The following is a 72089-nucleotide window of genomic DNA, read 5'->3' on the forward strand; positions in this document are numbered from 1 at the left end:
AACTATACATTAAAAGAAAAAAAAACATACACGCACACACACACAAATATCATCTCATAACAAAATAATTATATAATTTTTTTTATAAAAAATTATAGATTAAAAAGAATGTAAAACCACAATTGCTAATTTTTGTAATTTTAAAACCATTTAAAAATAGTACTATTGGCTAACAAAGTAACTATAGATTAAAAAAAAAAAAAAAACTAAAATTGCTAATTTTTGTAATTTTAAAAATATTTAAAAATAATACTATTGATTAACAAAGTAACTATAAATTTAAAAAACTAATTGAATTACAAGTCTTTAAAATCTCTCCTCTAATATTTATCTCTTTCTTAAATCTCATAATCAATTTATGCTATATATTATGGGTAACGCTAGAGATACTAAATTTTCTGTGAAATAAATGACCAAATGTCTCACATGGGTAGAAAATTTGGGACCTATAGCATTTTTTATATATTATACCAAAGTAACTTTTCATCTTAGAGGCCCTAAGTGTTTCAAATCCTTAAATATAATTTTTTAAAAAGAATATAAATCTCATACAATCTTTTCTCTCCTAAAATAAATCTAATGAAAAGAAAACTCTCACCTCCCATAAAATGTATACTATTAATATTTTTCACAATTGATTTAATTTATATAAATCTAAAATTAAGCCTAACATAAAATAAAAATTAAACCTTATATCTAGATTTTCTCTCTATTCCATAATTAAACACAATTTTATTCCCAAATAAATTTAAGCATATCTATAATATATATATTTTTTAAAACAAATCTCATAATTTATCATTTTTTTATAATGATTCCATGATTTATAATTTAGAAAAAAAAAAAGATGAAAAAAATTATTCTTATGCACTCTTTCTCTAACCAATTCTTTTATCTATCCAAAAATCTTAGCCATCATACATTATACTTTTTTCATGCTATTCATGTCTTCGCCCTATAAATATTGCATTTATGGAACAATGAAACTCATTGTTTTTTAACTTTCTTTTTATGAGACAATTTGGAGGTTAGTTTATATTTAATCTATTCTATTATTTAAGCAGACTTTTTTATCCTTTAACTACACCATTTTTTCTTCTTCTTTTTTTATTTTTTTTTATTTTTATCTATGACCATTTTTTTTTTGTTTTGTGTATTTTATATTTTGTGTGTCATTTCTTCATCCTCTCTACCAATCATTATCTTTTTTTTTTTTTGTTTATAACTATTTTTTGTTGGTTAATATTGTTTTACTATAATTTTTATATTGAAATGGTATGATAGGGTCATTTGTATAATAAAAAACATGTCATTCATTATGAAGTGATAGATCAAAATCCAAACAAAATCATTTACTTTTTAAAAAAAATTTACTTTCAATATTTTTTTAATATCATGATATTTGTTAATTAACCGTTGATGCAGAGCATTATTTTAATGGTGATGATTGAGACCTCCTCCAATCACCACCCCCAGCACCGCCACAACACGTGGTGGGTAGTGATTGAAAAAAAAAAGAAAAGAAAAGAAAAGAAAAAGTAGCCAATCAGGTAAAGAGGGGGTCAAGGGGGTGGGAAGAAAAGGGGTCCAAGTCATTATTGTTACTTTAAAGGCATATAATAGTTTTTCAAAGTTATAAAAAGAAAATATTAATTTTAATCAATTTTTCCAAAACTATTAAAGGTGTTAATCAATTATTTTATTATTTATCTTTAATATGCGGTTCCTCTCTTCCTTTATGGTACATCTCTCTCTACTTCACTGTGAGTTAATATGTTTTTAGAAAAAGATCATATGTAATTTAAAATTTTGAATCTTTTTATATAGGAAGTTAAAAAATAAATTTTAGAATTTAAAATATAGCTATACAAAACCATATTCTTTTAAATATAGCTATATTTATAATTAATTTTAATCTATCTATTACCTATCCTTATTTATATTATTATATAACTAAAAATGTAGTACAATAATTGAAGTTCAAAGCCCTAATCTTTTTTTCTTTTTTTAAATTTAAAATTGTTAAAATGCATATGTTGCAATATCATTAATTTCTTCCTATTTTAAATTTTGTTTTAAATCTTCTAAGATTTGTTCAATGACTATTATTCAATTTTTGTAAAGAAATTTCAATATATTCCTTCCAAAAGTTAATATAGCAAGTCTACAAAATTATATTTTAAAACTCAAAATTATCAATATTTTTATTTATTTTTATTTTTGTTTTAAATAAGCATGTTAAAATATAAATAGATATCCAAATAAAATTATACTTATTAATAAATATGACATTAGTTTTAATTGTAATCACATTTTTTAAAGTCTTTATTCATTTTTTTTTGTTATTTTAAATTATATGTTACGATAATTATTTCTTATTTATTAAGTTTTTAAAATTTCTAATTATTTCCCTTTCAAAAAACCAATATAACAAATTTTTAAAATTTATATATTTTTATTCTAAAATAATAAAGTATTATAACCATGCCAATTTATTTATTTTTATATAACAAAGTATAATTTTAGTTGTTAATTGCCAATACAACAATTTTAATCTATCTATACTATATATTATAGTAAAGGAATATTTGAAACAAAATTCTTAAACTTATATATACAATTTTATTTATGAGAGACAAAATATAAAAAATTAAATATAATTATCATGTTTTTAATAAATAATATATTATTTTATCCCATACATAGTACGGGTAATATGCCAGTACTCATTTAATTGGAAGCATTAATCTAATTCAAAAATTATGTTTCATAATTTCTTTATTCATTTCTTCAAATTCCAAGTAGGATCCAAATCACGAGTGAATATTTTTCTTTGAATTGAGAGGTAAAGAATCCGCTGGCGAGGAAAACTGGCCGAGCTTCATAAGATTAGCCGGTGTAATTATTTGGTGCTATCAAAATTAAGACCGTTAAACAAACCAAATTATTTAAATTTGACTTGTGTTCAGTGTTAAAAGCTCATTCAAGTTTAAAACACAATTTTAAACTCATTAAATTTTCAAATTAAGCTTGAACAAATATTTAGCTTGATAGACTTATATGTATTATAAAAAAATTAAATTAGCCGAGCTTGATTCATGTTCAATTAGAACACTGACATTCAACAAGTGAGGAAAAAAAAAAGTGACCTTAAATGCACCGATGGACAAATTCAACTTGTACCTCCATATTATTAGTTTAATTCATTAGGATAGTTTTTTTTCTTTTGAGTGCAAATGATCAGTTTTGCCAACACTATATAATAAAAGAAGAGGATTCGACTTTACAACTCAAAAGCCATTGCAAAAGGATGGATTATCCTCATATATACTCAAGGGATGCCACTTTATTCTGTTACTATGTGGTGTTTTGAACAGTTGATAAAAAGTTGACTTTTTTTGTGGTTTTTTTGTAGCTTTTTTGGGAGAACTTGGTGAAAAGCCAAAAAACTAATTTTTTACCAAATTCCCAAATTGCTTCTATGTACATATAGACCATATAGTACTACTAAAATATTCATTTGTATGCTCTGAGAGAGAGAGAGAGAAGCACTTGTGGCTAACACGTTGGCTAGAAAATGATATGGCTAGTAAATTCTATAAATTATCCATACATCCATCAAACACATTTTTCTCATTTCATGTAGTAGAGGAGCTGGCATCTCTATCTCAAAACTCAACTAGCGGAGCTGGCATCCCTATCTCAAAACTCAACTGGCGAGCTTCCTTTCTTATTTTTCTAATAATATAATACTTACTATTGGATCCCCCATTTCAAGGGTTCCCACTGCATGAACTCTGATTTGCTTACCTATTACAAATCCTCAACTTGGACTATCCACCACCAGCTACTTGCCCACCTACAATCTCACAAAATCACCAAAAAATAATAATAATAATAATAATAATAAGCGTAGATCACAAGTGGTAAAAGTTCCCCCTTTCTTTCTCTCTCTCTCTCTCTCTCTCTCTCTCAACTTGGACAATCCCAAGAAGGTATTCGGTGCTCCCAGGGCAATGTCCAACTGTATCAAAAGCCACACATTCACATGAAAATGTGCCAACAGTCCTAGGAGCCACACATTCACATGGGAACTGTTGTATATACGAAGATTCACTTATGTGAATGTGCGACTCCTGAAAAATGAGAATGTGGAGACATTCCCTTAGAAGCATTCAATAATATTCCCAAACATAGCTGTGAGTGGTTTTCAAGTTTCAACCGCCCTGTGGCAAAAGAAAAGACAAAGGAGAAATGCTTTGGGATAGTTAAGAATTGAGCATGCAATGGTTTAAAAAAAACATTTAAGGGACACCAAGATTCCCTGCAATTTATTTTGATTAATGAGGGGGCCTAACGAAAATGATTAGGCATCAGTTTCTACAGCATAAAAGGACCAACAAACTATTAATAGCAACTTAGCAAGTAAAACATGCCTGTACATAATTTTTTTTTCATATTTGTCAACTCACTGATTAATTGCACGAAGCTCCCACTTGCCCTTGCCATCAATCAATCGTAATTCCGTTGAATGGAATGGTATCAAAGCAGGACGCTGTGAGAAGCAAGAGAAAATGCTACGTGAACCAAACAATTATTACCAAATTAAAAAATTGAATTCAAAACAATTTTTGTAGGATGTTAATGAATTTTGTTTTGACATGGTAAACTGCATTGTAAAGAGTTTGAAGGAGATTTATCTGTCACATTGTAGTAAAGCGAGCTATGTTGTATAATGTAATTAAAATGATGAGAGAAAAAAAAGTCCCAACTTCAGCACAAAATATACTATGTTGACATGCTTTCTAGCTTACCAAACACAAACCAAGTATCGACAGAAAAGTTTATCTTGGGCATGCCAAACTACAATGTGTTGGATTCATCCTCAGCATATTAATAGAACTTACCTGTGAGGAGGTAACAACTGTGATCCCCATATTACTTGCAAGCCTATATAGATGTTCTTCAACATCAACACTAGTGGCACTGTAGGAAAAAGTTTGAAACGAACGGATGAGATATCATAAGATCATAGGCAGGCCTTTGCCTCGAGGAAAAAAAGAAGAAAGAGGAATGCAAGTTTTTGTTGCATACTTGGTGCACTCATAAGGATGCCGAATTTTGGCTCGTGAAAGACGAGGCATGCCTTGTAAAACAAAAAATACCATGTCAAGAAGTTGAGCATTCCAATTCGCTAATATTAGTTAGTGTTCAAACAAGCATGAGATCAAGGTGGTAATGGTGTAGAATAAGTGAGCTCACCATGCCCAATCTTTGCTGCTCTCCAATCGGATGTCTTCCCAATTCTGACAAGTATCCCAGCTGCCTTCTCTTTCCAGAAGATATAGCAATTTAACATTTTCTAGAATAGTTTTTAAATGTGCATCAAGACTACTTGTCGCATTGACTGATGTTTGACCTGAGCATATAGAAGATTCTGTCACCCACGAATCGCAATAATACAAATAGAAACTACTTAACAAACTCTTTGTAGAAACTTATAAAAAAGAAACAGGAAAAATAAATAAATAAATAAAGTCAAACACACTAATATATATTGAAGAGTGAAAAATGGATAAAAGATTTCTAGTCCATCAAACCACAAAAACACAATAATCTAAATATTAGGGAAATTATTCAATATTCTCGGAGTACCACGTGTCTGTACTCCCTAACCAATCAGCATTCAATATGCTCCCTCATGTTCCCCAATCACCCAACACAATACCCCACCTACCCACCTTCTCCACCAATCATAATACTATGAAATATCACGTGTCTATGCTCCGGAATTACTGAATGATTACCCCTATATATTATGTGTAAGAGAGAGAGAGAGTATCGTCACTAAAAAAAATGCCAAAATTGAACTTCACAACAGGAGTACATGTCAACTTAAGAAAACTCCCACCCCGCCCCACCCCAAGAAATAAGTTGGGGGGAAAAGGAAAAGAGAACCACTTTCTTTACACTTGTATTCATCCCTTCCCCCCAGTAGGAGAGTAGGGCATGTAAGTTCTCCTCTGCCAAGGTCCTGTACCAGTGAACTTTTGTTGCCATACAACCAGACTGCACGACCTTGAGTTCGTGGTAAATTTGAGTGGGTCACACCATTAAGAAAAAAAACATATTGATAAACTACCACATGCCTGTATTTCACTAGGGAGAAAGAAGCGTCACACCACTACTACGGTTAATAAATTCATCTATTAAATGAAAGAAACCTGGTTCTTTATGAACTTGGTAATTCAGGTGGGATAGGGACCAAGCAAAGAAAAGCTTTCCAATCAAATTTCATTTAAGTAATTGTTCAATACATTGGTGGCGCCACAGCCAACAAAGGGTATTCAATTGATTACCCTTTTTTCCCCGTTAGTACATAAAGGTAATATCTATGTCAATTAGTCCACTCATAATTTGAATACCTAAACTAAATTCACAAATTTTGAATGCTCATCTCATGAATCTTAAATATCCAAGTCACACACTTCAAACATTGCACACGCATCCTACAACCCACAATATCTTTAAAAAATAATTTGTCTATAGAATGAAAGTGTATGGTATATATATTTAAAATTGATGTGATATGAACAATACTCAAAATGCATTTAGTTCCATCCTTACAAAAACAAAAACAAAAACAAAAACAAAAACAAAAACAAAAACAAAATATCTTGATAAATACAAATTGAAAATAAATAAATAAATAAATAAATAAATATTTCAAGCTCCCATGTATTTCTTATTATTATTTTTTGTTGAAATAATAGTAACGATATGTTAAAATTTCTTGTTTGTTTGTTATTTAAGAAGTTTAAATTAAGAAATTATTGAAAATGGATGATAGATTGACAAGTCTGATTTTTTTTTTTTTTTCTTTTTCTTTTCTTTGGCATAAATTTTAATCAAGTTTTTGAATGAATACCCTGATTAATATTTCTAGAGCTGCCACTGCCACTGCCACTAGGTAACTAGACTAATGTAATTATGGTTATCAGAATCCCAATTTGGATCTTACGATCTATTTGGGCACAATCGATCCAGATCGTGTGAAAAATTCTTTATAGGTAGGATCTTTCAATCCTGGTAATGGGATCTTATAGGATCGTGGAATCCCGATTTGAATCTGATCATATCCGATCCAATTTACAAGCCTTGTTTTGTATTATATAACATATTTCATTGTAAATTTTATATTTGTTGTCTAAATACCAATTTATGTGGTCAAAATAAATAATAAAAATTAAGTAGTATTGATCAAATAGACTAAGAAAAACATACTAGGAAACAAACATTTAAATATTGCGGTAATTTAAGAAAACTAACTAGTCCAAAAAACAAACTTAGCTTTAACGGAGTCTAAGAACGGCAAAATGATTGCAATTTTACCCCAATTTTTCGAGATAATATTTTTGTAACTCAAATCCACTCCACCAAGGATTCTAACGACAAATCTTATCATTCAGTTAAGCCGCTCTTTTGAATTCTTAATCTACTTTTATATCCAACTTTGTTAAATATTTTTTCTTCACTTTTATGCATTATTGTAGATTGTAAAGTATTTTGTTCTAGAATTCTTCTTCTTCACCTTCTTTTCTAATGAAATACAAAACTTCTACCATCGAGTTTTTTATTGTATAATATTATATGTACATTTTACATGGAGTATTATACTTTTCACCATAGTTATCAAATTGAGATTCGTATCATGAATCGAAATGGCCTCGTACCAAATCGCAAATCGAATCAAATCGTGATCAGTTTTTTTAGTTACTTAAAAACATATATTTACACATTTATATATTAAATATATCTTATGAATATGAAATATTTATACTTAAACAAATGAAAATGTTATTTTGAATGTTAATCACGTAATTTAATAAGTAAGAAGTTAACAAAGGTTCCTATGTAAGATCACCATCTTACGTTTTTTTTTTTTTTTTTAGATATTTCTTATAAACCATTCTTAATAAAGATAATAACCAAATAGACAAACTATCAATTTCTAAAGTAACAACAATTACCAAAGTAACAATAATTAACAACGATATATTGATATTTGGATAATAAGCATACATACTTTTTTAAGTAACAGTGAGCAAATAATAAGAAAGAATTATTTAGAATCTTTTACTTTAAAACCTAAAACATTTTAAAATGTATAACTGACCTCACACATGTAATATTCAATTATATTCAATTTAATAAAATAACAATAGATAATTCGTATTCTAACTTCAATCTTAAACATCTTTAGAAGATGTATTATGATTTTTTAAAGGAAAAAAAAATGAGAAGAAATATTAAAAATATGTTAGGTTTGATTGAATCTGATTAGATCCTATTAAAATTCCATGATCACTAAAATAACAACAAATCATGTATATATGTTGCTTATTTTGGTATTAAATGCTATTAGAATTTTCACTAAAAAGATAGAGAAAAAAGAGTTGAAAATATGCTGGACACAATAATTTCAAAAATTGCATGAATCGAATTGTGAATCGTGCGATTCACAAGAGATTTAGTTCTAAAATAGATTTACCCATAGATTCGTATTGATTTTGCAAAAAATGCGAATCAAATCGTGAATCGTAAGATTTTGATAACCGAGTTTTTCACAATATTTTCACTTCTTTTTAATAGAATATAGGTTCATTTTATGTATACTTTTTAAGAAATGTTTATTTAAATTAAATTATTACGTAATTTGTTTTTTTCGGTAGGATCATACGATCCTCGATCTGATTTTACGATTTGATCCTATAAACACCTCCAACGATCCAACGTGGGATCCCGATTTTAACAACCTTGAATGTAATGACTAGATATTTATACCAACTAACCTTCTCTGTACAAAGGTAATGTCCTTTGCTCTGCTTCCTCAAGGGAGAGTGGATATATGACTTGATCCCTTAGGGTTCCCAAGCATGTATAAGGTCGCTGCGGTATATAAAAGACACCACAGCCGAATCCAGCATCCTCATCGAGCTGTTGGTGCGGTTTAACAAGTCTTCCTCTTACAATGGGCCAAAGACCTCTAAGGACTCTGAAGATTGAACTTTTTCCACTCCCGTTTGGACCTTCAAAATTGCAGACTTGTCAGATTTGTATTTACATTAAAAGATCAACAAAGAATATTACACTAACCAGTAACAAGCAGGCTTTTCCCTGGTAGTATGTCACAAGTCAACTTCCTAGCCAACAGTTTCTGAGATGGGCTAATAATACCCACTTTGGAGAAGGAAATGAGATCATTAGATTGAGATTCTGTCAAATTAGTCGGTGATTCAATGAGAGCAACAGGATTATCTGCACGAGCACCGATTTTGTCAGCAAGAATGCATCACTCTCAAGTAACTTTATCAAGAAAAAATAAGATAGATTCAACTAAACAACTGATAGAAAAAGCAAGGGTTGTTATCAGCAAGGCAACTGAAAGTGACCAAAAAACACACAAATAAAATTTTCATCAAAAATCAATATTGCGTTTCAGGAATTACACACTTGTGGGGTCATAAAAAGTTATTTTCTTTTCCTTGAAAAAAAGGGCGTGCCAAACAATTTTCCGAATAAGATTCTATTGGCCTAACATGCAAGTGAAATGCCCCATTGTATGAAATAGAAAGATGAATCTTTTGTCTAAAGAACCCTGGTGTAAGAGGTAATATTACTTGTGGTCCAATATAAATTCACCAGAAACTCTAAAAAGATGCCAAAAAACATAAAAAAAGAATTTAAAGAGATCTAACTTCAATACAAAAAGCTTGAAAAATAAGTTACATTATGGAAAACAACCATGCTAAAAAATAGAAGAGACAAGAGACGCACCTTTTTGAGCAACATCTAGAAGCTCTTCCAGCTCAAAAATTCGATTTATACCTCCAGAGAGCTCGAGGTACTTCCTATGCAGTTCAAGAATGTCACCAAAAGCCAAAAAGCTTTGAGATACAGCAGATGCTAAGAAACGCAGTGCATGAGCCAGTTCACCTGAAACAAAATAAAGTACAAAACAGGCAAACTTCATTTTGTTAAGAAATACATTATTATTGCTCCAGTTCAACAAAATATTATCTACTTAAAGTAACCTTGAGTGGAAGTCAAGGCCCGATCCCCCTTGTGTTCCATAGCATATAACAAGCTCAAAGCCCAAGTAACATTATGTGGGAGCTGCTTTTGATGAAATCATCAAAGTGTACCAAATAGCCATTTCTTCTGATGAAGTAACTTAGAGTGATCAAGAAGGTCCTCAAATCTTGATTCAACCATCTGCTTGTCACAAAGAGCACTACAGAAATTAGGCATTCAAGAATGCTTGCCAGAAATATCAGACAATATATATATAAAAACAAAAGTGGTAACTCATGAACATTATTTCACGATCTAAATTTGAAACATATATAATATTGTAACATTCAAGAATCCTACCGCTTTTTCCCGAGCACCACCCCCAAAGAAAGCAATAGATTCAGCATGGGTACGTGATCTCTGGTGCATGAACCTAATTAATGCATGATATAATGTCAGATTGATGTTCACAGCAACATAGCTCTAAATCAGCAATAAATAAATAAATAAATAAGTAGCCGTAAATAAAACAAAATGACCTAAAGGTTCCTTCAAGTTGTTGCTCTCGACTTGCCAGATCACCAAAATCAGAAGCAACACTCCTTAGAAAACCCAGACCCAGCAACATATAAGCATATAAAATAGCAACTCCCCTCCTTCCAGTCAGCAGCTTCATTCTCCAGGTGAACCTAAGGAATTGCAGCATTAATTAAGATTATAGAAGGGATCAAGAAAATGTATTCATATTTCCCCATATCAACATCTTCTAATGAAGCCATGGCAAGTGCCAGCTCACCACCCAAAAAGAGAATAGACTCAATTATAATTGCACACACTCACCATAAAATGTCAACAGTTGGCTTTACCATTCCAGTAACCACCCCTGACAAGTCACCGGTTAACTTCTCCAGATCTTGAGTTATTCTCTGATCTGCATTGATATTCATGCTTGACATCTGGAATACCTACAAAAATGTAGATTTTCCATTGGTTTGACAACATCTTAGATGTTTGGCAGCCTAAGTTTTTAGAAGCAACAAACAGATCATACAGCATTAAAGCAGAAGCCAAAACTTTTCTGGAATTCAGATTACAATTAAAACTATCCGCATGCACAAGATAGTTTGTTGCGAGCACTCTATGCTTTGAAAAAGTTCTTCAAAAAGTATAACAATATAAAAAAACTGTAAATCCCGTGGAAGCATATTCAATGACAAATTAAGCAAATTCCAAGCAAAGAAAAAGATCCAAATCTAAGTTCAAACTGAGTCAAATTAATTAGACAAGGGATTCCTATTTGATTACCTTGTAATATGCATTATTTCTCAAGTAGTTCTTTAGTAAATGTTGTGTCAATCGAATCCTCCATCCGAGGGCAAGCTTTGCTGTCAAATGCCTATGAAACAAGAAATAATAAATTAAATATTAAACAATTGACATTGAGATGAAGTCCTGCATTATGTGACAAAAAACTTAAGATCAGTAATGATCTTCAGCTCCAGTTTGTTCATTAATGTTAGATGAACAGAGTGTTCTTAGAAACAATCTATTACATAAGCCAATTCAACAACTGAACCCATTAAAAATAAAAAAGTTTTCCACAACAGATCTGAACATGCCCTTACAATTCATTCACATTCTCAAGACTAAAAAAGACTCATGCTGGTGCCATGCAATGATGCGATCACAAGTTTTAGTTGAAAAGTAGCCAATAAGGAGTTCCCATTAGCAAAATGTCTTTAGTAATATAGGAATTCTCATGGAGTCTTTAGAAGGTGTTTGTACTACATTTTTGTGGGTATTAAGTGATGTAATTTGGTTGGAAATTAAGAAGAGGTTCAATGTATAGCTTACCTCAAAGAAGAGGCAACAAAAGAAGATGCAGCACTCTAAAGAATATTAACACAAATCAACCGTATAGCGACCCCGGTCTTTTCCCATTTGATTATTGTATCCGGACTTAGGTTCCGTAGATTCTGTCATTGTATAATTGTTGTTGTCGTCCTTTATTTTCTCATTTAGAGTTATAGGATGTGTTGGGCAGGTTTGTTTCAGGTTGGTTGGGTTCGGAAACTAAGTGTTGCTGTCCAATTTTTGGGTTGATCGCTCGAGCGAGAACTTGGTCGCTCGAGCGAGGGTTGTATTTTGTGTCTGGTGGCTCGAGCCAGCTTTTCTTCGCTCGAGCGAGCGATTGCGTCTAGTATAGACCTGAGAGCAGTGTTTCTTCGCTCGAGCGAGCGAGGTGTATGTTTTCGAGTTCCTCGCTCGAGCGAGCATTCTGTCGCTCGAGCGTGCGTCTGGGTTGCAGACCTGAAGCATTGCATTCTTGGCTCGAGCGAGCTTTTCTTCGCTCGAGCGAGGCTTTATTGTGTCTGGTCGCTCGAGCAACCATGTCTTCGCTCGAGCGAGCCTGTTCAGTTTAAATAGGCAGCAGCGGGTTTTATATCAGTTTTTCATCCTCTTTTTGATTCCAAAACCCTAGGTCCGACTTTTCTCTCCCTCTACTCACCTTCTCTCTTAGGTTTGATCTATTTAGAGTGTGTTTCTACCCCAGATCCTTTATTAAAAAGATAGAGTGAGTCGAGGGCTTCCATTTAATCTGAACGTTTGGTGGTTTGGAGCACATTGGAATTTGGGTCTTCATCTCCGTCTTCTCCATTCGGGTTATTTTCTTCAAGGTAGGGATTTCCTACTCCATCTTATAAGTTTTGTTCTAAGTTTTAGTATTTTGATATGTTGGGGGTACTTTGGTAATTTGGGAAAAACCCTAGTTGTATTAATAAATTAATTTGTATAATTAATTTAAGGAAATTGGGGAAATATGGTTAAATTCATAGAATTGAGGAATTCATTGATTAAATGGTGTAGTTGGATAATTTAAATCACTAGCCTATTGAATTGTTGATATATTTATTTTCAGTCTAGAAATAACTGTTTTGGGCTATCGGTGGAGGATAGCCGTGATTGTTGTAGACATTGCATGTGGATTAGGGATAACTGAAACTAATCACATTGGTTAAGTCATTAATTTTGACTATTGAATTAATACAGAAAATACGTGTAATGATTGAGCATTGCATTTGCATATTGTGTGGGAGGAGATAGGGGATGCACTCCACGGTTTAGGGGAAGATAGGGGATGGATCTCTAATCCGGATTTTGTTTGGGAGGAGATAGGGGATGGACTCCATTAGCATCACTATTATGTGTGCTTATTATATTGAAGTGTTTTTACATGTCATTGATACAACACTAAAATGTGTATCAAACGGGAAGTATGAAGTGTTTTGATATGAGCCTGAGTCTCATTTGTTTGGTTGAAATTGGAAGTAATGTGAATATAATATATATAGTTCACTGTTGTAAGTTTGGCCAGGTTCTGAGCCATATTGATAATAATGAAAAGTGAAACGTGTCATAGACATTAGTGTCATGAGACTGTATAATGATGTAATTGATTATCTTGGTTAACCATCTATTAATCAATAATACAATTCTCTATTTCTCTTTATACATTAAATTTCTACATGGTATCAGAGCAGGTTTAGAACCTACTATTTTCGCTTCCCCGGCGGGCGGCAACCTCACCTTAGCCGCCCGCCGGACCTCAACCTAGTCCGCTAAGATTTTTTTTACACATACCTCGCCAAAGCAAAACCTCCAACAAGCACTCATCTCCTTCCAATGGCTGCGGCGGGAGGGGCTTCTTCGGACGTGACCGAAGGACCAGTTCTCAGCCTCATCAACAGGCGTCTTGTTTGCAGAGACCCCAGATGATAGTTCCATACATCAACAAATCTGGTTCGATGCTCTTTCCTTTCATTTCTTTCAAGATAACAGTGGCATTCTCCATCTGTTTTGCCTTAATATACCCATGAACAAGGACAGTATAGAGTTGCTGGTTTGGAGCTACCTTGGCTTTCAGCATTGCTGTAAAAACTTCTCCAGCTTCCTTCATCCTCCCTTCTTCACATAGACCATCAAGTAAAGCTGTATACGTAATGATGTTCAGCTCGACACTTGCCTGCAACACTAGTTGAAGTTTGATCCAGCGATTGACTGGGTACCTCACCATTTTTCCTCTGTAATGCGCTCTTCACATTCTTTGATCAAGTTGGTGAATCTCAAATCTCACTTGACCGATTTCTCTCTCTCTCTGGTCCCTTTCTCTCCCTAGACCCACTTTAATTATACACATGATTCCCTTTCTTTTCTTTATTCTCCACCCAGGCAACAATTCAGAATGCAACCACATGATTCCCTTTCTTTTCTTTTCTTTATTCTCCACCCACACAACTTTACACCCAACTCTCCAGCGCATGGGATATATGTATATATATTATATATCTTACATATTACGGTTGTGGTTCTTGATGAAAAGCTGAAAGAATCCTTGCCAGAGCCTGATACCCAACTCTCCAATATATTAGATATATAATATATATACCAGCCACTCTTTCTGTTTTTTTGCGAAACCAATTATAAAATAAAAATAAAAAAAATAAATAAATAAAAAAAAAAAAAAAGGTTACTCACGTGATCCACCAAGACCACTCCACTTTCTTTTCTTTTACTATATATATAATATATATATATGTATATATTTATTATCATATATTACTTTTGCACAACCTCATATCATTTTTTCTTTTTCTCCTGACACAGCTGCGTCACTCTTTCCTTTTTGCACTCCACTCCAATTTCTTTATTTTTTTATCTTTTCTTTTTCATTTCCAACACACACACACACAAAAAAAAAAAAAAAAAAAAAAAAAAAACAAAACCCAAAATCATTTACAAATTTGCACAACACACCATATTTTATTCATCTCAGGGATCAACCCCGTTCACTATTTTACATCAAAAAAAAAAAAAAAAAAAAAAAAACAAAAAACAAAAACCACATCCATAGGCAGAATTTTTCTTCTCTACTCTGCTGCAGGTCTCTTCTTTTTGCCTCCGTCTTGGGCGGTCCTTGACGGTATTGCCTCCGTGTTTCCCACTCCACTGAGCACGTTCACTCCCTGCTCCTCCACTGCAGCATATGGAGGCCCTCCAAATCGGAACATCACGGTGGCCTTCCGCTTCAGCTCCTTGTTTTCTGTCTTTAGCACACTTATCTCTGCTCGCGCATCCTTATACATGCGTTGGAGCAGAGCCAGCTGGGAGTTTAAATGCTGCACCTCATTTGTTCTACTCTGCAGCCGGTTCGACAAGTTTGTGACCGCCGTCATGCTTTCCACACATGCCTTCAGAGTATACTGATTGGCCTCCACATCCGACTGCACCGCCATTTTTTGCTCCACCGACCGCATCGGAAAGTTCAATGGAGCAAAACCAGAGGTGTTTGGTTGCGGTTCACTGGACACCGCACCAGTTATTTCTCCTGTGGGCTCGTTCAGTTCTGGAAAGAGCGTGAGCAGGTTCTGGGTAGCTGGACGGGAAGACGAGGCCATGTTTTTTGGGTTGCTAAGTGTTTCAGCGAAATAGCAATTTCAGACTGGTAATGTTCGGAAGGGTTGGTGACAGAATGGCAACAGAGTGTTCCAGAATCTCTTTCTCAGAAACGGAAGAGTTTTTTCAAAGGATTTTCGGCGGTTTCAGACTGGTTTGCACAGCCTCCGCCTCAACCTTGGTTAAATAGTCGAGGCAGCCACGCGCATCGCGCGCCTCTTACCACCAGCCGACAAACGGGCACGCAAGCCAAGGCGCCCACGTGCCTCGCCATCATGTCCGGCACACCTTTTGATGAATTGGGCACGCCTTTTGATGGCACGCCTTTTTAAAAAAATTGAGCGCACCTTTTGAGGATGCGATTTTTTAAGGGGTCCGACAAGACTCTGTAAACTGTCCCGACATAGATTCCGGTTAGTTTCTACAAGGGTCCGACAAGACTCCGTAAACTGTCTTCTACAACGGTCCGACATGACCCCATAAACTGTCTTCTACAACGGTCCGACATGACCCCATAAACTGTCTTCTACATCGGTCTGACACCACCATCCAGTGTCCTCTACACCGTTATGACACCCCCATACAGTGTCCTCTACAACGTTATGACACCACCATCCAGTGTCTTCACCAACGGTCTGACACGACCATACAGTGTCTCCTATCCTTTTTTATTTTTATGTATTTTCTTGTTTTGTTACTCTCTCCAAACTCAAGTTGGTTAGTTTCTCTCCTCCTTGAGTTTGCGGGGGGCTGTTAGAATTTCCCATCTTTACCTTCACCTACTCCACTACACACTCCACTTCACCTACCTCCACTTCACCACACACTCCACTTCACCTAACCCACTATCACCTCCACTACACCTACTACCACATTTTCTTCTATATATAGATTGTATAGGAATTGTAATTCATCAATCTTGTAATACAGAATCATCACAATCAATCAATAATACAATTCTCTATTTCTCTTTATACATTAAATTTCTACAGAATGCTATTGCTTTATTCAATACTTATATTTGGTTTAGTACATTTCTACTGGGCTGTGGCTCACCCTATATGGAAACATCATTTTCAGGTCCAGGTGATAAGCTACCTCCAAGGACTTAGCTTGGAAGGATTTGGATTTTGAAGACTATCTTTAGTTATTCGTTTTTATTTGATAAACATTCAAGCCTAGGGCTTTATTTGTATTTGAGTTAGAACTCATATTTTTGTGTCCAAGTGTTAACTTGGAAAGATGTAAGCCCATAGGGCATTTAATTTGATGTTACATGTAATGTTTTTATTTAGTAATACTCTGATGAATGAGATAATGAATTGTTTTCTTTTAATATTGCATGTCAATGATATATATAATGGGTTTATTTTGAGGGCGTGACAAACCGAGTGAAGGCCCCCTTATCTCTAAAACATACTTTACAGTCGTCCCTGAAAAAACCAATGCATTTAAATCACAAAATCTTCTCAATTTCCAAGAATATCATAAAGTTTAATTAATTTAGGAAAATAAAAAAGAAAAGAATACCATTTAAAGAGGCAATGCGATCTGATATCCAAGTTCTCAAATCACAAGTACAGCAACTGCAAGGAGTTGTGCTCCCTGCTTATCAAGCACTGTGGGTACCTAAGAACGATCAGCAACCAAAGATCAAAACTTTGTGTAGGAATGCAGTTTTCATTTGGCTCAGATATGTCAACATTTCAGATAAGTAATGGAAACAATGAAATATTTATAAATTCAAATAAAGAGCAGTAAAGTCCCCACCTCCCTCTCATATCAGAGAAGTGAAGTATATTAATAAGTGAAGATATACTGATTAAAATATTTTGTTGCATTGTTAGCTTTCAATTTCCCAACCAGGCTACTCCCTTTTTATTATTTGGATAAATGAATATAGCCTTTTAATGTCCTCCATCTTTCATGATAAGACAAACAAAAATTTTCAAAACTGTTATATTTCAACCAGTTTACAGCATGCTTGGATGGACACAACTTTGTTTTGAGAAATGCTTTGAATTTTGATTTTAATCCTTGTTTCTTTACAGTTCAATACAAAATGGAAATACTTCAGATGTTCCTATGGCAACAAAAAGGAACAAGAACATTTTTGAGAAGAATGTAATGATAAATGTCAAGAGATATATATATCTGGAATTGTTTAGTCACACATCAACAAGTTGCAGCTGGGCACTCACCCCTGAAGCTCAAAAAAACAAGATGATGACAATTCAACCAAAGTGTGCTATAGGAACAACAAAGAAGGCAGAACATTGACTAAAACAACTTAGAAAAGAGATTCTAGTACAGATTCTGTTTCTTCAGTTCTGAGATACTGTTAAAATTCACCTACTACACACCTACCACTACCACCTACTACACACTCACCTACTCTCCACCTACTCCTCACCTACTCACACTCACCCTCTTCTATATATAGGAATCATGAATCATTGTAATATATGTCAATATATCAATCAATAATACATCAATTTTAACATGGTATCAGAGCGGGTTTAGAACCTAATATTTTTGCTTCCCCGGCGGGCGGCAACCTCACCTTAGCCGCCCGCCGGACCTCAATTTATTCCGCTTATTTCTACACATACCTTCACTCTTCTTCACTACCTCGCCACACCCGATTCCCGGTTCTATCAATGCCGTCGCCGCCGTAACACCGCCGTTAAGCACCTCCACCATTTCAAACCGCCGCAATGTCTCAGTCACCCGACCACTCCGCCTCTAGCTTGACGGGAATGTCGACTTGGAGATCAACTTCGTACTTGAGAAGGTTGTGGACGTACCAGCACTTGCCGATCCACCTGGTGCCCTCGGGATTTGCAGCGGAGATGCGAAACCAGTCGTTATCTTTGGACTTGTTCATGGAAGTATAGGCGATCAATGACTTGTACTCCTCCTTCAGCCTCTGCGTCCATGCAGCACCATCGCGTGGGCCGGCTTTCGTTGATAGAAGAGGTATCTGCGTTAGAGTCGACTTGGTGTTAGGATACCAACCCTCCATTGTCAAACCCTAACCCTAAAGCCTCTGATCTCTCTCTGCCAGTACAGCATTTCTGGTTCTTGTTTCTGGGTTAGGGCTTTTAAGCCGAAAGTACATTTTCAACTTAGATTTAGACTCACATTTGCTCCTACAGAGAGACCCAGATAGTAAATCCAACCAAATTGGATATATAACTGGTTTTCTGAACTTGGGTTGATTTGGGTGTCTTGATATGTGATCTTGTTTTCAGAGATCTGATTGATGGCTTCTTCAATGTCTGTAGAGAGGGTATGGTAATGGGTTTTGTGAGATCTGGCATCTAAAGGCTGTTCTTGTCAATTGTGTCTCAGAGAGGTATTTTGACACCGAAAGGATGACTACTGATCTGAATACAGGATTATCCAAAAGAACTGCCTTTTTTTTAACCAATCTCTCTCTTCGATTCCATCACTTGACCGATTTCTCTCTCTCTGGTCCCTTTCTCTCCGCTAGACTCACTTTATTCCTCTCCATGTGCTGTTGCCTCACTCTTGATTCTCACTCTTTCTTTTGTCAGACTCCTCTCCCCCCACCATGTGCTGTTGCCAGCACCCATTCTAGAATATATATCTATTTAAAAAAAAAAAATTTGTTTTTTATCTCTTTTTTTTTCTTTTCTTTTTATTATTCAACAAAACAACATCATCAAAATAACACCACAAACATTCTACAATCTTATCATTTCTTCATGCGGGGGATCAACCCCGATCAGCATTTTACACCCAAAAAAAAAAAAAAAAAACGCACAACAAAAACAAAACACACCAAAAACAACCACCCACAGTGGGATTTTTCTTCTCTACTCTGTTGCAAGTCTCTTCTTCTTGCCTCCGTCCTGGGCGGTCCTTGACGGTGTTGCCTCCGTGTTTCCCACTCCACTGGGCACGATCACTACTCCCTGCTCCTCCACTGCAGCATATGGCGGACCTCCAAATCGGAACATCACAGTGGCCTTCCGCTTCAGCTCCTTATTTTCTGCCTTTAGCACACTTATCTCTGCTCGCGCATCCTTATACATGCGTTGGAGCAGAGCCAGTTGGGCGTTTAGCTGCTGCACCTCATTTGTTCTACTTTGCAGCCGGTGCGACAAGTTTGTGACCGCAGTCATGGTTTCCACACATGACTTCAATGTATACTGATTGGCCTCAATATCCGTTTGCACTGCCATTTTTTGCTCCACCGACCACATCGGAAAGTTCAACGGAGCAAAACCAGAGGTGTTTGGTTGAGGTTCACGGGCCACCGCACCTGTTATCTCTCCTGTTGACTCGTTGAGGTCGGGAAAGAGAGTGAGCAGACCACGGGAAGATGAGGCCATGTTCTGGGTAGCTGAACGGGAAGAAGAGGCCATGTTTTTTGGGTTGCTGAGTGTTTCCGAGAAGGGTTGGATACAGAGTATTTACAGATTGTTTCAGAATAACCAGTTCAGAGGTTTCAGTCTGGTTTGGTTTCCTCCGCCTCCGCATTGGTTTATATTGACACTGACGACGCGGCCGACACGCCGCTCTGTCGCTCACGTGCCTCGCCGCGTCTTCGGCTCACCTTTTGATGGCTCGACGCTTTCTGTCGGGCACGACTTTTGATGAAGTGGGCGCGCCTTTTGAGGGCGCAACTTTTGATGGCACGCCTTTTTATGGATTGGGCACGCATTTTGATGGCACGTTTTTTTATGGATTGGGCACGCCTTTTGATGGCACGCCTTTTGAAAGATTGGGCACACCTTTTGAGGGTGCGACTTTTTAGGGGTCCGACAAGACTCTGTAAACTGTCCCGACATTGATTCCGGTTAGCTCCTTTATAGGTCCGACAAGACTCTGTAAACTGTCCCGACATTGATTCCGGTTAGTTTCTACAAGGGTCCAGCAAGACTCTGTAAACTGTCACAACAACTGTCACAACATTGTCTGCTACAACGGTCCGACATGACCCCATAAACTGTCGTCTACATCGGTCTGCCATAACCATACAGTCTTCTACAACGGTCTGACACGACCATACAGTGTCTCCTATCCTGTTTTATTTTATTTATCAGTTTACTTTCCTGTTTTGTTACACTCTCCAAACTCAAGTTGGTTAGTTTCTATCCCCCTTGAGTTTGCGGGGGCTGTTAAAATTCACCTACTACACACCTACCACTACCACCTACTACACACTCACCTACTCTCCACCTACTCCTCACCTACTCACACTCACCCTCTTCACCTACTACACACCTACCACTACCACCTACTACACACTCACCTACTCTCCACCTACTCCTCACCTACTCCTCACCTACTCCTCACCTACTCACACTCACCCTCTTCTATATATAGGAATCATGAATCATTGTAATATATATCAATATATCAATCAATAATACATCAATTTTAACAGATACACTATTTGCCCTTGGGTATTTTTGAACAAGAAAATGTTTCATATGCTAAAAACTATTTTCAAGGAACTCAATATTTTATATGCAACAAAGGAGGAGGGGGGGGGGGGGGGGAGGGGAATGTATATAAAGTTAAATAGAGAAGTCAGCATCTTTCAGATTTTTCTTGTGCCTACCATAGCAAGATGGCACAGATCGAGTACTAGGCAAACAATGCAGTACTTGGCTCATAATTTCCAGAAAACAACAAATTATTCTTATGTTGTTAAGAAATCAAGCTGGAAAAGAATAAAATAAAATTACAGATAGCTGAACCCTGTTTGGTTTTTTCAAGTGCTATGATATGTTTTTAACTCCTCACTAGTTCAGCCTAGCATAAGAAACAAAGGTAACTAAATTAACTAAATTGAAAAACAAAAGCCTCCACTTAATTGAATAACAAACATTATTAGATTTAATTATACCAGAAAGGGAAAAAATGGAACACTCATATTAATCAGCAATCAGTGGCTTATAATGACCAGTAACTAAAGGATCTTTTACAAATTCTTAGTCATCCTCATACCAGCCAGCATCATTACCAACATCAGTAATATAAATCATCACCATCCACCACTTTGTATGCATCACTGACCCAACAATTATGCTCGCAGTGCTTTATCAACTAATCTCAGGTTCCTAGGGCAGTCTAATGCCTTCTATCAATGACGCGAGGCAACCACAAGATCTCGTAAATTTGAAAATCACCAGTAAAATGTAGCACTCCTATGGGGACAACAGAGAGACATCCAGAGACAAACAAGCAACAGCTGTGACATGTATTAAGCCAAGAAAGCATAGTGGAATCAATACTTTTGAGGTCGCAGCTCTTGCATCACAAATCCAGAACTGACACCAACAATCATCACCGCAAAACATTCGACTTTAAGCAGAATGCATATGAACACAAGTACCTTGAACATTTAAGGAAGGTGAGGATGAATGCAAGGTCTGGGGCTAATAAGTCATTGCATAAAGTCCAGACGAGAACTTTAAAAAATATTACAGCAGATAGAGAGAGAGAGAGAGATGTGTTCTTGCAGCTAAAGGCACTCACCAGTATTTTAAACATGGCAGCTACTCTCAACGGCAATAACCTTGGAGCAGTTTGGAGTTGTGGAACTAGCGGCAATGGAACATCATGATTCACAGGGGGAGATGCTGCTATTAGCTTCGAAATATATGATTGTGACTTTGAATTTGAGATTGAAGAATCCTAGATATAAGGTAACAACCAAAATTTGAAAATTCAAAGTTAGATCCAATAAAATAAAATAAAAAGAAAAGAAAAAAGCAATTCCATAATAAAAGAACGTATGATTTCTTAGCCCTTTATTATGCACAATACCTTTTTTGCACTGGCAAATGCACGTTGAACTGCCATAGCATCACTTTGGCGTTCTGTTTCAGAAGGTTTCATCATATTGACCCCAGCTTCACCAAGAACTGCAAAGTCCACCCTGAAGATTTCAGAACAGTGTTATAAAAACAAATATTAGCAGTTCATACAGTGAATAAACGTGGACAACTTGAATCACCAACCCAAAAATCTAACCTCTTGTAATAAACCTGCCAGCCTCCTTAACCATCCAAGGACAGAACCACATCATGAAATGCCACTATGCAGGGTGATGGGATATGGTGATGCAAGATGTTCCCATTGCTCTGACCCTGGCACAAAAGCGCTCCTCCATGTCAGTTGTCATGGCACTGGTGCATTCATCAAGAATAGCAAATTTGGGCTTATGGTAGAAGAGTCTGGCCATTCCCAATCTTTGTTGTTCTCCCAGAGATAGTTCATCACCCCAATTTATCTCTTTTTCAGATGGGTAACGATCTAATAAATACTCAAGATCAACCTAGTAAAATGACAAAAAGTTTCTACTTAAAGTCAATCCAAGTTGAATTTATGATTTCTTTAAGAGTCAAGAGATGACTGAGTACCATGGCAAGAGAGACTACGAGAAAATGACACGGCTAAATTTCTTACATTTTTCAACAGTTCAACCATTTCACTGTGTGTCAGTGGCTCAGCCTCTTGATCTGCAGTAAGGGGATAGATTAACTGGTCACGAAGAGTTCCTACTACTGTATATGGTCGTTGTGGCACTTAGAAAATCTCCTTATTAAGATCAGAACCAATTCCAGGTTTCACAATATGGCCAGACACCAGTGGCCAAAGTCCTCCTAAAACTCGGAAAAGTGAGCTTTTGCCGCTACCATTAGGACCTTCAAACAAGATTTCAAAACAAGTTTCAATAAAATTAAAACCATAAGCAGTATCCATGAAATCATGTTTTGAAACATCTGTACTGACACTAAGTTTTCTGATACCTCTATTGAGCTTAATGTGAAGCTCACCACTACTGATGGTGTTCTTTTCACTGATCCTACTTTATATCGAGAGCTCGTGGGTTGCTTAGTCTATCTGATGGTTACTCGTCCTAATCTTGCCTATGTTGTTCATGTGGTTAGTCAGTTCATTTTTGCTCCTCGTTCTACACATTAGGCTGCTTTGGTTTGGATTCTTCGCTATCTCCGGAGTACTATATTTCAAGGTTTACTGTTGTCTTCTACTTCCTCTTTAGACTTGGTGGCTTATGCTGATTCTAATTAGGCTGGTGATACCACTGATCGCAAGTCCACTTCTGACTTTTGCATGTTTCTTGGTGATTCTTTGATTTCTTAGAAGAGCAAGAAACGGACTGTTGTTACACATTCCACTGCCGAGGCTGAGTACCGTGTTATAGCTCATGCTACTGCTGAGATTGTTTGGCTTCGTTGTCTCTTGACTGATTTTGGTGTCCTCAGTCTTCTCCAACCTCCCTTTACTATGACAATTGTAGTGCTATTCAAATTGTACATAACACTGTCTTTCATGAGCAGACGAAGCACATTGAGATTAATTATCATTTTGTACGTCAACATCTGTAGTTTGGCTCCATCTTACTTCCTTTCATCTCTTCGGCATTGCAACTTGCTGATTTCTTTACGAAGACTCACACCATTGCTCACTTTTAGTTTATTCTTGGCAAACTCTCAATGTTTTCTACTCAACCACCTTGAGTTTAAGCGGGGGTGTGGGAATATATGTTAATATGTTAATTATGGAAATATATACCAATTAGGTTGATTGTATAGGGTCGATTGATTGTGTAAATATTAAGTTGATTGCATAGGGTCAATTGTTTCCTATTTCAAATTAGGTTTAGTTTTGCTATATATATCGATTGTAATCTTTGTATTAGGCACAACTGAATATAGAGATTCATTCAGAAAACTTACAGAGGGTAGTTGTTAAAATCCACCTACTCTCCACCTACTTCACCCACTTAAACCTACTCCACTAAACCTAACCCACTACACCACTACCACCTCACCTACTCCACTAAACCTAACTGCTGGAAATTTGTGTTAATGCATATAATAAGATAGTGGCATGTATATAATATGATAGTGGTGTTGGTGGTAGATAGTGGCATGTATAGAATATGATACTGGTGTTGGTGGTAGATAGTGGCATGTATAGAATATGATAGTGGTGTTGGTGGTAGATAGTGGCATGTATATAATATGATAGTGGTAGATAGTGGTAATATATAATATGTAAGTGGCATATAATGGGTTATAATGATGTTTGTAATATCTCCTATATAAGGAGTGTCATTTGGTCTTGTAAAATAAGAAGTTTTGAATATAACAGAAATATATTCCTTCTTCCTCATATTTTCGGAATTCTTCTTGCTCATATTTTCTAAGTTGGTATCAGAGCAACAAAAAACACAGCAGCCCTAAAACCGTCATAGCCATGTCGGAAGTCACGTCCGAAACCACTTCAACCCCTGCCGCTGCCATTCCGGTGAAAACGTCCAACTCTCACTCTGTCCAAATCACCACCATCCGCCTAAATGGTGATAATTTTCTCCGCTGGTCACAATCTGTCCGGATGTATATCCGTGGGCAAGGAAAGATCGGTTACATCACTGGTGACAAGAAGGCTTCTGCTGTTAATGATCCGCTGTTTGACAGTTGGGACGCTGAAAACTCCATGGTTATGACATGGTTGGTCAATTCCATGGAGGAGGATATAAGCTCTAATTATATGTGCTATCCTACTGCACAAGAATTGTGGGATAATGTTAGTCAGATGTATTCTGACCTAGGAAATCAATCTCAAGTTTTCGAATTAACTTTGAAGTTGGGAGAGATTCGTCAAGGAGATGATTCCGTCACCAAATATTTCAATTCGTTGAAAAGGTTGTGGCAGGATCTTGACATCTTCAACACATACGAATGGAAATCGGTTGACGACTGCAACCACCACAAGAAAACTGTGGAAGACAGCCGTATTTACAAGTTTCTTGCCGGCCTCAACATTGAGTTCGATGAAGTGCGAGGAAGAATTATTGGCAGACCTCCTCTCCCATCCATTGGCGAAGTATTTGCCGAAGTCATAAGGGAAGAGAGTCGAAGGAGCGTCATGCTTAAGAAAAAAGGTACTGGTGAATTAATTGAAATTTCTGCTTTAATTAGCGATACTGCGGCCAACAAGGCTGCAAATTACCAGCACAGGTTTGATGATAAGCCACGGGTCTGGTGTGATTTTTGCAACAAGCCTCGCCATACACGCGAAACGTGTTGGAAGATCCATGGCAAACCTGTCAACTGGAAAAGCAGCAAACAAGGAGAGAAGAATCGTGGCTTTCCTACCGCTAATGAAGCCGATTCAGGTCCCTTCAACAAAGAGCAGATTGATCAACTCTTAAAGCTGATAAAATCCAACTCCTCATCCGGTACTCCTAGTGTTTTGTTGGCACAAACAGGTAGAAATCCTAAAGCCTTCTCTTGCCTAAACTTCTCTCCGTGGATCATAGATTCCGGTGCTTCCGATCACATGACTAGTTTTTCCCATTTATTTAGTACCTATTTCCCTTGTTCTGGTCATGACAAAATCAGAATAGCCGATGGTAGTTTTTCACCTATTGCAGGAAAATGATTTATTAAACTAACTGAGAAAATTAATCTCAATGCTGTTCTTCACGTCCCCAACTTAGCCTGTAACCTTTTGTCTGTCAGTAAACTATCTAAGGATTCTAATTGTCGTGTTACATTTTTTGAATCCCATTGTGAATTTCAGGACCAGAACTCGGGGAAGATGATTGGGCGTGCTAGGATGCTTGAAGGTCTTTACTACTTTGATGAAGTACCTGTTAGTAATAAAAAAGCTCAGAGCTTTAATAGTACTAGTTCAATCTCTGTTCGAGAAAAAATAATGCTATGGCACTATAGGCTAGGACATCCTAGTTTTCTTTATTTGAAACATTTATTTCCAGAATTATTTAAAGGGATTGATTGTTCTTCTTTTCATTGTGAAAGTTGCATTTTTGCAAAATTTCGTCGCTCTACTTATTTGCCAAAACCTTACCAGGCTTCCAAACCTTTTTATTTGATTCATAGTGATGTTTGGGGCCCTTCTAAAATCACTACTCTTTCTGGTAAAAGATGGTTTGTTACATTTATTGATGACCATACCCGCTTATGTTGGATTTATTTGATGAATAAAAAATCTGACGTGAAAAACTTATTCACAAATTTTTACAATATGATTGAAAACCAATTTCAAACCAAAATTGGTATTTTACATTCTGATAATGGAACAGAATATTTCAATGAGCAGTTGGGTGAGTTTTTGGAAAAAAAGGGAATTTTTCATCAATCTACATGTCGGGATACCCCTCAACAAAATGGCATTGCAGAACGAAAAAATAAACATCTACTTGAAGTAGCACGTGCTATAATGTTTTACATGCATGTTCCTAAATATTTATGGGGTGAAGCAATTTTAACAGCCTCTTATTTGATAAACAGGATGCCTACAAAGGTGTTAACATACAAAACACCTTTCGATTGTCTCAAAACTTTTTTTCCTGACACGAGGTTGTTTTCTGATTTACCCGCCAAAGTTTTTGGATGTACTGCCTATGTTCATGTTCCCAGTCAATTTCGTTCAAAACTTGACCCCCGTGCTATAAAATGTGTTTTTTTGGGTTATTCCTCAAACAAAAAGGGATATAAGTGTTTCGATCCTCAAACCAAGAAATTTCATGTGAGTATGGATGTGTCATTTGTGGAAACAAAATCCTATTTCCCCAACACTTCTCTTCAGGGGGAGACAAGTGGAGTAGAAGACCGTTTTTAGGATATTTCTATCCCGCTCCCCAATGTCATTTATCCTACACAAAAACCACATCTGTCTGATAATGATCACTTAGGAGAACCAAGTTCTATGGTGCCTAGTCAAGAAGATTCTTGTTTAGGGGGAGAAGTACTACAAAATGATCTAAATCCTGAGCTTCAGGTTTATACTAGGAAGCGATTTCATCTGAGGAATAATGACCCGAATGTCCATCCTAATGACCCAAATGTCCACCCGAGTTCTGGCATGGAAATTTTAGGTAATCCTATTCCTTCTATTTCCGACCTTGATGTTCCTATAGCAATTAGGAAAGGTGTCCGAAATTGCATTAAACATCCTATTGCAAATTACCTCTCCTATCAAAGACTGTCTAAAAACCATAGAGCTTTCACATCTAGGATTTCACACTTGTTTGTTCCAAGGAATATACAGGAAGCATTGGATGATCCGAATTGGAAATTAGCAGTCATGGAGGAGATGAATGCTTTAAGGAGAAGTGGTACTTGGGAGATAGTTGATCTACCCAAAGACAAGAAAATAGTTGGGTGTAAATGGGTGTTTACGATAAAATGTAACGCAGATGGCAGCGTTGAGAGATACAAGGCGAGACTGGTGGCTAAAGGCTTCACTCAAACTTATGGGATCGACTATCAGGAGACGTTTGCTCCTGTTGCTAAAATAAATTCCATCAGAGTACTGTTATCTCTTGCAGTAAATTCAGATTGGCCTCTACATCAACTTGACATTAAAAATGCATTTCTCAATGGTGATCTTGAAGAGGAGGTGTTCATGAGCCTACCGCCGGGATTTGAGCAGAGACTTGGAAGCGACAGAGTATGCAGATTGAACAAGTCATTATACGGACTCAAACAATCACCAAGAGCGTGGTTTGAACGCTTTGGGAAGGCAGTTATCAGTTGTGGCTTCTCGCAGAGTCAAGCAGATCACACAATATTTTATAAACATTCAAAAAACAGTAAAATTGCAATTTTGATTGTTTATGTTGATGACATCATTTTAACAGGTAATGATGAAGCAGAGTTAGCAGCCCTCAAAGAGAAACTCGCAAAAGAATTTCACATTAAGGATCTGGGAGCCCTCAAGTATTTCCTCGGAATGGAATTTGCAAGATCCAAGGAAGGTATATTCGTTAATCAGAGAAAATATGTTCTTGATCTCCTTGGAGAAACAGGTATGCTTGGTTGTAAGATGGCGGAGACTCCGATCGAGCCTAACTTGAAGTTACAAGCTGCTAAGGCTGAAGAAGTCAAAGAGAGGGAACAATATCAGCGACTTGTAGGGAAATTGATTTACTTGTCTCATACGCGGCCTGATATTGCCTTTGCAGTCAGCATGGTAAGTCAGTTCATGCACTCACCAGGGGCAGAGCACTTTGAGGCCGTTTATAAGATCTTAAGATATTTGAAAGGAACTCCAGGGAGAGGCTTACTGTTCAAGAAACATGGACATCTTCAAGTTGAAGTATACACAGATGCAGACTGGGCAGGAAGTGTTACAGACAGGAGATCAACATCCGGATACTGCTCCTTTGTAGGTGGGAACCTAGTTACATGGCGGAGTAAAAAACAGAATGTGGTAGCTAGAAGTAGTGCAGAAGCAGAGTTCAGAGCTGTTGCCCATGGAATCTGTGAAGTAATGTGGATTAAAAGAATTCTTGAAGAATTAAAGCTTTCTCACCCGACACCTATGAAGGTCTATTGTGACAACAAAGCAGCTATATCTATAGCTCATAATCCAGTTCTACATGATCGCACAAAACATATAGAAGTGGATAAACATTTCATCAAGGAGAAAATCAATGCTGGCATAATCTGTATGACCTACCTTCCAACAGGTGAACAATTAGCTGATGTGCTAACGAAGGGACTACACAAGAAGCAATTTGATAAGCTGACTAACAAGCTGGCTATGGAAGATATCTTCAAACCAGCTTGAGGGGGAGTGCTGGAAATTTGTGTTAATGCATATAATAAGATAGTGGCATGTATATAATATGATAGTGGTGTTGGTGGTAGATAGTGGCATGTATAGAATATGATAGTGGTGTTGGTGGTAGATAGTGGCATGTATAGAATATGATAGTGGTGTTGGTGGTAGATAGTGGCATGTATATAATATGATAGTGGTAGATAGTGGTAATATATAATATGTAAGTGGCATATAATGGGTTATAATGATGTTTGTAATATCTCCTATATAAGGAGTGTCATTTGGTCTTGTAAAATAAGAAGTTTTGAATATAACAGAAATATATTCCTTCTTCCTCATATTTTCGGAGTTCTTCTTGCTCATATTTTCTAAGTCTAACCCACTACACCACTACCACCTCCATTTCACCTACTCCTTACCTACTACACACTCACCCTCTTCTATATATAGGAATCATGAATCATTGTAATAGAAATCAATATATATCAATCAATAATACAATTCTCTCTATTTCTCTATACATAATTAATTCTCTCTATTTCTCTTTATACATTAAATTTCTACATGGTATCAGAGCAGGTTTAGAACCTAATATTTTCGCTTCACCGGCGGGCGGTAACCTTACCTTAGCCGTCCGCCGAACCTCAACCAATTCCGCTAAAATTTTCTACACATACCTTCACTCCGCTGCCACAAATTTCACATCTACTCTCTCTCTCAATTTCTTTTACACTCTCCTGGAGTTGAAGCCGAACCGGGGGCCTTTTTCATTGGTACAGATAGATCAGATACGATCTTCGCTTCACCTCTCAAGATCTGTTACGATGTACACTTCAAGGAAGAAGATACACAAAGATCAGGATGCGGCACCCACTGAATTTGAGGAGACAGTTGCACAGACATTATTTGATTTGGAAAACTCCAACCAAGGAGACCCACGGCTCTCTCTCACTCTCGGCATCAACCTCTCTCTCTATCTCTCACAGAGCTTCATACACTTCAACCCCACCACACACACATGGATTATTATAAGCTCCCTTGGTCAAGCTTCCATCCCACTCTGTTGGGCACATGGCCACCGCTGCTGCATCTGCTTCATCATCATCCACCTCTTGAAGCAAAGCTTTTTCACCTTTGCAGCTTTTGAACATGGATTCCAAAGAGCAACAGCCAGTCTTTGTCTGGTCAAAGGACTAGCCTAAACCTCACAGCCAGTCTTTGTTCCCAACTTTTGTTTTTTTTTTTTTTTATTTATTTTATATATATATATATATATATATATATATATATCTCTATCTCTTTTTATTCTATTATCTTATTCAAACCCATTTTCCTTTTCTTCTTTTATTTCTTTATTTTTTCTTTTCATCCATTTTACACTACCAAACACTTTACACCCACTCTCTCTCCTCACTTTGCATCCACCGCCCAAACTTTTTTTTATTCTAAAGCTTAATTGGTGCACTCCTTGTTCCCCACTTTCTTTATTTTATATATATATATATATATCTTTTTATTATATATTAAAAAATAATAATAATAAAAAAATAAAAAATAAAACAAAAAAACATCATCTCTCCTCCGTTTGATTTCAAACTCCATTATTTTTATTTATTTTCTCCAAACCACTTTCCTTATTTCCCCCATCTTTCATTTTTGATTTCAAATATATTTTATTATTTCTTTCTTTATTTTTCTTTCACCTTATTTTTAATCTTTTTCCAATTCCATTCATACCATCTAGCTTTGCACACCAAACCATATTTTATTCATCTCAGGGATCAACCCCGATCACAATTTTACATAAAAAAAAAAAAAAAAAAACAAAACAAAACAAAAAAAAAAAACAAAATACAAACAAACAACCACATTCACAGGTGGGATTTTTTCTTCTCTACTCTGCCGCCGGTCTTTTCTTCTTGCCTCCGTCCTGGGCGGCCCTTGCCGGTGTTGCCTCCGTGTTTCCCACTCCACTGGGCATGATCACTACTCCCTGCTCCTCCACTGCAGCATATGGCGGCCCTCCAAATCGGAACATCACGGTGGCCTTCCGTTTCAGCTCCTTGTTTTCCGCCTTTAGCACACTTATCTCTGCTCGCGCATCCTTATACATGCGTTGGAGCAGAGCCAGCTGGGAGTTTAACTGTTGCACCTCATTTGTCCTGCTCTGCAGCCGGTGCGACAAGTTTGTGACTGCAGTCATGGTTTCCACACATGACTTCAGAGTATACTGATTGGCCTCAATATCAGTTTGCACCGCCATTTTTTGCTCCACCGACCGCATCGGAAAGTTCAACGGAGCAAACACAGAGGTGTTTGGTTGAGGTTCACTGGCCACCGCACCAGTTCTCTCTCTTGTTGACTCATTGAGGTCTGGAAAGAGAGTGAGCAGACTACGGGACGAAGAGGCCATTTTCTGGGCAACCGAGTATTACAGAGTGTTTCAAGATTTGCAGCTCTTAGAGACACTCTCTCAGCAAAAGGAACTATCTCTCTCAGCAACACGAAGAGTTTTTTTCAGAGTTTTTTAGCGGGTTTTCTGCCTCAGCCTCAGCCTCCGCTTCGATTTATAAAGACCTTGACGAAGAGGCAGACACGCGCATCATGAGCCGCTCGGCGCTCGCCGACAACTTGGCACGCCTTTTGATGGCACGTCTTTTTATGGATTGGGCACGCCTTTTGATGGCACGCCTTTTTATGGATTGGGCACGCCTTTTGATGGCACGCCTTTTTGAAAGATTGGGCACACCTTTTGAGGGTGCGACTTTTTAGGGGTCCAACAAGACTCTGTAAACTGCCCCGACATTGATTCCGGTTAGCTCCTTTATGGGTCCGACAAGACTCTGTAAACTGTCCCGACATTAATTCCGGTTAGCTCCTTCATGGGTCCGACAAGACTCTGTAAACTGTCCCGACATTGATTCCGGTTAGTTCCTTCATGGGTCCGACAAGACTCAGTAAACTGTCCCGACATTGATTCCGGTTAGCTCCTTCATGGGTCCGACAAGACTCTGTAAACTGTCCCGACATTGATTCCGGTTAGTTTCTACAAGGGTCCAGCAAGACTCCGTAAACTGTCACAACAACTGTCACAGCATTGTCTGCTACAACGGTCCGACATGACCCCATAAACTGTCTTCTACATCGGTCTGACACCGCCATCCAGTGTCCTCTACACCGTTATGACACCACCATACAGTGTCCTCTACAACGTTATGACACCCCCATACAGTGTCCTCTACAACGTTATGACACCACCATCCAGTGTCTTCACCAATGGTCTGACACGACCATACAGTGTCACCTATCCTCTTTTATTTTTATGTATTTTCTTGTTTTGTTACTCTCTCCAAACTCAAGTTGGTTAGTTCCTATCCCGCTTGAGTTTGCGGGGGGCTGTTAAAATCCACCTACTCTCCACCTACTTCACCCACTTAAACCTACTCCACTAAACCTAACCCACTACACCACTACCACCTCACCTACTCCACTAAACCTAACCCACTACACCACTACCACCTCCACTTCACCTACTCCTTACCTACTACACACTCACCCTCTTCTATATATAGGAATCATGAATCATTGTAATAGAAATCAATATATATCAATCAATAATACAATTCTCTCTATTTCTCTATACATAATTAATTCTCTCTATTTCTCTTTATACATTAAATTTCTACAGTAGTTCTTATAGGAAAATCAGGCTACATTACTTACATGAGCTCTTTTGCAAAGGGATAGGTCTACAGCTCTCTATTGGTTACAGGTTTGCATTTATCATACAGAGGAACAAATGCAGACCTAACAAGTGAACAACTAACTGCCAACAATATGAGAGAACTTGCACAGGGCATTGATTATACCCAAAATGCAATGCTATGTGTACACTCAGCACCATGTAGAGGAGAAGTAACTGAACCAGAAAAAACAATTGGTGATGGGGAAAAAACAATCGACCCAACTAATCAAAAGAGATTAAAATAAGCAGCCACGGAAACAATAGCTATTGAACAATAGATATAGTAGTCTGCCAATGACATTTGTGTCAATAACTACCTGAAAATACTGTGCATGAATAAGCTTTGTCAATATTTTTCTGAACCGCAGGCTTAAGGTCCCCGCTATGTACTTAGATGTAGAATGCAAGGTTGACTGAAGGAAACACAGCAGAAGATTTTCCAAAATCAGATGGAAAAAGGTTGGTACACTTCGAAGAAAAGCAGCACGGAATAGGAATCCTTGCACTTTTGCTAATCTATTGCTTAAAGCAGTTCGCAACACCTGCAAAAAGGTACAAAAAAGCAAACATTAAATTAAAGGCAGCAACCAATCCTTTCCATGATTCTAACTCATGTTTTACCGATAATTGTAATCAAATGGAAAGATCAATTTAAGTTTTGATAGTTTCAGCTAGAGCGTAAAAAGAGAAAAATTAAAACTAAACATACAAATCTTCAGAACCCAACAATAGTTTCTTCCAATTAAAAATAAACAGAAAATTAAAATGAAACACTATCCATTGTCAAACTAGAACTTACATACTGTTTTTTTTTACCAAAAAGAAAGCTTTATGTTTAAACAAAAACAACAATCTTATCCTTTTCCAATTAAATATTTAAAAAAAAATTATGGTGCATAACACTTACCTTATTATGAAAACAGAAGTAAAGATTCTAAAATTTGTATTCTTTAGGTTGCCATTTGAACCAATGCATGATAGTGCACACCATCTTTCCAAAATTATTGCCTAATAAACCTCAAATGCACTCACAACTATAGATTATGTATTCCATGTCTGTCCTTATGAGGTCTGAGTTTGACATTATTTGTGGTCAAGGTGGCACATATTAAGAATTGGTGTGATTGAAAATTGAGTAATTACTACTCAATTGAATTTTGACTGTGATTTGGACTTCTAACTACACTGCATCTTTTAAATCTTTACACTGATCAATCAACGAAAATGTTTCTAACATTTTTACCCCCAAGCAAAATTACACTTGAAGAAGAAAATTAATTAAATTTCTTTCCAACCACCCAATTCTTTCCCTATCTCTATTATTCTTAATCTTACTCAAAAATCACAACCAATCTCATAAACTATGGTCATTGTTGTATAATTCATATTTATTTGAGTAATGGAGGATTCTAGGAACAAAAATGTGCATATTTTCCTACATAATTGGTGATTTTAAAACCTCCTTCCAGGTTAAAGCTTTGTTGAACCAAGCCCAGACATACTTGATATGGGCAACGATCTTACTTGGCTAAGACCAAACAATCTTAGTTCTTTCAGTGAAGTGAACCAAGGTCAAATGGAGCCTTTTTTCCCCTTTTCCAAAATGAAAGGATCTACATCAAACCACTCCCAAATAACTCTCATTCTCAAAAAACTTCCAAACTGTTCAAAACAACAAACAACATTTTACAATAAACTAATATCTGTAAACCCTGAAATTTCAAACTGGGAATTGTCAGCAAAGGAGCAGTGGGCTATCTAGAGGAGGGTGGAAGACGATCATTGATGACAAGCTGGTTGGTGGTCTATGATGGTCACTAGCAATGGGTGGCTGGATGAGAATTGGTGACCAGCCAGCTGGTGGTTTACGATGGTCTGACTGGTGGTGGTAGAATGGGTAGGTGTACAAAAAAAAAAAAATTGAGTATGATCCGAGGATGGGATTATTTTGTTATAAATTGTTTAGTGGGTGTAGCGAGATGAAGTGGGTATAGAGTTTCCCTTCTAAAAAAGGAAATGTGAACATTAAATTTACAACTTAGGCAAATGGTCTATTTACCAAAACCCCAGTGTTCCTAGCATAATTAATATGAGATTCTGATGCATTTTCTTCACATACAAAGGAATAGCGTAAAACCAAATTCCAAGAGTATCTTATAGATTATTAGTCTATCTACAAGTTTATTAAGGTTTTCTTCTCCAACAAAGTATAGATACAGTTTTTCAAAAGATAGAGACATGTACAGCCAACAAGCACATATTTACAGAGTACCTTTAAATGTCACAAAACAGTCAAGGGCTTCAGCATTTAAAACTAACAAAATAAAGCCTTGCATCCCAATCAATTGTGGTTGGCTACATGAATCTTTTTTTCCTCCATTTTGCTCTGTCAAGGGCCATACACTCAATTAAATTAGGTACCACATGTTTGTATTCAGATTCATGTTCATACAGGATCTGACGGGGTTTTTTAACGTGTTGGCTGTCTAGCTACCTAACACACAATAGATGAAAGCTGAAATTTGGATGTTGGGGGTTTCATTCTATAAATGCTGAAATTTGCAGATCTTTTTCACATGTTGGGCTCAGAGTTGCCAAAGAAAGAAAGAAAAGAAAGTGTAAGAGACCACTCTTTTATGAGTCATATGAAGTATTGGGATGGAAAGACATTGTAGGTCTTTGAGGAGGTTGAGCTTTTGATTCATTGTCTGAGGAAGAAGTTACACATTTACCTGATTTTGTTGACAAGAGAGTCTGTCCCTTGCTGTTTTTTGTTGATTGCTGACTTTTGGGAGAATTGTATATACCTGTAGATTATAGTCAATATAGTTTGTCTCGGTCTATAAAAGGTGGCATGGTTGCACCCTACTGTTGGCACTTTATAATTTTTTCCTTATAATAATAACAATAATAATAATTCGTATTAATATACTAGTTCTATAGGTAAATGCATTGCACTTACCAATTCTGTTTAACGTTTTGGATCATCTTGCAAATTTCCAAGCATCTTGAAATGTTTCTGTTTATTCAATTATAATTCTTGCAAAGTAAGTAATCAAATGAATATCCAATGGAACAAATATTAACAGTCCTTTCAACAGCATTCATAAAGGGAATTAAGCAGAAATCACCAGAAAGTAATGACGGAAACAGAGCAGCATATCAACGTCACCAGATATAGTATTTTGAGAGGAGACTAGTTTCAGACACATGAGACACATAAATCCACTAAAAAAGCAATATGAGTAAACAGAACATAGCATATCTAAACCACAAAATGCAGGCACGGTCAAAAGAGGCTTACCACTATTATGCCCAATAAAGAGAGAAGATCCCTTGCCCCAATTCGCCCCATACGAGATAGAAGAATTGAAGCTAAAACCTAAAGTGACTTCAATCCACCTTTCTTTTTTTGCCTACTTTTCTTTACAATATTTTCATTCCCAACCACCTTCTCTAATTGTTCTTTATTATCACAGAGCCCATTGTACTGACCAAAACGATCAGGCCTTTCGCCACAATATCTTGATCGCAAGTATGCAGCTGTCCCACCAGCAACCACAACACCAGTAGCAAGTAGTATTGTTTTCCTGTAGAAGAAAAGAAAAACTATGGGTCCACCACTGACAGAATGAAAATAGAAGGATCATACTAGAAAAGAAGTCACTCACAAAGATGGTTCCAAAGCAATGAATTTACAGTTGATGCCAAGGACCATCCTAAATTTAAACTAGTCTTGAATTGCTCCATATTAGGTTAAATCTCGACAAACTAAATTTTTTAAATGTTTTTAATTATTTCAGTAAATTTCGTCAAATCCAACCAGACTCCACAAATTCTCATTCAAACAAAAACTATTATTTATTTTCTTAGTAACAAATAAAGCTATCACTAAATAGCACCAGAAGAGGTGCAATCCAAATAGGCATGGGCATACAAAAGAGACTGCCTTGAAGGTCACATATTTAGCCTGTAATGCAAGTAGTTGAAACAAAACCCTTCATTGGAAGCCATGAATACAAAAGAGCATACCATGCGTAATCTTGTGGACCAGGATCTCATCCTCCTCAATGTAGGTCTACACAATTATATCTATACAGTCCACCAAACACTTGACATTCAAATTATGGCCCCGTTTGGCACCTTGGCTTTTTGACTAATAAAGGCAAAAAGCTACTAAAAAGACCAAAAAGTCAAAATTACTAAAAAAGTCAAATCAAACACACTAGTCATTCACGTTTTTTAACACAACAAAAAAAAGTCATTCCCAAACACATTAACTTTTTTGTTATACTCAAAAAGTCAAAAATTCACTAAAAATGCTAAACCCCAAACGAGGATTATATCTTATTTGTCTTGCCGTTGTTCTAATTCAATAAACGAGTCCAATACAAATCTGAAATTCACCAAAGTTTTGCACATATAGGTTGTATACAGTTTCACCATCATAGTTTAACAACAGATGCGTGATATATTCTGAGAAGTTTTGTAATCCTTTGCATTGAATGCTAGGTAAAAGAGCTAACTTTGTGTGTTTATGATAAAAAAAAGTATTGACGATTCTGTGTAGGCATGGCAATAGGTTCAAGATTGAGATTTGATTTCTAGTTCTTGAGTATCTTAGTTTTATATTGAAATTTTGGATTAGTCAATGCTTCATTTAGTGAGAATCTCACTTGCATAGAGATATTTGCAATAAGGTTTTTTTCAATAAAATTGGATTCATGCCTTGGTCTACAATATATGTGCTATGATTATCTTAATGCGTTGACAGCCTTCCCTAAATTCAATGGTGTGCTATTGGAACTATCAATAAATGTTGAGCACTCTGATTTTCTTGGGACATTTTGATGGTTTATAAGGCCCCAGTTTCCAAGTGAGACCCAAAAACTGTTTTCTTTCTAATCCTTTTACTTTGTTACCAACTAAATGTACTTGCTACAAGGACATGCTATAAAGTTCAAGATCTACAGTATGTTTTCACAAGATTGAAGGTAGTCTCTTGTATGCCTGAATCAGAACTGGATCTCTAGATAGACTATGAATGATGGCCAGCAGTTAATACTATGTACTTATAGGTCATCTAAACATCTAATTATTCCAAACTTCCAGCCATGAAAATATCCATCACTGAATCCATTAAATATTGGGTGCTGAACTTCTATTTGCATGCATTGTGTTCTTGACAGTTGACTCAAGCACTAGGCTAAAAACTTTTCACCAATCACGACAGTAAAATGATGAAAATTTGACCCGCCCTTTCTCGCTCTGCTGTTTGTCATTACCAACCCTAACGACTAGGGCTGGTTTTGGAACCAGCTTTAGGGCTTTTTCGTCTTTATTTTCCATTTTTAGACTAAAATTCCACATAAAATTTCTTTTTAAAAAAATGAATGTCAATTGAAAAATAGCAATGAAGATGGAAAATACACCCAAAAATGCTGGTTCTAAATGACCCCTAAAGATCTCATCAATTATTCTCTCCTCACTACTACTTCAAAGATGAACACTTGAAAATGGTAGTAGATGGCAGCACAAGCTCATGTTAAACTTTTCTCGTATTCCACCAGTACACTTTTAACATACTTGAATGCATGTAGTTTGAAATTTAAACACTTCTCCAATCATAAACTTCTCATATAGTTGAGGAGTATACAAGATATTGTAGGAGTTTCCTTGAGAAATATAATGATGAAGCATAATCCATGCTTAATTAGTCTTCCTACACTTAACTAACTGCTTTGATTATTAGTCTTATCATTGACCATCATCCAAGCCATACAGCAGCAACTGCCTGCTACAACTGTGCATCCAAACATGAAGTGTGCCCAGAGTTGGCTAGTCATAGCAGTTGCCTAGATAATCTATGATCACCAATTCATAGCAGTCACCTAATTAATCTATGAGCAAAAAATTCAGCAAATCAATAATCAGTTTTTGAGTAGACAAGATTAGTTGCACTAGTAGCCGAGATCCACTTAAAGGGGTGACAAAGTCAAAATATACCAAAAAACATTTTCTTTACTACATAAAGACAGCACATTGAAAGCCTTAGATATATACTGTGACGATAGCGCTATGTGACTCCAATGATAATATTCAAGTGTTATGGGAAATCTAGATTTAGCATCAATAATAACACAGAGTAGAACAGTCGGTACCAATGTAATGGGAAGTCCAGATTTATCATTAATAATAACAATAAGAGTAGAACAGTCAATACCTCCTTGAGGCCAAAAGGCTACGACCATGTTCAGTCAACTGCAATAGCTGAAGAGACGGCATAGATAAAGATGAACCTTCCCAAACCAATAAATATCAGTAACTTGGATGCCTTCCTCTCAATTTCTGAAAAAAACAAACACAACAAAAATTAATTTTCATTGAAAACAACTTAAAATGGTTATTCCCACAACAGCCAACACAGTAGGAACAAAGAAAAATAAAATTAACAAAATTCTTTCAGTGCAGAAGTGGCAAACCATATACAAAAGACAGCTTCAAAGAGGCATCAAAATTACTATGATAATAGAGAAAAATGTGTAGCAGCAAAGCATTCCCTTAATCACAAAAGTAGGCAACTGAGTGACATCTGTTTACAAAATCTTCAGACAATTCAAAACATTTATTACCATACAGAACATAAGTAACATCCCAACAAAATTAAGGATTAGAATACTCTCACTTCAACATTTCTACTACATGTACCATCCTAATAACAATTCAAAACTACAGCCCCTCACCCAACCAGCTGCAGTCAAGCAAGCTGTCTAATAAGTTTAAGGGCCAGCTGTTAGTACATCCCAATTAGATCTATAAGAAAAAATAAGCCATAGCAGATATTAAAGAATAGTGTATTCAAAGTGAAACTGTAATAGGGATTTTTGTACATGTGTGTTGGAGAGGGGGGAATAAAGACTTGTAACAGGTACCCGCCAAGATGCTGGGTGAACGTACATGTTGACATGTGGGGGCAGCTGCCCACACTGATTTTTTAAGAAAACTCTCTCTCTCTCTCTCTCTCTCTCTCTCTCTCACACACACACACACACACACACACACACACATCGCAATGGCTGGTGAGTTCGCAGTCTCCGTCTGTTTCGGAGATAACATGTTTTCGAACAGACCTAATCATTCAGCATTTTGGGCCCGTTTGTTTTCAAAGTTAGGTTGGGTGGAATTATTAGGTCAAGTTTGGGTACTTCTAAAAAAGTCAAAAAGTCAAAAAGTTACTTAAAAAGTTAAAAAGTTAACACTATTCATCAAAAGTCAACAATTACGGCTGCACAACTCCCAATTCAAATTTTTCCCTACAAATCAATTTTTACAATTTTTTATTACACATTTTTCAATAAAAAGTCAAAAAGTTAACCCAAACATCCATATTTTCAACCTCAATTTTTTAGTCCAAAAAGACAAAAAGTACACTTTTTTAGTCTTCCCAAACTTGGCCTTAGTCTGGGCAGTGTTATTAAAGACGATAGGCACACAGAGACGCCAAGGTTTCTTGGGGGCCAGGGGCAAAGCGTAAGGCGAAGCGCAGGCTTTACAGAAGTGAGACGCACTTTGTACATAAAAAATTATGTAATTTAATATAAGTGTAAAAATTTATGTATTATTAATTGATGTTTATTGATATTTATTACAATGATTCATGATTCCTATATATAGAAGAGGGTGAGTGTGTAGTAGGTAAGGAGTAGGTGAAGTGGAGGTGGTAGTGGTGTAGTGGGTTAGGTTTAGTGGAGTAGGTGAGGTGGTAGTGGTGTAGTGGGTTAGGTTTAGTGGAGTAGGTTTAAGTGGGTGAAGTAGGTGATAGGTTTTAACAGCCCCCCGCAAACTCAAGGGGGATAGGAACTAACCAACTTGAGTTTGGAGAGAGTTACAAAACAAGAAAATACATAAAAATAAAAGAGGATAGGTAACACTGTATGGTCGTGTCAGACCATTGGTGAAGACACTGGATGGTGGTGTCATAACGTTGTAGAGGACACGGTATGGGGGTGTCATAACGTTGTCGAGGACACTGTATGGAGGTGTCATAACGTTGTAGAAGACAGTTTATGGGGTCATGTCGGACCGTTGTAGCAGACAATGTTGTGACAGTTGTTGTGACAGTTTACAGAGTCTTGCTGGACCATTGTAGAAACTAACCGGATTCAATGTCGGGACAGTTTACAGAGTCTTGTCGGACCCATAAAGGAGCTAACCGGAATCAATGTCGGGACAGTTTACAGAGTCTTGTCGGACCCATAAAGGAGCTAACCGGAATTAATGTCGGGACAGTTTACAGAGTCTTGTCGGACCCATAAAGGAGCTAACCGGAATCAATGTCGAGACAGTTTACAGAGTCTTGTCGGACCCATGAAGGAGCTAACCGGAATCAATGTCGGGACAGTTTACAGAGTCTTGTCGGACCCCTAAAAAGTCGCACCCTCAAAAGGTGTGCCCAATCTTTCAAAAGGCATGCCATCAAAAGGCGTGCCCAATCCATAAAAAGACGTGCTATCAAAATGCGTGCCCAATCCATAAAAAGACGTGCCATCAAAAGGCGAGCCCAAGTCATAAAAAGATGTGCCGGACATGATGGCGAGGCACGTGAGTGCCTTGGCTGGCGCGCCCGTTTGTCGTCTGGCGTCAAGTGGCGCGCGATACGCGTGGCTGCCCCGTCTATTTAACCAAGGTTGATGCTGAGGCTGAGGCAGACAAAAAACTTCTGAAAATCCTCTGAAAAAAACTCTTCCTTTACTGAGAGAGAAACTCTGTAATACTCTGTAACCAACCCGTCTCTGAAACACTCAGCAACATGGCCTCTTCTTCCCGTCCAGCTACCCAGAACATGGCCTCCTCTTCCCGTGGTCTGCTCACGCTCTTTCCAGAATTGAACGAGTCCACAAGAGAAATAACTGGTGCGGTGGCCAGTGAACCTCAACCAAACACCTCTGGTTTTGCTCCGTTGAACTTTCCGATGCGGTCGGTGGAGCAAAAAATGGCGGTGCAAACTGATATTGAGGCCAATTAGTATACTCTGAAGTCATGTGTGGAAACCATGACTGCGGTCACAAACCTGTCGCACCGGCTGCAGAGCAGGACAAATGAGGTGCAACAGTTAAACTCCCAGCTGGCTCTGCTCCAACGCATGTATAAGGATGCGCGAGCAGAGATAAGTGTGCTAAAGACAGAAAACAAGGAGCTGAAGCGGAAGGCCACCGTGATGTTCCGATTTGGAGGTCCACCATATGCTGTAGTGGAGGAGCAGGGAGGAGGCAACTTGCTTGGTGGTCTAGGAAGCACGGAGGCAACACCGGCAAGGACCACCCAGGACGGAGGCAAGAAGAAAAGACTGGCGGCTGAGTAGAGAAGAAAAATCCCACTGTGGCTGTGGTAGTTTTGTTTTTGTTTGTGTGGGTTTTTTTTTTTTTTTGGATGTAAAAGTGTGATCGGGGTTGATTCCCTGATATGAATAAAATGACAAGGTTGTGGAATGTTGTTGGTGTTATTTTGTGGTGTTGTTTTGTTTAATAAGAAAAATAAAATAAAAGAAAATAATGAATAAAGAAAATAGAGAAAAATATTTGTGGATGGGTGATAAGAAAAAACAGCAGTGTGATTTTTTATTTTTATTTTATTTTATTTTATTTTTTTGGTGGAATATAAAATAAATAATAGTAAGAGAATGGAAAACGGGTGATGCTTACTAACAAGGGATAGGGAAAATATATTATAATAAAATATATATATATATATATTAAAATAAAAGAAAAGGGTGAAAGAACGTGGATGAAATAAATTAAGAGAAATGAGAGATATGATTAAAGTGGGTTTGAAAGTGGGAAAAGATGAGAGAGAGGGAGATAGAGTGGGTGCATGATGATGATGTTGGGTCCATGGAGAGAGAGAGAGAGGGATGTCCAAGAAGCTTGTGCTTTTGACAGTTACACATTACCCAAGCTGTATGTGAAGATGCATGTTACTGTCTTACACTTCTGCAAGCTTGGTATTCTTTGTGGGGCACTTGCAACACGTGACATTGAAAATTGTATTCGAAAATGATGACATCTCCAACATGAAACGTCTTGGAAGCAGCCCAGGCCTTGTAATCAATATTCCCAATGATGGTTCAACCAGCGGAGTCCCCAACCTTGTACACTGCTGCCATTGAAACCTTCAAGCCAGCAAACATGGCTATCAACAACAGAGCCACAGCTCTACACCCCACACCCAAATCCATGGCTAAGAGAGAGAGCAGCAAATCGGGAAAAAAACAGCAGTGACGAGCAGAAAAGCAGCGCCAGAAACGCCAACGACGACGACGAGTAAGAGTACAACCACGGATATGTGAGAGGCGAGGTGAACGGCGATAGAGGCTAGACGATGATGCGGGTGCCGCCGCCGACATAGCGGAGGAGGGGTGTAAGAAAATGTTGAAGAAGTCAAGGTATGTGTAGAAAATAAGCGGAATAGGTTGAGGTCCGGCGGGCGGCCAAGGCGAGGTTGCCGCCCGCCGGTGAAGCGAGAAATACTAAGGTCTTAACCTTGCTCTGATACCATGTAAAAATTTATGTATTATTGATTGATGTTTATTGATATTTATTACAATGATTCATGATTCCTATATATAGAAGAGGGTGAGTGTGTAGTAGGTAAGGAGTAGGTGAAGTGGAGGTGGTAGTGGTGTAGTGGGTTAGGTTTAGTGGAGTAGGTGAGGTGGTAGTGGTGTAGTGGGTTAGGTTTAGTGGAGTAGGTTTAAGTGGGTGAAGTAGGTGATAGGTTTTAACAATAAGAAAATAATTTAAGAAGAAGAAACGTAGAGAAGAGAAGTGGAGAAGACAACAATGTAGAGTAGAAGAGGAGAGAAATGAACGAGAGAGAAATGTAAGAAGAGAAGAATGAGAAGAAGAAGAAGATAGTAACATGAAGAAGAATTTTTGGAGCCGCTAGACTGGATAATGAAAGCAGGCAGCAGCAAAGTGTTCTTTGGAGATTAGGAATTAGGAATTAGGACTAATCTTCTCCTATCGTTGATTTGTGGCTTAAAGCCCACTGAATTGACATGTGTATTTAAGAGCAGGGATCTTTTGTACTTGCACCATATTAAATCAATGGTCAGATTTTAAACAAAACCAATCAAAACAACAATAAAAAAATAAAAAGCTCTCAAGGCACAGGCCTTGGGCTTTTTTGCGCCTTGGCCCAGTCACACACCTTAAGTGCAACTTACCGAAGTCACCTGACTTGGAACACTACAAGGCGCAAATCTTGGGCCTGGATAGGACTTGGGCCTAGGCGCACGACTTTAATAACACTGAGTGTAGGGATTGTTTGTGAGGCGATTGTTAGTGTGAGAATTGTTAGTGAGGGGACTAACCAAAATTGTGTTCGTTTGTGATATATTTTAGTGAGAGGATTAACTATATGAAATACCATAAATACCCTTTCGTGTTTTTGATATATTTTAATATTAAAAATTATATTTTTGTAATATATTATTTTATATTGATATATATATATATATATTTGGTATAAATATAGGGCGAATTACACTAACAGTCCTTATAATTTGGGATTCTTGTTACTTTGGTTTCTGACTTTTCAATTGTGCCACATTTGACCCTAAATTTTGTATCTTATTTCAGATAAAGACAATTAAAGATGTCATTGCTCAATTTCAAGGGCAAAGTTGTCAATTTGATAAAATATAAACTAATTTGACAAAAATAAATGTCAAAAAAATATTTTTGAATTTTTAAAAATAATTTCTACCCACCAAAGATAAAATTATGTTAAACTAACAAATCGTTTAGACAACTTTTTTTTTTTTACCAAATTAATTTTTATTATGTGTTTGGATGATGGTCATGTTAGGGGTAGTTGTTAGCCTTTTAATGTGTAATCGATATATAATATATAAAATGTTTTTAGTTTTGAATTTTTTGATTTAATGAATTGGTTTAATAATAATATCAAAGTTGTCGCCATATTTGACTTTTGGAAAAATAGAAACTAATTTAATGAAGAAAAAAAAAAATCACCCGTTACATGATTATCGTCCAAACACATAATAAAATAAATAAATAAATGTCTAAAAGATTTATCAATTTTACATAATTTTATCTTTAATGGGTAGAAATAATTTTTAAAAATTTTAAAATATTTTTTTGGCATTTATTTTTGTCAAACTAGTTTATATTTATCAAATTGACTTTACCTTTGAAATTAGACAATGGTATTTTCAATTGTCCTTATTTGGAACAAGATTCAAAATTCATGGTCAAATATGTCACAATTGAAAAGTTAGAGACCAAAATGACACAAGGCCCAAACTATAGGGACCCTTAGTGCAATTCACCTATAAATATATTATTATACTATTTTACTTTAATATTAAAAATTATTTTTATATTAAATTAATTTTAAAAACTAAGGGACAAAATAGTATTTTTATCTCCAATCCCATTGGATTAGATATCAATATCACCTCTCCCATGGGATAGATAATTACCTCTTTGGAGGCCTTTCATAGTCCCATGGGACTCTTAATCCCATGGCCACTTTCCAAAACAAACAATTTTTTGAATCCCACCTCACTACTAATCCCAATCCAATCCTCCAACTCTAGAAACAAACAGAGCCTATTTTTTTTTTGTTTTTATAAAATTTAGTTCATATTGGTTCAGAATACTTCCATGTTTCCAATTTAGAGTTCCATATTTTAAATAGAGCATAGTATTTCTATTCAACCAAACCTAAACAATTGAGTGCAACTATGTATGTGCACTTTTGTATGAGTTTGTATTCTAATTCCATCCTATGTCTTACTATGCAAATTACTTTTGAACATTGAACTTATTTGGCTTACTATGCGTATTTATTTTTTTTAGCATTTGGTTTGATTTGGGTTTAATTGGTGTTGATTTGTGATTTTATCGGATTGGATGACTACAACTAACGTTGAATTGAGTTTAATTGTTAAATTTTGTTGATGTGCTAAATTTAGTTTATGTTAGAGGCTTGACATTAGGGTCACTTTTGTTCAGTTGCATTTAAATTTAAGGCTTAATTGTGATAAAATAAAGAAAAATGAGGAAACAAATTTGTGTACCTAGATAAGGTTTTGCCACCAATAAACGAAAGTCCTGGATACCACCATATATCAAGAAAACACCTAAATTTATCAATAGGGTACTAGCCCCATGGGGGCAGTCCCAAACCCAGACCACCACTTTGGAGGAATAGCTCCCGGCCAAGTGCCAACTATCCCCCTTCAGGTTGACTTCAATAGGTTAAAACATCAAATGACGAAAACTGCATACTGCAGATACACTAAATCACCCTCTATTGCTTTGACCATCATGCATACTTTTGCCCAGAGTTGCACATTTCAAATTTCATAAATCTGACGAAAATTCAAAAGCATGCCTGCCCTCTACTCATTCTACGTGGGGTCGGGTTATTGAAATGATTAAATCTAAGATGACAAACACTAAGAAATGGGTAATCAACATAAGTTGAGCTTCAATTGTCTCCTGAATCCACCAGGAAATTACTCCAGTATGGTGGGAATTTTCCAAATCAGATAAACAAACTTCATATTTGGTTGTGCTACAAATTTAAGGAAGAGCACAGCATGTATAACCCCAAAATGGAAAATTTGGCAGATGGCCAGTATGTCTTAAGTTAACATGGATACATGCATGTCAATTTGTGAATTGCCCATGAACACATCACCAATTTCATGTCTATAAAGTACATGCATAAGAAGAGAGCACAGATGGATAGTTTTTATTGGCATTTGAGAAATCATATTTGAATTCTTAGCTGTTCTTCATGCACTATCGTACAAACATGAAAAAACACATCTTTCAAAAGAATCTGCAATCAAATGATTGATTCAACTAAGCATTATGGAGATGGTAACCTATCAATCAAAGACCTACAGTAGCAAGTAGCAACTAGACACTCCCAAGAGTGTGTACCCATATTGTAGCAAGAAATCTCGCTCTTCTGGGAAAGTGGCTATGAAGATTCCCTTTGGAGAGTGACTCATTATGGCATTCTATTATTAAAAGCAAGTATGGGGTTCATGATGATGGCAGGTCTATTCATGTGGTTTTGAGGGATAATTGTCAATCGTCTTGGAAGTTGATGCCCCATATTTTCCCTCTTTTCTCTAGATTTCTCTCTCTTAGGGTGGGAAATGGGGAGTCAATTTTATTTTGGGAGGATATGTGGGTCAGAAATTCTTCTCTTGCTTGGGATTTCCAGGGTCTTTACCGGGTTGCAAACTCTCATGGTTCCTCTATTGTGTCGTTGGCATGTCCTAGTTTGGCTCCAATTGCATGGAATCTTAGATTTACTAGAAATCTCACTAATAGGGAGATCGGGGATTTAGCCTCCTTGTTATCTCATATGGAGCATTTGTCTTTGGTTTCTTCATTGAATGATAAATTGGTTTGTATCCTACATTCCTCCAATGTTTTTTCTTGCAAATCCTTTTTCAAAAAAATCATTGAGAAGCGAATGTCCCATTTTTTCCTCTTCACAAAAGAATCTGGAAGTCTTTTGCGCTTCTCAAAGTGAAGTTTTTTTTATGGTCTTTGGTTCATGGAATTGAACAATGATGTCCTTCAAAAAAGGAGGCCTAATCATTATCTTTCCCCTCAATGGTGCATTATGTGTAAGGGAGAGAGGGAGACTCTGAATCATCTTTTTTTGCATTGCCTAGTGGCAAGAAGTTTGTGACAGCAGTTCTTTTCATGGGGTGGTCTAGCTTGGGTGGCACCTGAATCATGTAGTTCAATGCCCCCTCTTGATTTTCGATTTTGGGGCTTAAATAAAAAGGCCAAGGTGTTGGGGCTTTGTGCAGTTTCTACTCTTTTCTGGGTCATATGGTTGGAAAGGAATGCGAGAATCTTTAGGATAAATGTATTGATGTATGTTCGATGTGGGAGAAAATCATATTCTTGGCATCTTTTTGGGCTTCAGTGCCTCCCCATTTAAGGGAATCTTGCTTTTTTTGATTTCTAGCGATTGGAAGTCCGTGTGTCGTTTTTAGGTTTTCTTGGCTTTTGCTTTTGAGGACTTTGTACTCATTTTTTCTATTTTCTTCATTTTAATAAAATCTTCTTTTGTTGCTGATCAAAAAAAAAAAATGTGTGCGCACGCACGCCAATAATGCTCCACGAAGAAATGGGGTTAACTAGACTACCTTACCGAAGCCAAGGTTGCTAACCATGCTCCATCACGTGTAGAAGTCAGTAATAGTACAAACTTCTACAACATCAAAGATTGTACTTGTAAGCTTCAAACCAGCAACTATGGCTTTCTTTGCATGTATAGTTTGTTGTACAATAACAATCCCCAGCAACAGTCAAGCACAACATACCTGGAACTACTATTATGAGTAAAACGTTAAAAACACAACTGACTAATTTATTCCATTCACGTGTCTAATTTACGAGGTTAACTTGATTAAACGGTACCTGTAAATTGTGGCGTTTAATTAAATAAACCAAATAAACTATCTAGTTTATTTAATTAAATACACCAGATAAAAATAATAATATTAAATTTAAGTTTTTTAGAGAGTAACTAATAACATTCTCGTAATTATGTTCTCTAACTTGTATGCTATTCCAATTTATATGGGTTTACTTAATCAAGTGATACCTATATATTGTGTCATTCAACTAATTTATATAAATTAAGACAACTGATGATACATCATAAATTCATAATGGGAAATAATAAGAAAAAAAACAAACACAAATAATCAACTCAAGAAATTCCAAGTCATTCATCTCCTAAAATTAATCCAATGTTATCATGAATAATTTCAAATGCCCACCCAAAGATTCTGATAGATAGCAGATTGCTAAGAGCTTCAATAATTGCATTATTGCTCCAATATCTCCAAAACCATACTGGTGGGCTCAAAATTACATAATGCAATATGATAATCAGGATGTTAAGAATTGCTTTGCCGGATTTGTAGTGTTCAGAACACTTTGGTAGCTCTGGACCTATCTTACTAGTGGGCTCTGCATGCAGCAAGTCATCTAGGGGGCCTCTTAATTGTAAACAGATTCAATCTATTCTTTTGTGTTTTATATGGATACCATGCAATCCAGTGTTGTCAAGGGTATGCTCCTTACCTTGATGGCCTGAGGGTATGTGGTTAGGCATCTTATATTGTCTAGTCTTTAACTTTTTCAATTCATAATTATTTTCTATCTAGCCAAAACAAAAGGTAAAATATAAAATAAAATAATAGACATATAACAAAAATACAAAAATTTGGAAACTAGAGTAAAAGCTTATTGTGATACTAATTTTTCAAATATGGTTACAGTAGAATTGAAAAACTGTAAATTTTCAACCTTACATTACTCCTCACAACAATTAATCTCAACCCATCTACACCAATAACAAGTAATGTTCTAATATCTAGCAAATCAAGTAATCCAATAAAGGAATTGGAATGATCCAAGGGAGTGTTTTTCCAAGTTTTGGTGGGAGGTGTAGATACTTATTTTCCGTGGCAGGGTATTTGGATTGTTGGAGTTCCTTCTCATGTAGCGTTCTTTGCGTGAACGGAAGCGTTAGATAGGATTCTCACAATTGATAATCTTATTTGGCAACGGCAGATTATGGTCAATTAGTGTTGTATGTATCGTGGGGTTGCGGAGTCCTTGTCTCATCTTCTTCTTCATTGTTCTGTGGCATATCAACTTTGAGTGTTGATTTTTTCTATGTTTAAAATGGTTTGGGTGCAACAAGGGAGTGTCGAGGGTGTTTTTCACAGCTGGAGACCAGAGGCTTAGGAAGATGTAGGCTTTGGCACCTCTGTGTTTGACGTGGATGATTTGGTCATAGCGTAATTGGCATATTTTTTAGGGGGTGAATGAATTGGTGGCTCGAATGAAGGATCAGATTTTGGTGATTTTGTACAGTTGGTTTTGGGGAGAGTGTCCTAGATTTGCTTGCTTTTGTGGATTTTTACATACTCTTCGTGCTTAGGTTTGGGTTTTCTATTGATTCTTTTTCATTGTATTCTTCTTTGTTAATAATAGACTTTTATTTGTCAAAAAGAAAATAAATATCTCTATCTTGCAACTGCTCTAACTTTCATAAGGGCACTCGTCAACAATCACTAAATGGTTGTAAATATCTTACCTACCCCAATTTTATGATGAAAGTACAACCCTTTTAAAACTTGATAACCACCGTCCGGAACTGGTTAATTTGCCAATTTTCAACACAATTAGCCATAACCCAGGTAACTAACTATTCAGACTTTATTTATATGACCTTACTAAGATAGAAATACAAAATACAAAATACAAAATTAAATAAGCATACCCAATCCTTTCAAAGTAAATATGCATCCCTGCACAATGCCAATAACCCATTGCAAAATCGAATCAGACCCTAGCAAATATGGTTAGTAAAAGCAGAACCCTATTGCTGAAAGAGTAGCTTCTGTCAAGTTTCTAACCCATTTTTCAACCATTAATAAGGTGCATATATCTCAACTACTGATGAGACTAACAAAAACATTTCGCAAAGTTGGCGCGACCTCCTTTGCTTTTGAGAATGCAACAAAATTTAAAAAAAAAAATTAAAATTCAATTAATAAATAACAACAAATCCCTTTTTCCGATTGTTATCCCAAGTTTTCTCACCAACCAAACAAGGAAACAACAGAAGAAGAGAACTATTGCGCTTACGTGATCTTCAACAGAAAATCCCAACGACATCACTTTCTCTGCCTATCTATCTCTGAATCCGAAGCTCAGAACGCAGTGCACAGTTGGGTAATCAAGATCCTCAAACAACTACCTGATCCTCAAACCAATCGGACAGAGTGAAGCCATAGAATACCCACATCATATATATGCAATCATTTGAATCGTCTCAATAGCATACAGAAGAACCGCACTGAACAAAAACTGTCTCCAAACAAAATAGCGATAGCGATAGAGAGAGAGAGAGAGAGATGAGAGAGCAATCTCAGAGAGGCTTCCCAGACTTCATTTTTTATTTTTTGGGGTACATCGGAAATTAAAAGAAAAATAAGAGGACCAGCTCTCATTACTTCCATCCAGATACAACAAATCCGCAACTAACGCATGGCGAATTTCGTCTGGAGGTTCATTCACAATGAGCAGCTCAAGAGGTTGATTAGCTCCGAGTTTAGCTAAATTATCTGCACAAATGTTGCCTCATCTGCGGACATATTGGACTGTACACTCACAGCCCCTTAAGATGATCCTTGAGTCCTCCACAATGCCACGGAAAGGGCATTTAGCACCTGGTTCTTCATTTAGCAGCTGTACCACTTGTTCTGCATCCGTTTCGATGATTACCTTGTTCATTCCTCGCTGCAGAATGATCGTGAGCCCTTTATACACTGCCCAGAGCTCCGCCTCCAAGCTGGTGCATCTCTCCATTCTGCCATAATATCCACTAATCCAACTTCCTTTCTCATCCCGAAACAGCCCACTGAATCCTCCATTGTTGTTCTTGTAGGACAATCTTCACCGTATTTAAAAGAATTAATTCTATTGTGTACACAACAACAATTAGAATTTAAAGAAATAAAGAAAATGAGAGAATTTGTTTGATTACAAAAATCAAACTCGAAATAAAAAAAAAAAAAAACAGATTTTATTTTGTTACAAAAATAAAATTTAAATCTGATTTTAAAAAATAAAAACAACACTGAAAATAAATTAAATAACTTACTTGATTTAATTTGTTCGAATTATTTTCTGATCAAGTCCAGTGTTTGACACTGTGTCCTTAAGACAGATTCGTCCTCTCCACGGTGCTTTCAGAATTTGGACGTCTATCTCCCAGGATGAAATGATCTTACCACAAACAATAGCAGCACTACAAATTGTTTGCCTTATGAACACACTAAGTGTTTACACTCTTTCTTTCAGAAATAAAATGCAGCAAGATGAAGAATATAATTAGCAGAGGTGAAATACGAAATTTCTGAATGAATAACATCAAATGAGAGTGGTCCTATTTATAGATGTAAAGGTGGCTCTTGGTTTTAAATTGAACAGGTATGATACCTGTTGGTTTTGAATTAAAACAGATTTGAATTTGTTAACAATTCAAACAGATAGCAAAAACGGGAAGGGTCCTGTTTGGGTGTGCACTAATTCCAAACTAGTTTATTTCTGTTTGAAAACGGGAAGGGCCCTGTTTGGATGTACAGAAAATCCAAATCAGTTTAATTTGAATTCTGGATTTTATTTTACCAAAAAATAAAATTAAATTCAAATGTTTTTGGCCCAAAAAGATTAGAAGCCCAACCCAACCACACACCACGCACCCGCGCCCAAGCCCAGCCTAGCCCGCCCGACCGGACGGACTGCGGCGGCGCGCGTGTGGTGATTTTTGGGTCCAATGGGTCTAGCCCATTTTGCCCATAACCTCTCCCTCTAAAACACTTGGGTACCTCTTGGGGCACACCCCAAGTATCTCACCTAAACCTTATAAACCCTTTCAAAACTTCCCACCAAATCAATGTGGGACAAGCCAATTTACAACCTTAAGGAATTTCCACCAAAACTCCATTTCCATGGAGCACACTTTGGGTTCAATTTCCCATTCACTCGGTAATGGTTTTGAGCAACCAAATATACCACGTGAATCACAACGCGGCATAGAGCGCGTTATCACTTTGACCCAAGTAAATCGACGCTCGGGGCCCACCTAAAAAATAGACCAAACTTGAGGAAAAATTCTGGTTTTACCCAGAATTTTTTCCACTATTTCCAACAATCCCCCACATGAATGGAATTTGATGACAACGGAAATGCAACAATATGCAGACTTTAACGAAAGAGTATAAGTCGAAAATATCTTGCATTAGGATAGGTAGTTTTCGGCCTTGAACCTTCCCTAGTGATAACCTATCGGACTTACTGGCTAACCAATGGACGCGATGCCTTGAATTGTTCAGCCGTTTGTGTAAGCCAAGACAATAGATTTCACACAAAATATCTTCTAACGCATCGTGGTTCTCACTGTTGTGTTCATTTTGGCCTTGAACGCGCCTGGTTTTCATAAGTGTTTCTAGAGAATTTAGCCATTTCATTCTCATAGAACCGGCCCCAGTTCAACACTCATATAGGTAATTCTTATTGTGAGTATCTCCTTATACTCGTCTTGATTTTATACCTTAATCAAGATATAAGTAATCATTAAAAGCAAAGCTTATCCTTATACCCCTGCATATAACATATGTTGCAGATATCACTCTCACCATAGGAATGGGTAGGGAATTTTTAATCCCTTGGTGATTTCTGGTGGGCCATACATAACTTAGTTGTCCCTTTGAACTTAGTTCTTGGGATCTCCAGTCATATAAGTAGGGTTACCATTATGACGACTCTTATATAATAGGCGTTAATCTCATCCCCTTCGATGAACTATACACTAGCTCTTTTGTCAAACCTTTTGTTAACGGATCCGCAATATTCTCTTTAGATTTTATATAATCTATTGAGATTATTCCGTTTGACAACAATTGCCTTACGGTATTATGTCGACGACGAATATGTCGTGACTTACCATTATACATATGATTCTGTGCCCTGCCTATTGCAGATTGACTATCACAATGAATGCAAATAGCTGGCACAGGTTTTGGCCACATTGGAATGTCTTCTAAGAAGTGATAAAGCCATTCTGCTTCTTCACCTGCTTTGTCTAAAGCAATGAACTCAGATTCCATTGTGGATCGTGCAATGGAAGTTTGTTTCGTGGACTTCCAAGAAACAGCAGCGCCTCCTAGAGTAAAGACATATCCACTAGTGGATTTTGAATCTTTAGTATCCGATATCCAATTGGCATCACAATAACCTTCGAGTACTGCTGGATATCGAGTAAAGTTCAAACCATGATCACGAGTAAATCTTAGATATCTAAGAACCCGAATGATCACTTTCCAATGGTCTTCTCCAGGGTTACTAGTGTACCTACTCAATTTACTGATAGTATTTTAACTGAGACACTGCATCACCTTTATTTTTCGATAAATAAAGACTGATGTCTACAGGTGTTCTAGCTAAATTCAAATCATCCTTGATAAATTTATCAAGAATTTTCTCAATATAATGAGATTGAGATAATGCATATCCGTCAGATGTTTTAGTAATTTTCATTCCTAATATAACATCTGCGACCCCCATATCTTTCATATCAAATCTTTTGTTAAGCATTTGCTTAGTTGATTTGATCATGTTTTGACTGCTTCTAATGATAAGCATGTCATCCACATAAAGACAAACTATGACATATCCTTGGTTAGTGTTTTTAACATAGACGCATTTGTCACATTCGTTTATCTTAAACCCATTAGTAAGCATTGCATGACCAAATTTTTCATGCCATTGCTTAGGTGCTTGTTTTAATCCATAAAGGGATTTTACAAGTCGACAAACTTTCTTTTCTTGCCCTGATACTACAAACCCTTCGGGTTGTTCCATATAGATCTCTTCATTTAGATCACCGTTTAAGAAAGCTGTCTTAACATCCATTTGATGTATTTCTAAATTAAACAACGCTGCTATAGAAATAAGCATGCGAATGGATGTTATTCTTGTCACAGGGGAATATGTGTCAAAATAGTCCAGACCTTCTTTTTGTTTGTAACCTTTAACAACAAGTCTTGCTTTATACTTGTCAATTGAACCATCTGCTTTCATTTTTCTCTTGAATATCCATTTATATCCAAGAGGTTTAGAACCTGGTGGAAGATCCACCAATTCCCAAGTATGATTTTGCATAATGGATTCAATTTCATTATTAACAGCCTCTTTCCACAAAGGTACTTCAGGACCTGTCATTGCTGCCTTAAAGTTTTGAGGTTCATTTTCTAACAAGTATGTCAGAAAATTTGGACCAAAGGATTTTGATGTTCTCGCTCTTTTACTTCGTCTTGGTTCATCATTAGTTAAATCCTGTTAGTCGAGACTATTACTAGTCTCTTGTGTTTGATTGTCATTAGTCTCTTGACTTTGTGTACAATCATAAGTTCTTTTCTGTGAACTTAATTCCTGTCCTTTCTTGTAAGGAAAGACATGTTCAAAAAACACAGCATTCCTTGACTCTATAATAGTGTTCACATTTATATCAGGTATTTCTGATTTATAAGTCAGAAACCGATATGCATTACTATTCTGAGTATAACCAATAAACACACAGTCTATTGTTTTTGGTCCAATCTTAGTCTTTTTAGGAACAGGAACTTCAACTTTTGCCAAACACCCCCACACTTTTAAGTATTTGTAGGAAGGCGGTCGACCTTTCCACAATTCATAAGGAGTGCTGTTGGTTTTCTTGTGGGGTATTCTATTAAGAACATAATTAGCAGACAATATTGCTTCCCCCCACAAGTTCTGTGATAAACCTGAACTTAGTAACATGGCATTCATCATTTCTTTGAGAGTTCTATTCTTCCTTTCAGCAATTCCATTTTGCTGTGGAGAATAAGGGGCTGTAGTTTGGTGAATAAGGCCATGTTGTGCACAAAATTCATTTAATGGTGCATCATATTCACCACCCCTATCACTTCTAACCATTTTAATGGTTTTACCAAGTTGATTTTCAACTTATGTTTTGTAGAGTTTAAACATTTCTAAGGCTTCATCTTTACTTCTAAGTAAATAAACATAACAATATCTTGTGCAATCATCGATAAATGTTATGAAATACTTTTTGCCTCCTCTAGTTTGAATAAATTTTAAATCACATACATCAGTATGAATTAATTCTAGAGGTTCGGTTTTTCTTTCAACCGATTTAAATGGAGCCTTAGTTAGTTTCGCTTCTACACAAATTTCACATTTATGATTAGGGTTGATTTCAAACTTTGGTATATGATCTAAACCAATTAATTTACGCAAAGCATCAAAATTCACATGTCCTAATCTACCATGTCATAAATTTGACTCAAGAATATAAACAAAAGATGTGTTATTCTTATTCATAGCAACTTTCGGTACAACTGTCATTACATTCAACTTAAAGAGACCATCACTCATGTATCCCTTACCAACATACATACCACTCTTTGTTAATACAAATTTATCAGACTCAAATACAAGCCTAAAACCATTTTTACTTAACAAAGACCCAGAAACTAAATTCTTGCGGATGTCAGGTGCATACAGTACGTTGTTGAGGGTTAGTTCTTTCCCTGATGTCATCTTCAAGATCACTTTCCCTTGTCCAGCCACAGTAGAAGTAGAAGAATTTCCCATGAAAAGTTGTTCACCATTTGCAGCCTCATTGTAGGTAGTGAACATTTTCTTGTCCGCACATATGTGACGAGTTGCTCCAGTGTCAACCCACCACTCTTTGGGATTTCCAACCAAGTTAGCCTCAGACACCACAGCAGAAAGGTTGATGTCATTCACTCCGTTAGAGATGTAATCCAATTCTGTTACATTGGCCTGATTGGTGGTCTTCTTACTTATACTTCCATGATCCTTCTTAGGGCGGCGGCAGTCAGAAGCTTGATGTCCAGTTTTGCCACAGTTATAGCATTTTCCTTTGAATTTCTTGATACTATTGTCTTGTTTAGGACCATCTCCAGTAAACTTTCTCTTTTTGTTATATGGTTTATGAACTTGTTCAACCACATTAGCCTTGGACTCAATGGGATTTTTCTCATTCCTCTTTTCAGCCTTTCAATTGTCTTCCTCAATTCTTAATCTTACAATCAATTCATCCATAGTCATCTCTTTGCGTTTATGTTTTAAATAATTTTTGAAATCTTTCCAAGCCGGTGGTAACTTTTCCACTAAAGCAGCGACTTGGAATGACTCGCTAAGAGACATACCTTCTGAATGAATATCATGCAAAATTATTTGAAAACTTTGAACTTGAGATATTACCGTTTGGGAGTCAACCATAACAAAATCCAGAAATTTACCGACGACAAATTTCTTCGTGCCGGCATCTTCTGTCTTGTATTTCTTCTCCAAAGAATCCCACAATTCTTTTGCTATTTTCAGAGGACTGTATACATTATACAGCATATTGTCAAGGCCATTTAGGATGTAGTTTCTGCACAGGAAATCTGAATGTTTCCAAGCATCTACAGCGGCAACCATTTACCGATCACTTTCACCCTCTTTAAGTACTGGAGCCTCTTCATGGAGAAACCGGGCCAAATTAAGAGTCGTAAGATAAAACAGCATCTTCTGCTGCCATCTCTTAAACTCGGTACCGTTAAATTTTTCCGGTTTTTCTCCATGATTGATTGGTACATGAACATCGTTCTGAATAGGGACCGATGTAAGTGTAACAATAGGAGTACCACTGCCAGATGCAGTTTCAGTTGTAGTAGCCATAATCTCTGATTACAAAAATCAGAAAAAATTAAAACACAAATTAATTTTCTAGTTATTAAAACTAGAAAATAAATTATAACAACAAAATAATTTTATTTTCCTTGTTACTAAAACTAGAAAAATAAAATATCACAATAATTTTCTGTAATACCAAATAATATTCTGCAATTGTTAATGACACCAGTATATTACTACTAGTTGTCAAAGAAAAGAGACAGTATATTACTACTATCTGTCAAATAGCATAAATCACTATTTGTTTTTCCAACCAGAATATTATTTTGAAAACACAGAAAATTAAATACAATGAAGATACCAAAAAAGGACGAATCTGTCTTAAGATTGTAGAACAATCTTCACTGTATTTAAAAGATTTAATTCTATTGTGTACACAACAACAATTAGAATTTAAAGAAATAAAGAAAATGAGAGAATTTGTTTGATTACAAAAATCAAACTCGAAATAAAAAAAATAAAAATAAAAACAGATTTTATTTTGTTGCAAAAATAAAATTTAAATCTGATTTTAAAAAATAAAAACAACACTGAAAATAAATTAAATAACTTACTTGATTTAATTTGTTCGAATTATTTTCTGATGAAGTCCAGTGTTTGACACTGTGTCCTCAAGACAGATTCGTCCTCTCCACGGTGCTTTCAGAATTTGGACGTCTATCTCCCAGGATGAAATGATCTTACCACAAACAATAGTAGCACTACAAATTGTTTGCCTTACGAACACACTAAGTGTTTACACTCTTTCTTTCAGAAATAAAATGCAGCAAGATGAAGAATATAATTAGCAGAGGTGAAATACGAAATTTCTGAATGAATAACATCAAATAAGGGTGGTCCTATTTATAGATATAAAGGTGGCTCTTGGTTTTAAATTGAACAGGTATGATACCTATTGGTTTTGAATTAAAACAGATTTGAATCTGTTAACAATTCAAACAGATAGCAAAAACGGGAAGGGCCCTGTTTGGATGTACAGAAAATCCAAATTAGTTTAATTTGAATTCTGGATTTTATTTTACCAAAAAATAAAATTAAATTCAAATATTTTTGGCCCAAAAAGATTAGAAGCCCAACCCAACCACACACCACGCACCTGCGCCCAAGCCCAGCCTAGCGCGCCCGACCGGACGGACAGACGGCGGCGGCGGCGCGCGCGCGCATGTGGTGATTTTTGGGTCCAATGGGTCTAACCCATTTTGCCCATAACCTCTCCCTTTAAAACACTTGGGTACCCCTTGGGACACACCCCAAGTATCTCACCTAAGCCTTATAAACCCTTTCAAAACTTCCCACCAAATCAATGTGGGACAAGCCAATTTACAACCTTAAGGAATTTCCACAAAAACTCCATTTCCATGGAGCACACTTTGGTTTCAATTTCCCATTCACTTGGTAATGGTTTTGAGCAACCAAATTTACCACGTGAATCACAACGCGGCATAGAGCGCGTTACCACTTTGACCCGAGTAAATCGACGCTCGGGGCCCACCTAAAAAATAGACCAAACTTGAGAAAAAATTCTGGTTTTACCCAAAATTTTTTCCACCATTTCCAACAGTTCTTACCTTTAAGACTTCCGTCTGCATTAAGTTTGATTCTTCTTGCAGGTGGACACAACCACAAAGATGAGCTTTTAGTCTGTAAAGGGGTAGTAACAGCAGATTCAAAGGCTTTTTTAACTTCTTTAGTAACAGCAGATTCCCAGACTTCATCGAATTTGTTAATTCTACTGTTATTTATCTATTTTGGCTAATTATTTTTTTAGTAACTTAACAAAGTGCAAATCTTTTTGTTATTGGGAAACTTTTGATAACCCATATCAAAACTTTCTAAAATTTTTAAGAGAAAAAAAAAAAAAAAAATTTGTCAAAAAAACCTTCAAAAATATTATAAAAATTATAGCCAAATACAATGTTTATCTTATTATAATTCACAATTACACCTAGTTAACTATGAATTAAAATAACGTTGATTAAGTGTCAATCTTATTTATGATGAATGCCTAACCACCCAATCAATGACTTTAAGCCCCATTTTGAATGAGGCCTCAAAATTTTCTTTATCTACCAATTGAGGAGTGTTTTGGAAAGTTGGTAAAAAATTAATTTTTTAACTTTTTAGTCTATTTTATTTTTTTATGAGTAAAAAATATGAGAAGTGATGTAACTTAAAATGGATAAAAAGTCAAAAGCTAGCGTTTTTAGCTCTTCCCAAAAGAGCCCTGAAAAATATTAGAGATTTTAAATGTTTTATCAAATATTTTAAATAGGTGTGGGACTTATATCATGTGGGTCTCCTGTGGTCTCACCCTATAATATTTGATAAAAAATTTAGTATCTCTACCATTATATTACTATAATGGCACTTTTTTATTATATTTTATTTACTGTATCATGTGTGGATATTGTATAAATTTAATTGCGATGAGCTCGTCTTCATACTCATCTCACTTTGAATTATATTTGTTTCCAATTTTTTAAAAAATTTATTTTATTATTTTTTGTATTTTTTTTACTGATTTTTAAAAATATTTTAAGTAATTTTTAAAATTTTTAGATACACCTAACATAAATACACTTAAAAAGTATAATTTTCGTGAAAAATCTTTTAAAAAATTCACTAAATACCAAAAATACAAAAAACAAAAACAAAAATTCAGTATATTTTTCATATTTTTGTGTATTTATTAATTTTTTAAAATATTTTTTCACAAATATTTTATTTTTTTAGATACATTTAAGTATGATGCATCTAAAAAAGAAAAAAAAATTGTTTCAAATTTTAAGAATATTCACTAAAAACAAAAAGATATGAAAATTAAAAAACTCAATTTTCAGAAAACTGAAACCAAACACACTGATTACTTTTCATTTTCTATAATATTTTTAGACCCTTTTTTTATTAAAAGTAATAAATGAAAAATAAAAAAGTTAGAAAATCCAAAAACAATGTTTAACCTATTATAATTTAATTTTGCAACATTTGAAGTCATATCATCAGGCTCTAATATTTTGAAATCATAAGAACTATATCGATTTTAAAAATTATATTATCTCTACCTATCTATGTATATACTATTCAACATATATGTTCACGTCATCTATCGATCCACGTGTTCTTTATTTGTCCACTTAATCTATCTATTTATTCATATCACCACCTCTATTAGCCATCACAGGTCACCTATGTGCAACTTTTCTCAATGACTTTTTTGGTAATCTCAGTGGCTTTTTCAATGGTTGAGGTCTGTTTCAATGGTTGAGGTCTGATGGTAGTGGAAAAAAATAAAAAATTCAAAATAATAATTTGTCATTCTTACCAAATAATTTCATTAATTGTGTCTATACAAGCGAAGAAAAAAATCATTGAACTTAATGCTATACAACCCACTAGAAATGGATTTCTCAACAAATTTTCCTAAAATATAGTAAAAAATTGTGGTAAATATGGTGTTATTGTAAAAAAAAATCATTTTGAAAGACCCAACCAAAAAACAGTGCCCCAGAAAAATCTTATGTCAAGACTCGGCCAGAAAAAAAAACATCTGTCCAAAGGCCTCAATGATAAAGATTGAAGAAAATTCCTCTATATCAAAAATACCAAAAAATAAAAGTAATCTTTAAGAAAAGACAATCAATCAGAAAAGCTAAAAAAAAATCCTTATATAAATGAACGAGCAATAAATAAAAACTTTACATTCAAAGGCTCAAGCTATCTATCAATAAAAAATTAAAACAAATAAAAAAACTCAGCTAAAGAAAATGTGCTTTTATTAATATCTAAAAAAAATTTAATTAATGAATTAAATGATACTTTGATTATGTCCAAAATATACTTAAGTTTATGAAACAATGTAATGTACCATATCTCTCCTAACACAACTTGAGCATTTTTTTTTTCTTTCTATATGTATACCAAAGAATTGGAGACATTTCTTTACGTATTTGTTTTTTGTTTTTATTTTTTCTTGAAACTATAAACAAAAAATTATTTGGAAAAAAAAATTGATTATAAAAAAAAATCAAAAAATTTGTAAATGAAAAAACATATATTTTTACTTATTTTAAAAACAAAATTTTTCTTTCTTTTACTACCCCACCACTTATGGTCACAATCCAGTCCCACCATCAGACGCCACTATCACCTCTCAGCAACTCTCTAACGACTGGCTAGTTACTACTGTAACCAAGAACGGATCTAGGATTACCACTAGGGGGTGTGAAAGTATATTTAGGGGTGCAAATCCTTATAATTTTAAATTATTTAAAATTTTTTAATATAATATTTAATATTTTTCAAATTTTTGGGGGTGTGATCGCCTCCATCCGCACCCCCTAGATCTATCGTTGACTATGACCTTTAACAACCTTTTGGTAGCCCTCTGACAATCACAAAACGTAATTCTCTAAATTTATTTTTTATTTTTTGAAAAATATTTTTGTATACCAAAACAAATATTTTTTGTAAACAAAAACTTGATAACGTTAACAAATGATCCATTGATTTTTTTTTAAAAAATTTTATTTTTTGGTATGGTGTTCTTATTCTATTTCTATATTGACAAGAAGTTGGATTTTATTCACCTATTAGGTAAATATGTAGTTCCCTGATTGATTCTTTAATTGGGATTCATTGTATTAAGTGAAATCCAAAATAATGGATTGTGGTGATTAGTGAAAGAGACAAAATAATATTCATCTATCATGAAAATGAGAATACAAATTATTTTTTATCGACATTTATGGTGCAAATGTATAATAAGGTGCAATAATGTAAGATTTATTATCTTTAATTATTATATTAAGGGTAAATTGCAGTTTGCCCATTTATGTTTGGCTATTTTCTCATTTTGGCCCTTCAAATTTTTTTTTTCCCACTTTGAGTTTTCATATTTCAATTTTTTTTTTCAATTTACTTCTAAAGTTAGCTTATGTTTAAAATTAAACAAAAAATGTCACGTTAACTGGCACGTAATATAAAAATATTATTATATTAAGTTTTAAGTTTGTATTAGAGATGTGAGTTATATATGACATAAAATTTTTATGTCACATGACTATTAATTGTAGACCGCCCCGAACTCCCTCCGCGCGCGGCCCCCTTTCAGAAAGGGCGCGAATTGGGTTCTAGTTACTACAGTTCGGACTCTTGTCACAATTCTGAATCTAATCTCACAAAGTGTAATGTAAGACTGATAAATCACCAAAGAGTCCAAATCTGGCAAATCGTTTTGGAAAATCGATTTTTATCAACAAGCGCCAAACATGGAATGCTTTGCTAAATTTCAAAGTCGCCACCTAAATATTTTGTTTTGGGAAATTTAGGAAATCCTGACTCGTGCCTAAGGCCACGTATCCGTCATCACCAAAGTTGCCTCAACTCGAGAACTTGGGTACGAGAGGGGAAGGTCATGAAATGAGCACCCCCGCTCGCCCGATCAAAAAAAAAGCCTCTACTAAACATGATATGTTATTTTGAAAACACATGTGTTCTTTTTCCGGTTTATTAGCTAACCTTACTATGTGATGCGCACAGCATACAAGTATAGACTAAATCACTGGATTTGGAACAAAACATCTCATATTTTTTTTTCGAAAATGGTTTGAAGATGCTACTCGCAAGTAGGCTAAAACGCGGATTTGCCACCAAACAATGTGGGCTTAAAACATGATGATTTGCCACTCCAAGTGAGCTTAAAACTCACATTTTGATGAATTATTCCAATTCAAGTAATGAAGCCGTCATCCACAGGCATTCATGCAGTTTATCAAATAAGCACATACTCTCATGGCAAGCATGCTAACATGGCAACATACACATCTCATGCAGTATGCTAAAGCGTAAATACTTACAGTGTACTCCGAGCCAAAATAGAAAACTAGTTAGAAATCATGCATAATCCTAATTTATATTAAGATGCCTAATGCAACACATGTAATAATGCAACTAATAGGTTCGGCTATCTAAGATGGCATATGAATGCGACAATTGATAGAATGCTTTAAAACACGTATTCAAGTAAGTATTGAAACGACAATGCAGTTTGAATGATGCGCCGAGCCCGGTGCATGCAAGACAAATGAATGATGCAAGCATAAGGTATGCCCATCGAAATATGTCCTAATCTAACCATCGAAAGCGGGTAAATAAAAGGAAGAAAAACGTGGAGTTGGAAGACATTCACACACGCACACACACTTATTACAACATTTGCCCTCTCGACGGAGGGTCCGAATAATAAGCTAACTAGCTAGTAGGGGTGGGCATGGGTCGGTTGCGGCCACGAAACCTCCAATCCGCCATCCGTCTGCCAGATTGGCGGATTGGAGAAAATCAATCCGCATCCGTCCGCCAATCCGGCAGATGTGGATTGAGCGAATTAGTGGATGGATGTGAATCGGTTTGGCGGTTTGAAATTTTATAAATTTTCAACATAGTTCAACTTGTGCACTTCCTCAAAAAAAAAAAAAAAAAGAAGAAAGTATTACAGTTAATAACTTAAAAAAGTATTACAATTATTGCATGCATCATCTAATGAAAGAAAGTTTAAAACTTCAGAATATCATAATCACTGCATGCCTCATCCACATATTACAATCACAACATGCCTCATCCACATAAAATATTACAATCTGTGGTTCTTAAAATATAAAAATAACTCAAACTACCAAAACCATTAACAGAGCAATAGTAGAGATTGTATGTCTCTGTATTGTTACATTTATACATGTTTTTGAAAACAAAAATCAACCAACATATGTTATATTTTATATTTATTACTTTTAGAGTTAGATTTAAAAACCAAAATATATAGATAAATAATGCGTTTATTTTTTTCAATTCAAAAAATATATTCAAGTTGAAAACTTTTTTTCAACAGAATATTTGAACTTTTTTTCAATTAAAAACACAAACAAAATATTTAAACAAATTGAAAACACAAAGTCCTATAAATTACTAAGGGTGCTTGCAGTTTGGCGGTTCGGTTGCGGCCAAAGGAACCTCAAATCTGCCATCCGTCCGCCAAATTGGCGGATTGGAGAAAATCAATCCGCAACCATCCGCTCGTCATCATGAATCCGTCCAAAATACGGCGGGTCGGTTCGGTTCGGTTGGTTTTGGCGGAGTGGTATATCCGCTGCTCACCCCTAGCTAGGCTAAGCTAAGCTACTTATTACAAAACAAAACTAATTAACTATTCTAGTTAACTAATTAGTTATTACAACACAAATCGATTAGCTAAGCACGTTAACTAATTAAGTACAGAACCAACGAATTAACCATCTAAGCAAAACAGTTAAAAGGCTTCGAGGGCGGAGGATGCATGCATGCTCGATCGGCTTCCTCCCGAAAATCCGTCGCTTTGCCACCAGTTGCCTCTGTTTGCATTCACCTTGATTTCCGAACACTGAACCAATTTCCAGGTTGCTTCTGCTCCAGAACCAGAACCACTTTGAACCACCTTCAAGTAGGTGGACTGTCGCCCACCAAGGGAAGCTGTCGGCCACTTCCTCTGGCCGGTCGGCTACTTTCCCTGGCCGGTCGGCCACTTGCTCCTGTACACTCCAATTTTGTTGCAAACAGAGTACAAAAGGGACAAAGCAAGGCATTTGCAGGGTATGTGTGTACAACCATCCTTCTTATCATTTCTCAAGCTCAAAGGAGTGCGGTACTCGACTCTCGGGCTACCAACCGAGCATCGCAATGCACGATGGTCAAGAAGCCAAGTTTGTACACGTTAATGAATGCACAAATAACACACAAGACTCAAGAGGCCTCCACCCTATCATGCACAATTAAGGAGGACGGCGACTAAGAAATGAGATACGTTTCATCACTTCAAGTATGAAACGTCTCTCCTTTCTTGTGTTTGGATTAACGTCCGATCCAAACACATGCAATGCATGACAAACATGTTATCTTGGCATGTTTTACTTTGATTTATTTTGTTTACTCATTTTAGATTACCGATAAGCCCTTTAATCGGTTAAGTTCAAAAGCGAGAAGTTCTCTAATTTGAAAGACGGACCAAGCCACAAGCTTCTTGAGCATGAAAGAAGCATCATGCCATTGGGCATGAACGCCTCAATTTCGTGCTCAAACCAACAAAGGGCTTAAGACCTCTTTCAAAGTGATACCACAAATGAAAGATGGCATGCAATGGTATACATTTCAGCACTGAAAAGGCACGACAAATGATGCTAAAACATGCTAACCACTCACGCAATACATGCTAAGAGCCAAGAACACCAAGACTAGCGAAGGACAAAACACTAGAGGCATGCAATACTATGTACAAACAACCAAACTAGCCCAAAACAGTGGCTAAAATGGACCGAGAAGATAGCATGAAAAGCAAGAAAATGATGTTCATGCATTGGCTCATAAGCGTGGCATAAGGCTCAACTCTCAAACACAATTAAAGAGTGATATATATGAGTGTATGATGGAAGTATATGCTCTGAAATACCATGTCAAATGTTGCCATATCAAACAAACAACACATATACAACATGTTAAAGGCCCCAAAACTCAAGGCTAGTCAAGGCCCTTTACACTACAACCATACTAAGCAATGCTTAAATGACCTTAACCATTCAAAACAAACCTAAGGTAGGTCAAAATAGTACCAAAAACATGCTAGACTCGCAACATAGATGTCAAGAAAGATATGCTCATGTATTAGTTCACAAACAAGGCATAAAGGCACAACTCTTAAACACAATGAAAGAGTGATGAACATGAGAGTATGACAGAAGTTTATGCTCTGAATTTACATGCCAAATGATGCTATATCACACAAATGTCACAAATAAGGCATGCTAGGGGTCTCAAAACACAAGACTAGTAAAGCCAATTACACTATAGCCCTACAAGGCAAGCCATACATGACCAAGACCACTTGGAACAGAGGTTTAAGCATGCTAAATCAAGGCCAAAAGCATGCTAAAACAGAGCTAAAACAAGCTAGAATTAGAGGCATGAAGCATGATGTATGTTAAGCCTACAAGGAGGATTGCACTACAAGTACAAAAACCAAGCAAGAGGTGACCCCACGAACTAAAATCAGAGTTAAAGCATGTCAAAATAACACCAAAAACATGCTGGAGTGAAGCCAATACATGCTAGAATAACAAGCTAACTCATGAAGCATGTTAGGCTAGTGAACAAGTTTACACTACAAGTGCAAAAAGCAAACAACAAAAGGCCAAACCAACCCAAAATAGAGTTAAATCATGTTAAAATAAGGCCTAAAACATGCTAAGATAGAGCCTCAAGAAGGTAGGAAAACATGCCAAAGTGTTAAGCTAACAACACATGCAAACAAAGCACAAAAGGGGGGGACCGCCCCCGTCCATTTTGGGTCTCAAAATCCACTTTCTACCACTGAAATTCCTTTGGAATTCAGTGGTGAAAAGGCCAAAAAAAGGTGATCTCAAAGGCCTTAAAGGATAGCTCAAAGCAAAGCAAAATAAGCCACAAGTGGGGGTAGACCACCCCTAACTCAAACAAGGCCTTAAACAACCATTTTTAACACTTAAAAATAGAAGTTTTTACAGTTGAAAGTTAAGCCAAAAGAAGCATGCAAAGATGGCTAAGTAAGCAATTAAAACAAAGCTTAAAGAGGGAAGACACTCACCCTTGAAGCACAACTTCAAAATCAGCAACTTCTGAGCCAAAAACCAACTTTTAGGCTCCAAACAAGACCCCTAAGAACCTCAGCTCAATGATGGTAGTGTTTGGCTAAAAGTCCCTTTGCAAATGCACCAAGAATTCCCACTTTCAAGCCCTTTCAAGTACAATATATATATATATATATAGAGAGAGAGAGAATTCTAGAGAGTAGATTTTTGTTCTTCAAAAATTATGAACCCTGAGAAGGGGGAGACACCTTCCCTTATATAGAGGAAGCAAGCATAAGCTTGCTTAACAAGCTTAGAGCTTGTTCTAATCCCTACACACACGTGTATGGAAGATGCATTCTGTGCCTAACTGCCGGCACCAAAAATATATGGAAAAATAGAAAAATGGCCGACCAGCCACTTCCAGTGGCCTACAAGAGGAAAAAGTGGCCTATAGCCACCAAAAGTGGCCGACAGGCCCTCCCCTCCCTCTAGGCAAGGAGTAACAAAGTATGATCCAAAAACAAACCAAAAAGAAGAGAGCTAAGAGGTCACAAGACAAGGCACTCAGTCGGAAGTCCCGAAAACTAGCCTACGGTCCACTACAAGAGGAAAAAGTAGTTTACAACTACAAAAAGTGGCCTACAGGCCTCTCTCTCCCTCCAGGCAAAGGCACCAAGGCATGGTCCAAAAAAAAACCAAGAAGAAGAGAGTTAAGAGGTCCCGAGACAAGACGCTCAACCGAAAGCCCCGGAAACTCGAAACGAGCACAAACATGTGCGATCACCGCGTGCACAAACGATGACGTCTGAGTCTTAAGGTCGGTCAAAAATGTGGTGTCTACATTAATGTGTCATTTTTTTGCCTAATTTTGGATTAAGTTAGCTTTTAACATAAATTGGGAAAAGCTTGAACATGAAGGACCAAAGTATAAAAAAAAAACCAAATTTTAAGAACCAAAGTGAAAAAAATGACCAAATATAAAGTGGCAAAGTGTAATTTTCCCTTATATTAATTATCATATTCTGTTACAGCTTGATGTGAGATATTCACAATAATTAACGTTATAAGTCCCATTAAATTGTAACATTATATATGATAAATAAGATATGATCATTTTTATTTATAAAATTATGGTAAACAAATGGGGAAAGATTACATGCAATTAATTTATTGTTTGGACTAATGGGGCCTATTTGAGTTTGTTGTATGTATGTCATGAGACTACTCCAATGATTTAAGTTATTTGTCTTCATAAGTTTCAGTATATACATTATTTACAAAGAAAAAAAATTATATAATAGGATAATTATAACATATTACCACATGATTTTTATTAGCATATTTTTATTCAAATAAATGAATGACAATAATGAAATCATTTATTTTTTAAAAAGAATATAATAAAATTGTATGAGTGAATAATAAGATATATTACAAATAATGATTGATAAGTGATGAGTAAAAGATATAAGATGAGATATAAAAAGTACAAAATAATTGTCAAGTGTAATTTTTATTGTGTCTTAGTTTTACTATAGTTTACAAAAAATTAAATTATATATATATATATATTATACAAAGAGAGGGTAGAACACCTCACACTGCTTCTTTTTTTTTTTTTTTTTTTGATTCATTTAGAAAATAAAGGAACAAAGCAAAGTTTAAAAAATACAAGGTCCTGGGCAGTTAAGCCCTTCTAGAGCCAACATGTATCATGCCAGCAACTAACAAAGCAGTGATGGAACAAGGTGGATCTTCTATGACTATAAGATGTTCCTGCTGGTTAACTCCCAAGTTGGCCATAGCATCTGCACTAGTGTTGGCTTCCCTGGGTATGGCTTCAATGGAACACTAACATCTACGTAGGAGAAAGTGTGCAACTTCAATAAGAGCTCTGTAGGGTGAGTTCGCTGTTGGTCCATTGCAAACGAGCTCCATAGCTAGTATGGAATCTGTCTCAAATTAGATGCTTGCCAAGTCTTTCTGCATTATAATGGTTAGACCTCTGCAAATGCCCCAAAGCTCAGCCTCTAAACTAGTGCAGCTGCCCAGATAACCATAAAATCCCCAAACCCAAGTGCCTGCTTCGTCTCTTAATAGTCCATCATAGCCTGCTTGTCCAAGTTCTCCTTTGGAGCTACCGTTAGTGTTCAATTTAAGCTTACCTGCAATGGGACAAAACCAAAACATTAGTTGATGAGCCTTATAGTTTGGGTTCAGGATTGCCGTGAAGGCTTCCTGAATCTCCCTAGCTTGATTAAGTATGAGTTTGGCACTAATGTGGAGGGCGGAGGGGGGGGGGGGTTGGATATGATTCTCAAAAATTTCCTTATTCCTCTCATTCCAGATAAACCATAGAGTTATCAAGAACACAGTTGACCACTGAATGTTATGCAGGTGGGCCTTACAGCTCAGATTTTTTGTGATCCAATCTGTTAGTGTGCTAGTATTGCTGTGCTGCCACCAGGTAAATCCCTTAAGGTTTAACCATACAGCCTTAGCTTTGGGGCATTCTCTAAGAAGATGATGCGTATCTTCTCTATTTGTTTGGCATCGAGGACAGATCTCAGAATCAGTCATTTTATGGATGAACCTCATGTGATTGGTAAGTAGTCTGCTATGCAGAATAAACCAAAGGAAGCTTTTAATTCTATGAGGGACCTTGATCTTCCAAACCCACTGCCAGTCATTTCCTTCATTGTCTTGGTCTAAGATGGCTTGATAGGTTACTGCTATGGAGTAGTTACCATTGGGAGATCATTTCCATTGAGGTGTGTCACTGTAAGTTACATATTAAGGTCTGTAGATGCTGAAAATGGCCTCTTTGTCTTGTTGAGATATGAGGTCTTGGATTGGAGTCAAATCCCATTTCCCTTCTTCATCAATAATAGAACTAACTTTGGTGGTAGACTCAATGTACTCACCTTGGTTTGTTAAGTAGAGTGGTTGGCTTCTACACCACCAGTTAGTCCACAAGGATATAAGCTTCCCTGTGCCAACATTCCATTTAATGTTTTTATCCAACACATCCCTGTTTTGAATAATGCTTTTCCATGTGTGAGAAGCTCTTTTCTGAGTGGGCTAGTTGGAAAGAGAATGGGTTCTCAGATATTTAGTTCTAAGGACTCTACACCAAAGGTCAGGAGAGTTGGTGACAAGTTTCCATCCCATTTAGAGATAAGGGCAACATTTTGATTTTTGGAAGATCTGATGCCTAGACCCCCATTTCTTTTACTTTTGCACACCTGCTGCCAGTTAACAAGGTGCACTTTCCTCATGGTGTCAGTGCTGCCCCATAGTAAGTTCCTGTTTAACTTATCAATTTGGTCACAAGCCTTTTTAGGGAGCTCCATGGTTTGCATGAGGTGGTTGGGCATAGTGGAAGTGACAACCTTAATCAGAGTGGTTCTACCAGCTAAGACAGATTTCTGGTTTTCCATCCAGATAGTCTTTTGGCTATTTTTTCAATGATATCATTCAAATGGTGTTTGCTGATTCTACTGTAGAGAAGAGGGGTGCCTAGGTATTTTCGTAGGTCATTAGTGAAAGAAATACCACACTGGTAGCTGAGGTTATTGGCTTCCCTTCTATGGATATTAGATGAAATGAACATTCTGGATTTTTGAAAGTTGATCTTTTGACCAGACATAGCACAAAATTCAATTAGCACATCCATGATACAATCACAGTTCCTCCTATTAGCTTGAGCAAAAAGAATTAAATTATCAATAGAAAAACAAACGGGAAATAGGAGGGCTATGAGGGGAAGCCTTAATGCCCTTCCATTCACCACTAATAGTTTTTAATCTAATCATATTGGAAAGAGCTTCCATACAGATGACAAACAAGTAAGGGGAAAGAGGATCCCCTTGTCTGAGGCCTCTTCCCATGCGAATGCTAGATAAGGCCTCACCATTCCAAAGGATTTCAGAATTAACATGAGACACACAGTTCATAACAAGAGCTATCCAATCAGAGTTTAGATTTAACTCTTTAAGAGAATGATAAAGAAAATCCTAGGAGATGCGATCATAGGCCTTCTCAAGGTCAAGTTTAATAACCATACCACCAGCCTTGCCTTTTTTACCTCTAAGTGTATGAAGGATCTCTTGGGTAATGACAATATTATCCGTGGTGGTTCTGCCAGGTAATAAACTTGGGGCAAAGCGGTTTGTTGAGATCCAGTTTAAAGCAGACTCTTGCGAATCTGCCTCTGGTGGCCATGGCCATGGTGAGGTCGATCTTGAGTGGTTTCCCCAATTGTTTAGCTATGGTGTACAAGACTTTTTCTTGAAAATACTCGATCGGAAGCTCCAGAAACCTAACCCAAATAGCGGTTGAGGTTTCAAAAGCGTCCGACGCCTTAAAATCAGGTTCCTATTTACGTACTGTAAGGTAGTAATCCATGATAACCCATGGACCTCCCGTATAAACATGGTCACAAGCCTCTCTAGATGAGAATTTGAATAAGAAATAATTGTTCCCCAAATCTATAGCAGTGAATTCCTCCTGAAGAGCCCACAGATTCTTAACTCTAGCGCAGAGTAATTGATAGCCTATGCTTTGGCCCAAGAGATGTACAATAAGTGTGTTGCTCCAGGGTTGTCTGATCTGTTGTAGGAGCTTCTTTGGTAGTGCGATTCTGGGTATGCCGTTAGGGTCATTAGGAGTAACGGCCTCCTGAATGGTGGAATCCCCATCCTCATCAGCATCATCATCGGAAAGTAGAGTGTCAGTCGCCTCATCAAAATAGAAATCTTGATTTTTCGGTGCTGCCAAAGCATCTCGGAATGATTTAGCTTTTGGGGTTACTAATGGTGCTTCCCCAGATGGAGAGCCAACATCAATACTGACATCCATGTCTTTCTCCCCCATAGGATCCCTATCCTTTATCTTTTTGGTGCTTTGGATGAGATGGTCCTCTTCCTCTGGAGATTTCCTGTTTTGATCGGAGCCGTTTGGGTTGAAATCACTTGCAGATGGAGAGCTCATGTAGAGAGAGAAAATTCCAAAAGGCTCGTCCTAATGTCCTACTTGTCTTTTTGGATCTGTTATGTTTTTATACACACTGCTTCTTTATGGAGGGGAGATGTACAAGCCATGAAAAATTGTTATCTTTAATAATGTGGTTGTAATTATTGAATAAATTTAGTTTTTTACAAATAATTTATAGTACACAAAATC

General features: G+C 36.4%; 1 long non-coding RNA gene and 1 pseudogene across 2 annotated transcripts; both read right to left on the minus strand.

Annotated features, from left to right (window-relative positions):
* Nucleotides 1-3572: 3572 nt before the first annotated feature.
* LOC114319841 (ABC transporter D family member 1-like) lies at nucleotides 3573-38227 on the minus strand (annotated as a pseudogene). The gene is made up of 27 exons (XR_014362855.1): nucleotides 38100-38227; nucleotides 36309-36501; nucleotides 33196-33420; nucleotides 32904-33052; nucleotides 30152-30273; nucleotides 22978-23216; nucleotides 22543-22846; nucleotides 22336-22447; nucleotides 22045-22203; nucleotides 17059-17157; nucleotides 16949-16961; nucleotides 13913-14156; nucleotides 13717-13827; nucleotides 11929-12005; nucleotides 11380-11470; nucleotides 10915-11039; nucleotides 10614-10763; nucleotides 10435-10507; nucleotides 10095-10275; nucleotides 9838-9996; nucleotides 9157-9318; nucleotides 8853-9089; nucleotides 5263-5437; nucleotides 5095-5146; nucleotides 4908-4986; nucleotides 4473-4555; nucleotides 3573-3859 (listed from the first exon to the last, which is right to left on the minus strand). The product of XR_014362855.1 is annotated as an ABC transporter D family member 1-like (transcript).
* Nucleotides 38228-39100: 873 nt separating this feature from the next.
* Nucleotides 39101-40014, minus strand: LOC145789170 (uncharacterized). Its single transcript, XR_014341289.1, has 2 exons — nucleotides 39769-40014; nucleotides 39101-39226 (listed from the first exon to the last, which is right to left on the minus strand). It is a non-coding gene; the product is annotated as an uncharacterized LOC145789170 (long non-coding RNA).
* Nucleotides 40015-72089: the final 32075 nt, after the last annotated feature.

This window comes from Camellia sinensis, chromosome 1 (genome assembly GCF_055761805.1).
Source record: "Camellia sinensis isolate YWXY chromosome 1, ASM5576180v1, whole genome shotgun sequence".
NCBI lineage: Eukaryota > Viridiplantae > Streptophyta > Magnoliopsida > Ericales > Theaceae > Camellia > Camellia sinensis.